The sequence below is a fragment of the Coturnix japonica genome, chromosome 1, assembly GCF_001577835.2.
Source record: "Coturnix japonica isolate 7356 chromosome 1, Coturnix japonica 2.1, whole genome shotgun sequence".
Lineage (NCBI taxonomy): Eukaryota > Metazoa > Chordata > Aves > Galliformes > Phasianidae > Coturnix > Coturnix japonica.
The window spans coordinates 101367098-101438640 of NC_029516.1; the positions used below are offsets into that span (position 1 = coordinate 101367098).

A 71543-nucleotide genomic window follows, 5' to 3' on the forward strand; every position below is an offset into this window, starting at 1 on the left:
GAAAGAGCCCAGCTCCTAGTCCTATCGAAGACAAGCTGGGGAGAAGACATTACCTATGCTGTTTGGCAGCTGACATCTCCCCCAACAAAATCTATGTAATACTGGTTGAGTCATCACCTGTGCTGTCTCTTGCCAAAACAAGAGGCTACAGAAGTGGTGTAAGGTCTTATGTGGGCTCAACAGGAATCACACAGGACAGGAGGAGGGCACTGTGGAAATAGAAAGATGACCCAGTTTGAGTATTTAAGGAACATGGGAGAGACTAGAGTGTATAAGAGGCTGGAGACCGTAATCTTGAGAAGGATTTGGGGTGCTGCAGTGAAAGTATCATAAAGAGATGAAGTATAGCTGATGAAGTTCTGGTGTGCAAGTTCCAAACTTTCAAGGCTTAGTTAGTTCTTCTGCATATGGAACAATTAATATGTGAGTAATGTACTTAGTTTGAAGTGTTGAGAGAATCTTTCAAAAGGCTTGCTGTTTTCTTTGTGACATAGTGACTTGTTTTACAGAGAGAATTGCTCCAGGTAGTTCAGAATAGTATTTACTTATTACTTACTTAGACTATGAGAGTCTGAATCTCCAATGCAGCAGACACCATGTAAATGTGCTACTGGTACAGTAAAGGCAGAAACACTGTGGAGGAGGCAGGGAGGTAGCTTTTTTTCTTGAGTACTTTATACAAAATAAGGATTTGGTGGTAAGGCAAACAAATCTAAATGATACCCACAGGGAAAATCTTGGTTTTGGCCAGGAGAAGCTGGCTTCTCTACCTGCTATATATAAAAACCAGAGTCAACCAAAACATTCCTCTGGGCTTGCTTCTGCCAACTCCTAAGGCATCCAGAGGAAATTCAAAGTGGACTGAAAACCAGGGTACTACAGAGGTTGTTCACTTACAAGAATAGCCTGAAATCCTCCTCCGAAGCTGAACGCCAAAATGCCTTGGCAGTTCAGTCACTGACTGGCATTCCTGCTCAGCCAATGTGTGTGACTGCTGCTCTGCTGCCTATTTTTAACAGGATGCAACTATTTATCATGTTTCTGGATGAGATTTTTATAGTTGAGGCTTCTGCCATCCATCAGCTCCAGACAATTTATGTGGAATACGGGCTTCTCTCAGGATCTTTTTGAGCTCTGCAGTCTAGCAAACTGGCATGAGATTTTGCCATTGGATCTGGGGGGAGCTCAAATGTTGCCGCGGATTCCAAAGTCTCCATCTGGAGCAGCCACTGGTGCAGGTCACGCAGCTGCGCTCCTGCTCCATCCTACCCGCTGCCTGTGCATGAGGCTGGGAGCAGGCTGAGCCTTCCCTTGTGCTGTGAGCTCTTTGATGTTACATCTATAACGTTTTATGTTAAATTTTAAAAAGATTTGGGTCAGGGTGAGAGAAACAGAAACATCCTGGTTGCTGTTTCTAATGTGAGATGGTGTCGGGGACGTGGTGAAATCTAGCCCCCCTGTTTCCTGTCCCTCACTGAGAGCTTCCTATTGACTTCAGCAGGGCTTGGGTTTTCAGCCCCTCTACTTTAAAAGCCTTGCTGACATGCTTATAATAAGTCTTGAGGTCTACGGGGTGTGCAGGGGATGGGGCATTCTGTTGTGTATTCTGTAATTTCTTTTCAACTGATATAATATTGCCACTGTTAGAAATGTAGGGAAGGAACAAAACCAAATAGTTTTATCTCTGCCATGACAGACTAAATTAAAGATTTTAGTGAGCTCATACTCTAGAATCCTGTCTTTTTTTGTGTGATCAGGCCAGACTCGGATACTTTTACATCTGTTCCTTTTCCCCCCCAAAATAATCTGCCCTGTTTGTGATGTAAAGTATACAGAGCACATGTGAAAATATGAAAATCTGGTTTGTATCTACTGACAAGAATCAAATTGTATATTTATTTTTAGTAGTACTTTCTTTCCCCCACAAAATGGCATGAAGATGGAAAGGACTGTAAATTTCTCAGCTGCTTTAGAAAGTCAAGTATAAAATGTTTTTATTTTATTTTGTTACACTTGCAGACTCTCCCCACAATACTCCAAACACAACAGAAACCGCGGCTGAGGAGTCCTCTGTTGCTGTAACACACTACAGGAAACTCAGCCCTGCCCCAGTCCCGCTCTCTCTGCATCATTTTCATGCATGGATATTAATTTATGTGTTCACTAGAATACAAACGCTCCCCTGTCTCTATAAGTTATAGAAGCAATCATCCAAGGAAGCATCAGAAACTCCTAAAGTCAATTCTGGTATCATAATTTCATACTCTAACCTGAGATGCCAAATCATGGCCCTTTATAGATGAGAAGCGGGTATGTGAAAGCACTCCCTTTTCAGAATTGCAGACTTTATTTCTCTATAAAACACATTTATACTGGGAAATAATAAGTGGCTAACATGGCAATGCAAAAGGGGGATCAGTGCCCCCTGAGCTCTGGGGAAAGAGAGCACGTGAAGTGCTCCTAGGTAGGGGTTACTCCCCTTGCTCTGCATCCCATACACGTAGCACAGTGAAACTCCCAGGATCAGCCATGGGCTCTGATACGGATGCATTAATAAATAAGCAACAGCAACAGCAGTAATAATGTTGAGTAACCCTCTTAGCCTAACCCATAATGTTATGAGCCAGCTCAGGAGGGAGGGTTCATCCTCAGTCACATAAATCAGCCTGCCTGGCTGAAGCTTTCTGACATATGCAAAGCATTCATTAACTGCTTTAGACTCCCGATTGTGCAGCAGTTGTCCCTTGGCTAAACTTGACCGTTTCTTGGGCCACTTCATCCTCTCTTCTCCGCTAATTTTACACCGTGCACTTTGGCACCTTGACTTATGATACCTTTCAGCATTTCCCTCCCCAAGGTAACACAAAAATCCTCTAGAAAGGAAGTCATGGAGCAGTAAATACTACCTGGGATAACATTTCAGTAAGAAGAGCTCTTTTATGGACCACCTAAAAACTATGTCTAATGTAACTGTGGGCAACCCCTTCCCGTATTTCATTTGTGTAGCTGGGAATGCAATGTTTTGGGTGTTTTGGGGGAATGGAAAATGTCTTCTGGGATTTCTGTGCTTCGTTACTTCCCTCTTCCCTCCATGCTGAGCTCTGAAGAGGACCAGCTCACTGTGTTCTGTCCTTAGATATTTCCTGAGCCCACCAGCCACTGGCTGCAGTTGGTGGCTTCAGAGTGTCACCAATGTCACGTCTTGCACCCAAAGGTGCCTCTGCACCCTGCCAGCCAAGGGTGCTTGCCACTGACTTGGATTCCCAAACACTGGCCATGATCCTTCTGAAACAACATCCTGGCTGGAAACTATGCCTCTCCTTCAGTCCCAGCACCTGCAGTGTTTGCTGTTACAGGACTCACTGCAGTGCTCACCAGAACCAAACTGCTTTGGATGATGAAATATCACCCCACTTACAGAACCTGGAATAATTACGCAGTGTGAGTGTGGAATAAGCAGCGGATGGGACAACCGAAGTGGAATATTTCATGTAAAGCAAATTCCAAAGCAACCAGTTAATAGGGGAACATCGTGGATGTTAAGTAGATTAGACACATCAATAGAATCTACATAAGTGATGCCAAATTTAGTAACAGCAATGAGGAAAACAGTTTTATTTTAAGTCAGACTCTGCCGATCTGCGGCACCAGGCCTATTTAGGGTTCTGCACCGTGTTTCTCTGCAGCATACAGAACACTGAGTGCATAGGAAGAGTTAAGAAAAGCAAATGGAGTTGAAATTTCTGCAAAAAAGAATGATGTACTGTACCTATGCATTTTATAGCACTAGGTAAGTAGTTTAATGTCTCAGCCAATATCAAACACTTCATTTGCAAATCTTAGTGTGCTGGGCTCCCTGGTGGTTTGTGTAATAAAATGGGATGGTTAAAGGGCATGTCCTTGCATTAACTATTCTTTCTAAATTTGAAGGGCCCGGCTGTTATGTAAATATTTACTATAATTAACTGCTGGAGTTCGCTTGTTGTCCTAGTTTGTGGGAGTTGTCCGAAGTCGCTGTTACGCACAGAGAGCCAGACGCTATCTGTACGTGGTCACTCTGGCCATGACCCAGTGCTGAGGAAGAGGAGGATTGCTTAGTGCTGCTCGTTGCATGTCACATCTGCAGCCATGCCCACTCTGCTCCAGCATCAGCCTGCAGTCGGCTCCTCGCCATCCAGAGGCAGCTTAATTGGGTTACCGCTCCAAAGCCCAGGCTCTGGGGCTGGAGGACTGAGGCACCTGCGGGTGCTGCATAAAGCTGGCTCACACCTCGCTACAGGCACTGCTGCATGCTGTTTTTTCTCCCTGCAGAACCATCCCTGCACCGCTTTCTGCAGTGCTTCTCCTGGCTGAAAGGCTGCACTGAAGCAGTGCGGCAGCCTGGAGCCCAGTGTGTAGTTCAGAGGCACCTGGGACCTTGCACAGCCCCAGGTCTGGCAGCAGTAGCCCCAAGCCAGAGCTAATGAGCTCTGCTGGATCTGACCGGTGCTTTGTGGGCCCTCTCAGCTGTCTTCATGTCACGCTGACTAACGCACGCTGAGGATCCTCATTACTTATGTTTCTTCATCGCCTGGGGTGCTCCAGCCCCTCTGACTACAGCGGCATGTGAAAGAAAGGAAGAAATCAATGCTGAGCATACAGGTGGAAGCAGGAGAGCAAGGCAGGCCAAGAAGCAGCAGCTGTAGCACAAGGCGCTGCACTTATCTCCGCGCTGCGTGCCAAGGCGCTCTGGCTGCACTTTTCATTCCCCCGTTCTCCCTTAAAATCTCGTTTGACGTGTTTGGCTGCTGCACGGCACTGGTATGCATGCCTGTGCGGGCTGCTGGAGCTGCCTCTGAATCTATACCCGGGAGGAGGAAGGAGTCTTTAAAAATTAATACTGCGAGGCAGCTTTAGTGGCAGCGCTGGCAGAGCAGGTGGAGTCGCTGCGGGGAGAGCCCACGATCGGCGGGGGGACGCCCTACCATAGCATCTGCTGGCCTTTGCAGTCTCAAGGATTGAAGTGTTGGCTCTCCAGAGCTTTCCTCTGTGCCTGAACCCAGGGCACTGCTTTGGCCCTGCTGATGCCTGGGCTGGGTTGGTGCTTGCTCGTGCTTTGGCCATCACTGTTTGCTCTCTGCTGGCTGCAGTGCCCTTCGGCTCTGCAGAAGGGGTCAGCACTGGAAGGCAGAGCTGGTGGGGGAGGCAGGAAGGACTTTCATTCCTTTTCCTTTTTTAACATTTTTATTATTATTATTATTTTAATTTTTATAATTTCAGGCTTTATTAAAGCTTCTATCATTTCATCTCAAATACATCCGGAACACCTTTAGCAGTCCTGGCATGAAGCTAAAGCGCAGGGACGTTGAATCATCTGTCTAAAGGATTCTAGCTGGTGTGACCCCTGCATGTCTGATGACTAGGCTGCGGAGGGAGCCGCGGTTTTATGACATTAAATATTAACAGCTGGATATTAATAATGAAGGCTGACAGCTCCTTTCCCAGCTCCTGAGGTTGTTTCTCCCCCAGCTGCAAGTCCAGCAGGATTTGTGTTTTTTTTCACCGCCTAAGCATCATGGTCAGGGCCCCCTGATCTCAAAGGGTCGGGGGAGGTAAGAAAAATAGCATGGAGGTGTCCCTGCCATGAATATGAGCTGTCGCCTTCCACCAGGGCCCTGCACAGCGCGGGCTCTGCTGCCTCTGGTTAGCCCTGTCACAGACTGCTGATTGGAAAGCAATTTACTGTTAAAGGCAGAGGGAATGTAGGAGGCTAATAATAAAAAGGGGGAAAAAAAGAAGAAGAAAAAGCAGCATCGGGAGACCTAACGGCAGATCTTCCTGCATTGCTCGAAGCCAGAGGAGAATAAGCTACTCCAGCACATTTGTGTTTTATTGCTGTTTGGCCTGTGCAAATAATGCAGTTACAAATTTTCATACAGCGCCCTCCAAAATTACATTTTTCTCTCTTCCTTGCTTTTTTTTTTTTTTTTTAAATTTTCTCTTTCTTGCCATTGGCCGTAGTTTTCCTGCAGGCTAGGACAACCGAAATGCAGCTTCAGTCTGCAGCTATACCAGCCTTGATCCTGAGATAATTTACAGGAGATGCTAATGCACAGGGCAGACTGCTCCCTCCCTCCAGCAGAGCTGCCACAGCTGAGTGTTGTGCCTGCAGCTCCAGCTGGGGCTGGAGGACAGAGGAACACCAGTCCTTTCTTCAACTCGTGACCCTTGAGCCCTGCCCTGCAACGTGCTTAAATGCTGCTGAGAAGTCATCTCAGAGGAATTTGAACAGGGCTTTATTTGAATAAAGAAATAGAGCGCAGAACACACAATAGTCACTAATAAATCACAAGTTGGTTTTATTTTGCTAGTGCAACTTGGCCTTATTTTTTTTCCATATTGGACTTTTCCTCCAAATTACATTTTCCCAGTTGTGCACTTTTGTTCTTTTTACCATGTGACAAATGGAGGTGCTGTTTATTATTTATTCTTTGGCTTTAATGTTGTGCAAGCTAGATCAATTCAGCTTTTGATAAATAAGTCTGCTTTTTGCAGAAATTACCCACTTGGATCAGTACTCTTTTCTTCTCCTTCCTCTGCAAAAGCTGACCTCTAACCCTGCCTACTCCACAGAGAAGCCCCATTTATACAGGCCACTTTCAAGCTCCATCTTGGTCAAATCTAGACCACGTCCTCTACTCTGACCCCTGTATCAAGTAACACCCCAGTACCCTTTTAGGGAAATAGTTTCTAATGTTCCCCATGCCCACAGTTAAACAGAGTGAGCGGACGCTTTGGATTGACATCAAGTAACTTGGAGTAAAACTAATTTTTATTCAGAGTAGAAGTAACTCACAGCAGATGGCTATGAATACATGTAGAGAAAGCAGGACAGTAAGTCTGGGCTGCATGAGGTAGATCTAGACTATGACAGGCATGCTGGGCATAGAGAAAGTCACTAGAAAAGGATAAGGATGCTTTCAGCTTCTTATCCTTTTCTTTTTAGCCCTCTTCTGTGTGCTAAGATGTTCCTTCAACTCAGTATTTTCTCACATCTGAACACAACTGCCTTTGGCTGTGTTACCGGAGACATTAGTTACGACTTTTGGCTAAGTGTCAATGAGGAAAAGGCAGTTTGGAAGTGTACCTGTTGTCCGTGTTTGAGGGGCTGTTCATGCAGCATGGCTGAGCCCAGTTAGTGTAAAATCAGAATCCGGCTGCTCCCTTTGCTCCTCTTCATGAGAAGATTTTTGAAACTTGAGGGTCAGCAAAGTCAGGAAGCGACACGAGGGACACAAAAAGCAGATGTGAAGAAGTACATGCAGAAAAAAGACCTGAATCTGGAACACAGGCTTTAAGGAAAAATATTAAGCACCAGGCAGGTTCGGTAAAAGGATGGAACGTGGCAACATGGGGATTAAAATTGATCCCGATTGGTTCCTGCCTGCACTTAAAGCTAAAGTGAACTGTTGGTGATGACCATGTTCAATAACAGTTGCATGTTTTAATAAGACTAATCCTATGGGTTTTTCCTGGGCATTTCCCTTCCAAGCATCCAAGCATGTTCAGAAGAAGCCCAGCCTACAATAAGCACTGGTGTCCTAGGCTCTCACTGTGGCTTCAGCAGTAGTGGCAACAGGGTTGGCTGGAAGGAGACAAAGATCCTCAGCACTATATGGGGTTTTCTGCTGGCATTTTCTGCCAGGATAGGAAGGGCTCTTGATGCCAACTATCATAGAATCATAGGATCACCATGGTTGGAAAGACATCTAAGATCATCCAGTCCAACCATCCACCTATCACCAGTATTTCCCACTAACCCACATCCCTCAGTACAACCTCTGAATGTCTGCTGAACACCTCCAGGGACAGTGACTGCACCATCTCCCTGGGCAGCCCATTCCATTGTCTTACTGATCTCTTAGAGAAGTACTTCCTAACAGCCATCCTGAACCTCCCCTGTCACAACTTGAAGCCATTCTCTCTAGTCTTATTGCTAGTTACATGGCCCAGGGATTGGGAGAGACTGATCTGTGACACTCTTCTGCAGATCTGTTGGTGCTAGACTGGGACTGAATGTGCCAGTAAGGGAAAGGCCCTCAGTCAGATCAGTGTTCAGACAGGGAAGCCCCAGGGCTTGCGTACCAAAAGACTTCAGGATCTTATTGCAATCTTATGTCTCCAAAAGCTCTAGTTTGAGATGAACAACATCAGGGAGCACAGTAGAGGGGTTCAACCTGTGGTTGGGAAACAGGACTGGTGGGCAAAAAAAGGATAGTTCCTTCCTTACAGCCTGTGCTCAGCTGTGTACATGGCTTCATGCCTGGGGGCTGCAGGAGTCCAACCCTGTGCTATGAAGTTGAGGACATGTAGGGCTCTTATATGGGGAGATGGCTGCACTCAATTTCTGCTAGCAGAGCTGTTTCACTGGCTGGAGGTTAGGGATGAGAGGCAAGGGGAAGCTAGACGTGTTTAATTGCCTGTAACTAATCAGGCATGTACACTCATCCTTCCCCTACTCACTCCTCTGAAGAAAGCACCCTCTCTGCTCCTGATTCTTGCGGGGTGGCAGTGAGCAGCTCAAGCAGGTGGGGACAACACAATGCACAGCCACTGTCAGCCTCACACTGTCCCTGCTACCAGCATGGGGCACAAGGATGAGCACTGTTGGGATGGCTGATGTGTCCATGCCCCTGCAGCATAAAGGTCTGATAAAAAATGAATAGCGGTTGTGACAAACCACTGGGACTGTTAGAAGAAGAGCTCAGATCTATTTGTCATAAATTCACCCAGTGTTGTACCACAGCCGCTGCTGCTCGGGAGCTCATAGCAGGAGAGGGAAAGAGCCTGGAAGGAAGCAGCAGGCAAATCTCAGTGCATCCTCGCCTGCCAGCAGCTGGCTGCCCTGCTGAGTCGCTGCTGGGGAGGGTGAGCCCTGGGCTTAAGGATGTGCTCACAATCCCCTGGTTTAGGGTGAGAGCCTGGCTTAGAGCGAGATGCAAAAACCCAATATCCAGCGCTGCCCTAGGGAGTGTGGTTGGTTGGCAGCATTAGCAGTTAGGTGGCTATATTAGCATTTTAATCAAATAACTAGATATCATAGAATTATATGTTTGAATCTCTGTAGGCTAAACATAGCTTCAGAGGCAAATAATTTCCATGTAATTTCAGGGTGGAGAATGTCCTCTGGGTAACAGCTGCCTGCTCTGCATGGGCATTAAAGATCCTGTGGCACTTCATTGAAAGCATGGGTTTGTCTCTGAGGCCTGGCTTAAACCATCCGTCATCACGCTGGCTGTCAGCCCGGCTGCAGTCCTGACACCCCAGAGGTCACACGATTCCAGGGAGATCTCACAGCTCCTGTTTGCTGCTGTGGGAGCCACGTGTACAGCCTGCCTGGGGCACAGCTAGGACAGCTTTGCTGGCATGGGTCTGGGTGTGATTTCTAATGCAGTACTGTGGGTGCCCGAGCCCTATGAAGAGGAAGGTCTCCAAGGAGAGGAGAATAGATTGTCTGCTGGCAGGCTGGCCCAAACACTGCCCTGCAGCGGTACCCAATGGCTGGCTGCATTGGGCAGTCCATTGATTCCTGTGGTGCAGATGTATCTATAGGCACAGATCCAGTACAGAAAGCACTCTGGAGTGTGTTCAGGCCGTGCTAGACCTGATCTTATGTATTTTTTCCTTAGTTTTTCATAGCGTCAGAGATTTTAGAAGTTCTAATGACAAACCATCTGGAATAGGTTTCTTTTCAAAAGAAAAAGAATGAAATAGATGTGAGTTGGCAGGAGCTTTCAGGGAGATTTTCCCCACCCCCCTTCTGTTTATATATTATGCAGAGAACTCTACAGGAAAATGGGATACATGGAGTTGAGCATTTCATGACAAGTTGTCACATTCTGTGCATAAATTTCTGCAAAGTGTTAGGCACCAGCAGTGGGAGGAGATATTGGGTCACTCACTGCTAATCCTGGCAAGTTTAGGGGACTTTGCGTGTCCTTTAAGAGTGTCCCTTTGATGGAATAAACATCACCTGTTCGGAGTGATTCCTTCACAGCGCATATAATCCAGGCGTTTATAAATGTACCTGTATAAAACAACAGTGACCCAACAGCACTCCCAGTCCTACCATCAGTCCTATCCCCATTTTCATCCCTGTATGTTTTTATATCTACCGCAGAAAATAATGAAAAACTGAAAGTAACCCTCAGTCCCTTTTCTTCTTAAAAGCACACTACACATGCTAACCTGATTTCCTGTTCTGCTATTTTCAGAGGTTAACTCTTATTTGGCGTATTTAAGTACCCGTGGAGCATTTGAAGGTCTTTGAGTGACAGACGTTAAAAATGTCTGAACATCTGAGCCCTATTAAGCACTCCCTGGGTGCATGTGAGGGACATATCAGAACCAGCATCAGAATCTGGATGGTCCCAGCTCCAGACTTTGTGATCTAATCCCATCTCCTTCAGATGCTGTTTGCAGATGACTGGAGAAGGGTGCTGCATTTCTGATGACTCAGCATTTGCTGTGGAGGTTCATGTTAGCACACAGCTGTCCTGTAATTATGAGCTCCTGTATTACTCCAGCATTGCCCCTGAGCAGTGCATGGCACCGTCAGCTTTGCTCCCTAGGAGGAGGGTAATACTGAATCTAGCACTACTACAGGGGGTTAGTGGGAAAAATTGATTTTTCTTCTCTTAGCAGTATTAGGACATAATTTCAGCAAAGAGAAATGTTGCCTCCAATTCCTCATTCTCCTTCCCCTCCCCTATTTCATGTGAACTCATGAAAGCAATATGCTTTCTGAAGGTGTGTTTGGAGTGATATTGCTTAAACCCACAGGGAGATCACATCTCTCACATACACTGTGGTTGTTGGTAGTCTGGACAGTGCTTGTACCATTGTACAGACACAGGCTGGATGCTGGTTTGAGTTGCTAACATCCCAGATCTGCAGTTTACTTGAACTTATTTTCAGAGATAGCATAAGAAAACTTAAGTACTGATAAAAATTGGAGCAATGCTCGACAGAGCCCAGGAAGTATTTCCCTTTGACCCTACAAGACCTCTGGCATGTGGAATCCCCCTGAATAAACCTCACTAACGCAAGTGCTCTCTCTAAACCTGCCCAGCCCATGGAAAAGCCCCTGGTGCAGGGAACTTCCAAGAACACTTGCAAAACTGGGTGTTCAGAAGTGCCATTCTCCATAGTGCCAACAAGGCAGAACAGCTCTAATCAGTCACCCCAGAACTGATGACAAATCCTCTTGGTCAGCTGGTTTGCTGCTGCCACAAAGATCAAAATACACATTTTGACTGATATAAAATCTCAGCCCCTTCCTGCCATGCTGTGTTTCCTGGCTGAGGAGGAAAGGGGAAAATTTGTTTTAATTCCCTTTGAATTAATTAGAAATTGAGTTGGGGGCAAGACATCCAGACAGAAAGAGGGGTCATTATGCTTCATAACCACATCCCACCAGGGATGTGTTGTGCAGAATTCAGAGCCAACTGGAATCTCTGGTATCAGGGTCAAGCCAGTCCATCCTCTGTAACCAAAATAATTAGGCTCAGCATGCTACCTGTGTAGGGGAGAAGGCTCTACGGCCACCAGACCCCAGCAATCTGAGAAGGCTGATAAGATGTTGCTTAGTGGCATACACGACAGTTCTCTCCAAATCCAGATTCCTGATGCTACATTTTCTCTTTGCATCTCTTTTATTGTAAGTGCAGGCAGTTCTGTTTTTGTCTTCCTTTCTTTTAAAAATAAAGATTTCTTTTTCACTCTAATGATTTAGATGAAATATTGAAGCTCACCTCTGCAGTTCCCCTTGGGGCACCTACTGGGAGGTACTGAAATTAGCGGGGGATGGCAGCCCCCTAACATTTTGCCTTGTGATTTTGGTGACGACCCCTCAGCTTGACTTTGTGGGAACTGATTCCTGCAGGCATCTGCAAGTAACTGGACTCTGCCAGCAACTCTCGTTCTGACAGAGAAGAGCCAGCAGCCAGCTTAATAGGTTGCTGCAGCCAGCGAAGTCCTCCGGTGAGGAGCAGCGAAGTGAAGAAAAACAAAGCCCATTCCAACCGCTGCCACAGCAGACAACAATTGAGAGCAAAGAATCATTTTATTGCATGTGGAGGGGGGAATGAGGGAAAGAAAAGGGAATGAGATGGTATTTTTTACAGCTAACGGTTTAATGGTTTCTTTCCTTTCTCCCCTTCCCATTAAAGGGGACAAAAATACACAGAAAGAGAATTCCACAGATTTCCATTCTTCTCATAAGAAAAGGCAATGCAGCCATAGCTTCTTCCTCACATTAAGTTTTCAGAAGGAAAGTCAGTTCCCCTTTCTCTGGCTCCTCATAGCGGCATTTTTCTGGCTCCAGCAACCTAATAGGTTGATTGCTGAGCCTCTTCTGTTTCAATTACTTTTGATTGATTCCCAGGTCTGTGTCAGCCACTCAGCGCAGCCACCATCCCAGGAACAAATCTGCAGTGGCTGAAGATGAAAATAGCTTCCACGACCAGCTAGGAGGGGAGTTCAAGCATCTTTTCTAAGCATGAGGTTGCTGTAGCCATCCCTCTGAATTTTCTCCCTGGCCAGGCCTGGTCGTGATGAGGTTCCTGTTCCTTACAGCTCACAGAGCTGTGCTTAGACTCAGCTGTGGCTGGGGAGGAGGGTGAAGGGAGCTTTAATATCGTCGAGCTGCTCAGCTTGTGGCTGCTGAAGGGCATGGCTATTACCCCCAGGAGATGAGCTGTGACCTGGCAGAAGTCTCTCTGGGATTAGGGAGTGGAGGGGGACAGGGAGAGGTGGGCACAGAACCTGTAAGATTAGTCCTGGAGACTTGGTTTCTGGTTCCTGCTTTTATTGAAGAAGCAATGGAAGAGGGAAAGGAGGAAAAAGGAGGTGGGAAAAGGAGTGGAGGTGATGGCGACTGGCTCCTTACAGAAACAGCCATCCTCTGCAGTTGCTTTGTGTGCATCTGAGTCCTGACTGCAACAGCAGCCTCCAGCCTTCAGGCTGGCAGAGGCAAAGGAGCAGCGAGGACACATCTGTATTGCTGCCCTGGCCGAGAGCTAATCTGGCTCCTTGCATAAGTCACAGCAGACTGAGAACTAAAGCAGTCTGGAGAATTGGGGATATTTGTGTCAACAGCAGGATTATATTTCTGTATTTTTAATTTCCTACTGCTGTTGTCCAATTCAACTCAGCATGGGATATACAGAATAACTCTAGTTGGATGGGACTTGGGAGGCTCAGAATAGGGTCAGCTGCAGGCCAGACCGGGCTGCTCAGGGCTGTGACTGGCTGGGACTCTGAGCTCCCCAGGCAGAGCTTACACAGCCTCTCTGGGCAGACTGCTGTGCTGCTGGACTGTCCTCAGAGGGAATTTCTTCCCCTTGGATCTAGTCTGAATGAGCCTTGTTTCAGTGTGTGCCCCTTGGCTCTCATCCTCCTGCCATGCACGCTCTCCTTGATGGCCTTCCTGCAGGTGCTGGCAGACCTCACATTCGCTCTTTGTCAGGGAAATCCTCAGACCTCTGCAGACTTTCAGAGATGCTAGAGAAGCCTTGCAAGGACATGGGCTAGTTCTTTAGGCACTTTTGGATGCAACTGTCACGTCTCAGGCCATGCTTGACTCAGTGCCCATACACTTGCCTGTAGTTATGCTTCCTGAATCCCATCCCTAGATCATGAGGCATGGGAGACCTTGGTGATGAAGGCTGAGCAAGAGTTAATATGAATGGACACTCTCAGAAAAATGGATACCCAATTATCCCTCGATACAATAAACCTCAGATGTGAGGTATACCTGGAGGACTAGCAGGCCCGAGCTCTTCTGGACAGGCTGCTCCAGCAAAGCCCTCAGAGCCTGGAGGAAGATCAGGCATGGGTAAAGCCACCCATTGTGCAAACCCCATGTGAAGGCAGGATGTATGGTGGGTGATTTGTGCTGGCAAAGGCTTTCAGCCCCCCAGCTGCTGTGAGGGACCCACTCATGCTCACCCAACCGGTTGCAATGCCAGAAATATCTGGGCTGCGGGGGCCCCATAGCCAGGCCATGGCTGCACTCTAGCTCTGGCAGCTCACACTGGCCTGGTAGTGGGCTTCTTGCTGGCAGAAGAAGAGCTCTGCTCCCTGAAATGGCAGCTGAGCACACAGATGTTACATCTTTCATGTCATGGCTTTTGATACTAAGCAAAGAAGTCGCGACTGGTTTGCCATCCTTTTTGTTGTTGTTGCTGTTGCTGTTATCGAAGCTGAAAATAAGGTTTCTATTAACAGTACAGTGATGGAAAAGAAGGGCTTGTCCTGCAGTTCTGGTTTGAAAATAAAAACAGCTTCAGAGAAGCAGCTTGTGTCCCTTGTGTGAGAGGACTATAATTTCATCTCAAATTTCTGCTATCGTAACACTTGACAGCAAGTGCTGCAGTCATCAGGATCCAGATTTGTAGGGGCATTAGCAGAGCCTGATTTCTTTGGGTTTAGTGAATGGCAGGTACGTCAAATCTTCACCTCTGGGCTGGGCTTTCTGTGACCATACACATCCAGAGACGGTTTATTCATATTAGATAGGTGGTTTCCCACACCGTTTTCCTGTAAGACTTTAGAAATAAGGCTCTGTGAAACTTAACAAGTGATGGTAACTGGCCATAATGTCTAAGTAATTAAATGGAAGATTAAAAAGCAGTAATCTTCCTTCCTCTTTGTTGCTTACTATTAATGGTTTCCAATTCTGCATACTAAATGATTATTAAGTCAGTGTTCTGTTGCAGAAAATCTGTAGCATTAAAATTTGGATTTACTGAGAGCAGAGAGTAGGTTAACTTGAATGGGAAAAGCAAAACGATTACGAGTTTTAGTTTACAGGGACTTTGTCCCAGTCTAAATCCAAACAGTGCTTTTCACATACTGGTGATCATTGCTGAGGAGAAGAAAGACTTTGTGGCATGGGCGGTCAGCGCTCTGCAGATTGCCCGTAAGAGTCCATGGAAAGCAGCGAGAAGAACTAGTTTCAGTGTTATCACAAATTCTGCCCCATGACTACTGGCTTTCTAAAGGGGCCACATCTGCCTTGGAAAGTATGCTGGGTCTCCACATTAAAAAAGGTTGAAAACCAGGGCACTGTGAATGGCAGGAAGAAAGCGTTTGGCATCCCCTCAGACATGAGAAATATCAAATGCAGAATGAGGAGCCATGTCAAGGGTAGTCACTGCCATATAACAAGGAGGGAAAAAGACAGTCTTTCCAGCTTCACATCTTATAAAATCCAACTGAAATTAATTCAGGACTTTGCCAGTCAAGAGCTATTCGGCAATCCCAAGGTCAGGCCAATGGAGTCTCCATCTCACATCATCATCTGCTCTCTTTATCCCTGTACCACAGACAGGAAATCAAGAGAGAGAGCTTGATCGTTGCAATATAGGCAAACATTTGGGCCCAGACTGCAAAGTAATTAAGTGTGCATTAAGGCCCACTCCCATTCAGCAAAGCCCTTATGTACATGCCTAAAGTGCCACTGGAGCTAGAGACACACAAAGAAACACTTACATTCCTTCCAGGATCAGCGCTAACTACAGTATAAATATTTAGGAATATATTTAAAGGCTCTCTGGGCTGAAGACGGCTCTGACTGCACAGGCAAGGGCTGGAAGAACTGGGATCTTGCAAGCTGCTGTTGCAAGTTGGGATGTAGGGAGGGTGCTGGAGGCAGATAGCCAGCATGCAAAAAGGGCTTTCTGTGGCAGCAGGAGAGCAGAAATGAATGAAAAGAGGGCAGCCAAGGTCTGCAGAATTACAGAGTGGATATTTAAGGTTGAATTTTCACACTGAGACTGTTGCATCTCTGTTGGGAAAGGGGAAAAACAAAAGCCAAAATAATTCATAGAATCAGGATGGTTTATTTTTTTCTATCATGGTGTATAATTTGCAGGGAGGTTTCAGGGTAATATTCCCTCTATGCTTAAAAGCACACGCACACACTCATCCAATATTCTTGGAACAAATGACAGACGATGACTTGAGCTTCTCAACAGGGAGGAGGGCAGGTTCCCTGCCCCAAAGATGAAGTGTAAAGAAAGAGGATGGTGCTGCGGGGGAGAAAGAACACACCATGCACTGAGGTGCAGTTGTTATTTCTGCCATGCTGAAGCTTCCATCCCAGCCAGTTGCCTGCCTTTGATGTGGATCATTCCTCCTTTATCTAACAGCTTTCTTCCTAAGGTGCTCCAAAGCCTTTCACACTCTTGGTTTTCATCGTACCTCTCAAGGTGCCCCTGCACTGTCTCCTTTGATGGCTTTTCTCCTCCCCTCTGTAAGCCTTCATTGCCTCAGTCCCTCTCCTCAGGTCTCACTTTGTCCCTAAGTAAGGGCTTCTATCTTGACGCATGCTTCAGCGACCATTTCTGTACTGACAACTCACAGATCTCTTTCCCCAGCACTACTCACACATTCAGCCCATTCTCTAGCAGTCCCACCACCTCTCTCTGTGAATTTAAGGCCTCTTCCCAGTTTGTCCTCTCTTCTCCTGCATGCCATGGTGGGATTTGTAACCAGCCTCCTCCGTGTCCCACAGGCTGTAATGAGCCCTCTCAATGCCATGCAATAAGGTGGACAGGCAAAGAAGGGAGCACAGCTGGCTGTACATTCCTGCTTGGAACACTTGGGGAAACCTCTTGGAGAGCCTGCCTTCTTTCTTGCCAGCTTCTCCTGGCTGGTTTGCCCAAAGGAGAACTCACAAACCCTGCTTTTCAGCTAAACTGCATGCCCTTCTGAAAGAAAGGCCTCTATTTAATCATTCCAGCATTGTCTGAAAACCCTAATTCCTTCAACATAGTTACAAACAGTTCCGATTATTTGTAGAAAAGCTTGAAAAGTGTTCAGCGTATTTTATTACCCACAAAAGGTGCCAGCCTGGCAGCCACAGAGCCTTGTCCTCTGTTTATCTCCAGAGCTGGACAGTACAAGCAGTACGCTCTCTCCAGAATGTCTCTCTGCTCCCATTCTGAAAGGCACATGGTGGCCTATCACCATGGGATGACTTTGGTACTCTCTGTTCCATTGCCATTCGTCCTGCGCCAGGGACAGGGAGCAGCTGGGGAAGCCTCAAAGGGCCTCTCCACAAAAACAACTGCCCTCTCAGAGGGCTTGGGTGGTTTGGTGCATGCAGATGTGTCTGATGCTGTCTTTTCTGGCAAGCCACATCTCAACCAAAGTTTGTTATTATCCATGGGGATCTGGAGCACAAGTCTCATAGAGAGCAGCTGAGGGAGCTGGGACTGTTCAGTCTGGAGAAGAGGAGACCCAGGAGAGATCTTACCACTCTCGGCAACCACCCGAAAGGAGGTTATGGTGAGGTGAGGGTCAGCCTCTTCTCTCAGGTAACAGCAATGGGACAAGAAAAAATGGCCTCAAGCTGCAGCAGGGGAGGTTCAGGTTGGATATCAGGAACAATGTCTCCTTAACAAGAGCAGTGATGCAGTGGCACAGGCTGCTCAGGGAGGTGGTAGAGTCCCCATCCCTGGAGGTGTTCAAGAGCCGTGTGGATGTGAAACTGAGGGGTGTGGGCAGTGGGCATGGTGGGATTGGCTGCTGGTTGGACTGGGTGATCTTAGAAGTCTTTTCCAACCTGTGCTGCTGAATGAGCTATGAATAACCAACTGTGGATATATAGAAGAAGCAGATCCCACACTTCCTCGTTGAAGCAAAAAATGCAGTAGATTTGCTCTGCAGCAAGTGCCACTGAAGTCATGGTGTAGAGATAGATACAGCTTGCAAGATCTTCTTCATGTTCCTCTCCCTCCTGCACCAGTTTGCAGCAAAACACACCAAACACACAGATGTGCAGTGACATTTTTAAATCATGAACTGATTTGTAAGGGTATGCAAAGAGAATATTAAGCACTCATAGCTACTGTTCAGGCCAGGCCTTGTATTTTCTTTACATGTACTAATGCTAAAAATACAACGAGGCAAATTTCTCAAGCATGGCCAGTTTGGATGGGATTGTTTTTTCTTCCTAAAATGAAATGTAGTTTGGTTGAAGGTCTTGCTTCTTTGTCAATAATTAAACAGCCCTGCACTTGTTGAGGCAGCCCTGAACGTAGACACCGGGATCAGCCAGCCTTGACCACAAGAGGATAAAACATGCTGCCCCCGTCTACAGAATGGATATTTTTTTTTTCAGAGAACAGAAGTCCTTTTACTATTAACCCTGTCAACTTCACTGGTGAAAGAAGGCCTTTCCAGATAATGGGACATTTGCCCAAAGAAGCTGTGGAGTCTCCTCCTTGGAGTGCTTCCAAAGCCACCCAGAGGTGGTCCGAGCACCCTGCATGGGGTGTCCCTGCTGGAGCAGGGGTTGGACCCGATGACCTCCAGATGTAAGGATCTCAACTCGCTCTGTGACCCTGTGATCTCACGATGCTAGGCAGACATGAGCACTGAAGGAGCTGCTTGGACCTCGTCTGCTTTGAGTACGGTTTCATGTGAGGGTGCTTCCCAGAAACAAACCAGGCACAGCTGGTTTCTGCTTGGCCTTTGAGCACTCAGGTAGAATTTAACTGCTGCTAGCAATGCTGGGTCAGGATTACAAAACAGAGACAGTACAAACAAAAGGGGGGAGGTTGGAGGGGAGGGGGAAGGAGGGGGGAAGGGGGAGGCTTCTGTCAAAAGTTCAGATTTTGTATTTCTTCTTAGAGTGTGTTTTTGAAGCAGGAACAGCAAAGATCAAATGGTGTTGCACATTTTGGGAGTTCATCACATCCTTAGGGATGTTGTTGTGAGTCCATTGAAGATGGGCACAGGAAGGTTGTTCTGTGTACAGAAACAAGAGAATATTTGGTCTCTGACAAAGGCCTCCACTTTAAAGGGAGGAAGGGAGTGAGGAATGGCGGAAGGACAGAGGAGGATGTGAAGGGAGGAAGGAATGGTGGAATGGTGGAATGAAGGGAGGGAGGGAAGAGAGGGAGGAGGGGGGAGGGAGGGAGGAGGGGGGAGGGAGGGAGAGGGAGGGAGGGAGGGAGGGAGGAAGGAAGGGAAGGAAGGAAGGAAGGAAGGAAGGAAGGAAAGGAAGGAAGGAAGGAAAGGAAGGAAGGCAGGAAGGAAGGATGGAAGGATGGAAGGAAGGAAGGAAGGAAGGAAGGAAGGAAGGAAGGAAGGAAGGAAGGAAGGAAGGAAGGAAGGAAGGAAGGAAGGAAGGAGAAACATAAAGAAGGAAAGTTGATTAATGTGAGGTCTTCATTTCTGGTCTGGAGCAGTCAGGGCAGAGTCTCAGTTGAAGGAATCTCTTGCTGTCATCCACAAAGGACATTACATACTTACTTCAGAATGCTGATGGGCTGCCAGTCACTGACAGGTACCAACTTGGTGGCTGATGCTTATGCAGATGTGAGGGAATAATCCTGCGGGATGAGGGGCAGAGTGAAGGGAGATTTCTGCCTTGATCTTCAGGCTAAGCATTCCTTCTCCCTGTGCCACTGTTCTCATTTGTCTATCCGTTTGCTCCTGTTTGGCAACAAAAGGAGCTCTTGCTGTGGACAGGACCATTTGCCAGGCAGGGGAAGGAGAAACAGGAGGAGAGCTAGGATACAAGGGTGCCTGCTATATCCCTTGCCTGTCGGTAGCAAAAGAGAGGGAGGATTCCTACAGCAGTGGGAGGCTGCAGCTCAGGGCAGGCAAGGTGGCGGGTGAAGGACAGCCTGGTGTTAGGGCTGTGTCCTCGAGGCCCTCTTCTGTGGATCTACAGGCATCCTCAAAAGAAGAGAAAAACACCCTCTTCCCCACAGCATGTTTAGCTTTTTTGTCATGCTGGTTCCCAGTTATCTGAGCACAGTCCCATGTGTACTGTGCCCTAAGCAAGACCAGCAGGGCGGAGGAGGTTGATTCCATCTCCCCAGAGCAAATGGGAATGCTGCACTGTCCAAATGCAGCTCCTCCTCAGAACGGCAGAGAATGAGAGCTGCTGCTAATAGAAACAGGTGAAAGCCAGACCTTTACCCTCTCCTTTCCTGCTTTCTGTTTCTCCTTTTTATTTATGTTAATGTGTTCTGCGTTGGAGCCATAATTAAATACATATTCATATAGAACATGTACAAAGCTTCTGCCTGAACTGTGAAGCTCTCTGGAGCTTAACTGCTTGAGACTTGTCACAGGAAAACATTTCTCCCCGTGAAAAGAGGCTTCCTACAGCTGGGCTATATTACTGCCTTTTAATATTGCTGGGTCTCCCTACCCTGGGAAGGGTTTTCTGACAAACTCCTCCTGGAGATACAGCTTTTGCCAGTGTAAGTTACACCAGTTTCCGGAAGAAACTGGGGCTTTCATTGCCAGAGGTAACTCTCTGATGGTTGTAATTTGTTCCCACACTCTTTGCTATGCTGGCAAAACTTGAAAGTGCGGTTCACTGTTTTTCTCTCGGTGCCTTTTCTCCTAAGTTAGCTTTCCTATCCTTGTGCTTACCCCAGCTGTTTCCCTGGGCACATCTGATCATCTATTGTCTTCACAACAGCTCCGAGTAATGAGAGGGGAGGGAAGACAAAACTACTCGAAGGGTCTAATCGCATCCTGGTTCCTTGTAACGGAGTGCTGTCAAAATCTGCAGCCTGCTTCCCTGCAGAAGGAAATGTAGTGATGGAGGAAGGCAGGAAAGCAGAAACAGCGGTTGGGAGTTGATTCTAAGTATTTTCCTTGTACTGCCTGCAGAACAGAGGGGCTCTGGGGATGATGGACCAACTGTGTACTTGGTCCTTGGCTACTGAATGTCATATCCTTATCCTTCCTCCCAGCAATTGCCCTCTCTGAGAGGATTGACACCCTCCTTTTTCACCCACGTATGCTTCTTCTCACTTCCTGTAGTCTGGTTCATCCCCAGGCAAGTGAAGCAAGCCCTGGCAGTAGGCTAAAATCTGTGTATGACGAGGTGATGCACTAGCCCTGCCACCCCACCAGAAATATCCCAAGGGAGATTTCTTGTACTGAGCAACAGATCAGACCAGGAACAGCAGCTTCTCTTGATGATCCCTGCATCACCTGCTGCTTGGTCCCTGCAAACCCACAATACCTGGTCAGTGCTGGAGCATCCCTACGGACAGGCACCTGTCCTGTCACACAGCTGCCTCCAGGCTCTGGGCCTGAAGCTGAAGGAATCAGAAGGTGTTAGAAGAAGCAGCTAAATTTCAGGGCTGGCTGATGAAAAGGAAGCAGTGTGCTTTTGGGTAACTCTAGGTGCGATGTGCTTATTTTCAGAAGCTGCACTGTTCCCTGAGCAAGGCGGCAATAGATCAAACCTGAGCTACACAGTCATTTCAAGCAGGCGTGTATGGGTACCACTACTGAAAGAAGTGGTTCCACATGCAAAAGAACAACCAGAGTGAGTCAGAACAAAGCCAAGTATTCTATCACTCATTGCTTTGCTAGATGCTAGCAACGGCAGCTATGTTTTAGCACCCAATGCAGTGCTGCAGGCTGTCCTGCAGCTCAGCTGCAAGTAATCTAGGCTGTCCTGTATCAAAGACAACGGGGTAGGTTTTCTTTACGCCCAGAAAGTTGGCAAGGAACCAGAGTCAGCACAGGATGTGTGCCCAGCAAGACTGTGGGTTACTATCATGTGCCCTACATCTTCTATAGTGTAGCACAGAAGCAGAGCCCACAGTTGTTTCATTCCTGAGACAAGTTCACATGACTTTTCCTGAGTCTGGAGAACAAGATCACTGAGAATATTTTGGAGTCCTAAGTGCAGAGCCGGAGCGTAAGCATTCTGCCCTTTTTTGAGAGTTCCCCTTTGAAAAACCCCAACAAAACCCCAAAGCCACAGCAGCAGTACCCAGTTGCTGTGGTAAGTAGAAGAAAGCTCTCCTGCTGTCTGCCCTCTCCTGCCTCCCATCTCTTGCTCACTGAATGCAGGTGCATGTGAGGCCACACAGTGACCTGAATGAGGGAATTAGTCTGGATTAAAATTAACCAAGAGAAAAAAAAAAGGTAAAAAAAAAAAAAAGGTGCATGTGTGGGATCAGTTCTCATGAGGCCAAAGAGGGAGATGACCTCAGGGTGAGAGATGGTGGCAGGAGGTGGACAGGCTGGGATGGCTGTGTGTGTCAGGAGGTGGCTCAGTGTACAGTCACCAAACTGTGGTGCCCCTGCTGGGGCTTGGCTGAAAGTCTTCCTCTCCCAAGCCTCTTGCAGGCCTGTATATTAAATAGGCTTCTGCAGCTCAGCAAGTGACAGAAGTGTCTCTGCGTGAGGCAGTTGCTGCTGGGTGCTTGACGCTCTGAAGCACGAGCTTAATGCTCAGAAGCTTTCTGCTTCTGCCCCAGCTGAGGTTCCTGTGGTCTAGAAATGGTCCACCTGGGCAGTGCCTTTCCCTCTGGGTGCTGCTGACAATGCAGAGCCCATGGTTTGGTTCCCTGTCTGACTGGAAGAGTGGGTTACATTCAGCCTTTTTAGGATATCTCTATCTGAGGTGGTGGCATCAAGGACAAAACAGGGTCAGGAGGGGCTGTGAGTACCCTGATGTATCTGTAGGTGTCCCTGTTCATTGTGAGGGAATTAAACCTGACGGCCTTTGGGGGTCCCTTCCAACTCAAACCATTCAATGATTCTAGGAAATAACACAGGATAGAGCAAAAATACTGCCTGGTATTTACTCCACCTTCTTTTGTTAGGCATTTCAGACATCCAGAGGACACAAGCAAGCTGTGGTGTATTTCAGTGCCACATGGGTGCCTTGTAATCGGCCCACACTCTCCTGGTGGTCTCTTACCATACCAAGCACATTGCTGTCCCTTAAATAATGCTAAAAATAAGTAGTGATTATTATTAATTCCTAGGTTTGTTGCTTCACTGGCTCAGGTAGATAACAGTGGTCATTGGTGAGTCTGAAGTCCTGCTGAGAGCATTCCGTGTGGAATTCAGTATGAAATGAATTTCCTTTGAAGGAAAAGAAGGATAATCAATGACTCACATCAATGGCTGGGGATGGGAGCATCCCACCTACAAAACGATCGTGCCCTTCAAGAAGCTTCAAACACTGTTAAAATCAGAAGTGAAGGGAATGAACCCTTCCTCTGCCCCCTCTACTCCAGAGTCAGAGAAGGAATCGAACGCTACAGCTCCTGATGTCAGAATTACCCCTGGAGGGAAAAAAACATCTTGGGACCCAGGAGGGACCTAAGGACAACCAAGGAAATGCAGAGTGCATCGGTGGTAAATCTTTACATGAATAAGTGAACAAGTATATAGTCTTGTTAGAGTGCCTGGAAGATCCTCTCAAAGAAGTTTCCAAACCCCAAAAAGTCCACGTTGCTCCCACCTTACACGTTTTGCTCTGCTCTCCGTTGCTCGCAGACAGCAGCAGAAGCCCCCTTTCCTTTGATTTACAATTAAATTAAGAATTACTTTGGTAAAAAGCAGCGCTTTTCCCTGCTTGCTTTGTTTTGTGCCTCCAGGCTGTGCAGACCCCTATGGTTTGCTGTGCAAGAGGCAGCGTCACACGGCTCGAGAGGAGCTGCAGGAACTGAAACCCGTTCTATGATTTATGGCACTAATAAGGCTCAACTGCCATTTCTTGTGGTTTCCTCCCAAGTTGTCTTTGATAATTTCTACTTGCACCATGTTTATTGTTGCTGCTGCTAGGGTTCAGTTGGCAGGTAACTGTTGCACCGTTTCGCAGGGTTGGCTCTTTTTGGCTCTCTCAGTTGTGTGCTTGTTATTAATAAACGTTTCTGTCTGGGGAGCAGCAGGAGGGGCACCTGCCCCTGCTTCACCTCATCCTGCTTGGTGCTGCTGGAGCAATGAACTTCCAGGCCTGGCACTGGGAGCCCTCACACTGGACAGAGCAAGTCCCCATGGTGGGGCTGGTGCCTTTTGGTGGCGGAACACAGTTGGTGCCAAGAGTTTGCAATGGCAGACAGTCAAGATCCTAGTGTGGCTGGGGAGAAAGAAGTGTGTTAGGGTATTGGAAGCAGAGAGACTTCACAGGGAACAGCCAGAGTAAATGTACTCTGTGTCCCGTGCAGCCTGCCGTCTGGGTGAGACATTCCATCTGTTCCGTCCAGTTTCTGTTTTTCTCCTGAGCTCACTTTTGGTCGGCTCTCAACCTCCTTTCATAAACTTGGCTGGAGGAGAGTCTGTGAAAACAATGAAACATTAGCACCCAAGGAGAGTCCTCGCTGCCATTCACGGCTCTGCTTTGATGATCTGCCTGGTAGCACGTGTGTGGAGGATTATGGGCGACACCACAAAGGTGCTGCTGAAGAGAGGCTGTGCCATTTTCCTTCCTCCTGCACAGGATCAGCAGCCCCTGGCTGGCTGCAGCTGTACAGATCACAGCACAGCTGGGTCTTGGTTTCACCTGCTCCATCCCAGGCTGCACACTGTGAGAGGTCACTGGCAGAGGTGGGATTACAGCAGCCTGACAGACCACACTGCTTGAAGTTCCCGTGTTGGGGAAGAAAAATGGCTGCCCACTCTTCTCTGCCTGGCAATGCCACTAGAGGGTCACTGGTAGGCTTACAAGTAGAAACAGTGGGCACAGAGATGTCTCCCTGTTTCACACCTGCCCAGACCTTCACAGTAGGTGAAGCAACAGGTGGCGACTAACAGTTGGCCTGTCATCTGCATCTGGGCCACAACTCCTTTCTTTTCTAGCCTCTCCCATCACCAGGACTGCTTCTGTTGCCAACTATGCAGCAAATAGAGGGCTGCTGTGTTTTGCCTGGAAGGGCATTGGAGAGCCCTCAGCGTCAGCTTTATCTGGGTGAGGTGTTTCCATCAAAGCTTGGCCTCCCTAATGGCAGAGCACCTGAGAATTGGCACTGCCTCACGCCAAAGAGAAGATAAAACCTCAGAGGAAAAGAAAATTAAAGGCGTTAAAATATGAAAGCAGCAGCAGAAGTTTCACAATGCAGCCTTCCTTATCAGAATGAACTGCATAAATCTGCTTTCTGGAGCCTAATAATATTTCATGTGTTTGAAACACTGGTGGGAACCCAGCTTCTTTCTCTTTACATGGCCTGATTTCTCAAGACAGGATGGTAACTTCTCTTGGAGCTTTCCTAGGAGGAGGCATGCATGGATCTTGGCCAGCACTGAGCCCCAGATCTTCTGCCACTGAGCCTCACTGCTCCCCAGAGCTACCTCCAGGGGCAGGTCTGGCTGTGGCCATTGCTTTGCATTGAGCAGTGGCTGGAAAGAGGGCTTAGCCAATTCAATGACTACAGGACCAAGAGCTTCCAATACCAAGGCAGTTAGATCCATCTGCTGCTTTTTGGAAAGCAGTAAATTATTGCTTCATCCCCTGCTGCACACATACACACACAAACACCCACAGACTTCACAGTCTGAAGATCTGCTGTCTTTCTTGCTAGAAGGGCAATTCTACTCTCATTTTCTATGCTCATTTGCCAGTAAAACCAGCTCTTCTCTTACATGAGGTTTTGAAATAATTCTTACAGGCAGATAAGAGGATCTGTACTTAAAATGCCTCAAGTCTTTATGGAACTGTACAGGGCATTTGTTTTGCTATCCCACTGAAGACAAAGTGGGGCAATGGAGGCCATGCAGGAGGTCAGCAACAGCATCAATGCTCATGGCCCTCTGACTTGTCTTCCAGACTGCTGAGAAAGCTCCAAGCTGCACCGGTGTTGTGAGAACCAGGAAAAAAAAGGATAAAACACAAAAGTGAAAGTCACTTTAAACCAAAGAAATTATTTTGTGGTAAGACTTTTTACAATTCTGATTCCTTCTAAAATTAAGAAATGTTCTTTTTTTTTCATTTTTTCCTCCCTCTTTTTCTTTGTTTCTTTTTTTAAGTTCTTTCTCTCTCATCCTTATAGACCTTTCCCACTTTGTTGCTGAAGAAGCAGGAATAAGAAAGGGGAGGGTAAAGAAGACATTAGGAAATCCGAGTGGAAATGAAAATAAAAAATGGGTAGGATTCAGCTGCCTAACCGTAGGCAAGAAGAGATATATGAGATACTTCAGGATTCCCTTCAGCGGCAGCTTTACAAAGGCGCAGTATCTGTTAGGTCCTCCGTCATGTCCGCAGCTGCATGCAGACGCTATGGATGCTCCAGCACATCTAACAGGCTGCAGGCACCCTGGCTGGAGCAGCAAAGCCATCTCGGAATAAACCAGAAATTTTCTAACAGATGCAGGGAGTCTTAAGGATTCAGAAAAGCACCGACATATTCTGAAGGACTGAAAAATAACATTCTCCCTTGTGCAAGTTTGTGAAAATCTCCTTAGAATCAGTGTCAAGGCAATAACACATGGTGTGCCAGCCTGATTGTACTTGCTGCCATCTTCCATATATATGCCATCAGCTGGCAGGCATGCACAGAATAGGGGTTTCCATAAGCTGCTCTTTTTAATGTAAAATTCCCTCTTAGTGTGTTCAACTCATTTGTGCCTTCAGCTTGTAGGGTGTTAAATACAGGATCCTGGTCTTTCTGTGGCTAGCCCTCTCTCTCCTATTATACACGTGCATGATACATAAGCATCTGAAGTTTGTAACTCATTCTAGAGTTGTGTGAAAAGCATACTTGGTGATGCTCATGGCAAGAAATTCACTATTTGCCTGAAAATCTCATAAATAAGCATTTACCATCAACCCAATCTAATCATAATCAATACCGATACTGTGAGATCTTGTAAAACATGACCTGCATGGCAAGTTCTGCCACTTGCTAATTACGCCCTTGGAGGCAGCAGTCAATAGCTCCCAAGGGTTAGATGGTTCCTACTTAGTCAGGTGTTTTCGGAGAGTACCACTGACATTCACTAAGGACTTCCACAGCCACAAAAGAACTTCATACGTACAAAAGGCGTGCAAAATAAAAGCAAAGTGTTTGGAGGGTTGCTTTAAAGCGATAGTGAAACTGGCCATAGAGCCCTGCAGTTCCCCACATACATGGAGACTTGTTTTTGATATTGTTTCAAGTGGATTGACATAAGCAAAGGAGTCCTGTGGGGGGAAAAAAACACACCACACAACAAACCAAAAATATGTATTTTTGTGCCAGTTTGACCATCTGTGTTGATTAGTTCAGAAGAGCAAAAGAATAAGTTGAATGGCTTGTCTTTGCCACGCAGCCATCCCAATATTCAGGTTTCAGCGCTGCCCACTGACAGTAAGTGATCTAATTGTTTTTCTTTGCTGTATGAAGGAAAGGGCCCTGTGAATACAGACCAGGGCTACTGATGCCCTGTACTGTGATCCTCAGTCACCTGCTGGAGGCCCAAGCAGTGACCACATGCTACAACCTGCTGGAGGGGCAGGTCCTGACTAACTTCACATGAGATAAAAGGTGAGCTCATACCAAACTCTGAGCACAAGCAAACGGATGTGGCACACGAGCCAGGTGGGTGCTCCTATACTAATTACTTTGTTTGCATATCAGCTTGTGTTCTTTGTGTCACTCTACAAGAACTTAGGAAATGTGTGCCACTGTGGTTGGAGATCGTTGTCTCTCAGCAAAGATGTGAGAAGCGTATGGGCATGTATGGCAAACGCAAAATGAAATGGGTTAGTTCCTTTCACGCGTGAAACTCATCTTGCTTTGCAGTACAAGAGACTGAGAGTTTACATGTGGCCAGTGTCTCTGTCCCAACTAAAAGATACTTCTCTGCTGAGAAGTGGTAAGGTTTCCAGCCATTCTAATGTGGTTATAAGGATAAGTCTGGTCATGCCCTCATATGTGTCTCTTTGCTTTATCCGGCTAAGGCAGTGCCCCTTTCAGAATGAAGGCAAGCAATGTGACATTTCAGGTACTACAGCAATCTTAATTGCAAGTCATTCTAGTAGCTGAGGTGACTAATGTAATAAATACGCATACATGCATTGATACAGACAGCACTCATTGCAAAAATGACTGCCAGTCATTTCTCTAACCAGAATGTACTATGATGTGTACTCTGCTGTTGAAGTTTTAGTGGCGCCTCCGAATGCCATACAGCTAGGCCTCACACTTAAAAATAGCAGCAAGGTATGAATAAGTGCTGTTTGGTTCAGCAGGAAAGAAGAAAACATCACCTCAGTAGGAACAGATGAGTCTGGTTAGGTTTTATTTCTCTCACTGAAAAACTGAAAAGAAATAGCCATATTTCATAATGAAAATTGCATCTAATTGAAAGCGAAACATTCAAGCACCCAAAAGAGAAGTGAGAAGAAGGGATCCCATTTGCAGGGGGACAGCAGAGCTGAGAGAAGAGCGGAGCCCTGTAGTCTGGTGGCCAGCAGGGCACAGCCCTGTGCTGTTCTGGGGAAGGAGTGGGCTCAGTGAGTGAAAGATGCTAACATGACCTAGACACTCTGCAACATTAAACACTTAAAAAGGTTTGGGGTTTTGAATACGAAGACCTCAGACTAATTGGTTACCGTGGCAAACAATCACCGGTAGAAGTCTTTTAACCTTTAATTAAAGATAGACAAAAAAAAAAAAAAAAAAAAAAAAGGAGGAAAAACAGTTTAAGCACTTGAAAAATAAGACTTTTAAAGTGTCCATTATTCCCCTTCCCTTAGCTGTCAATAGTTTTTGTAGCAGTGCTTCCCTTCCCTTTATTTAAGTTCATAGCAGCACTCCCTGTTTTGGGGAAGAGACACTCATTGAGATAGACTGGATCTGCTGTTGGTATTCATTTTGGGATTCCGTTCTGCTGACTTGAAAACACATGTATGCAGGAGGGGAGAGAAAAGAAGAGCAAAGACCAAAAAATATGACTTCCTCTTCAGGTGTTGACTTTTACTTGCAGCCTCACTGCTAGAAAAAGACAAGTACAACACATGGACTTATCAGCCCCTCTAAGATCAAGGGGATTTATACCAGCGACTGTCTCATTTAGACATAGCTTTTAGTTGTCTCCTTGATTGCAGTTCAGAGCAGTGTTCTACAACCTGTACTCTCCTATCTAGGATAGTTTGATTAAAAGGAAGGTAAAAGAAAGAAAAGGCAGAGAGGCATGTAAAAAGACTACAGAGCTTCTGAGAGCAGGGTGACTTCAAGACCCCAAGTCTTCCCTTCCAAGTGGATTTCCAGGACTGCACTGAAATTGGTAGACAGAAAGATGACTTCCAGGTATCTCCTCGCCAGAAACTCACCAGAAGCTCTGATCAGATCAAGTAAGTAAATACCAACAGTGTCACAGCGGAGACTGAGGTCTTCAAGTTGACAACAACTGTCATCATTTCTCCTTTCTGTCCACTTTTGCTAGGATCAGTATCAAAATGGATGTACCCCAGAGGATGGTATACACGCCACTGGTCACCAGTTGGCTTTAGCTTCTGGCACATGAGTTTTGGTCCATTGATTTTGGCATTTATCTTGTACATCAGGCCTGACATCAGCGTAGTCCTTGGTTAATATTAGGAAGACTTTCAGATTGAACTGATTTGGTCTTCCTATCTTTAACTTGTGCTGACTTCTCCAAGTAATTTTCTCCAGCAGACTGAGCTGCACTTTCTCACTTCTGTGAACTTTAGCACATGGGTTTGCCTGATGTGCTCGTGTAGAGTGTATAATGCTCTCTTCTGCTTCCTTGTCTACCTTTTTTCTTTTCCAGGAGAATACCACAGTCACGAGAGCAGGGGTACCCTGGGAGAGGCTCTGCCAATGGCACTTTCATATTCCTTAATAGTGCAATACTCATTAGCACAGACTGGGGAAGCTGGGTGAATCATGTCCATGAGTGTCTCTACTAGGGTCTGGAAAGACCATCTGCACAGATCAAGACACATCAGTGGTGAGGAGTAAGAACAACCCACCTTAGTATGCAGCACAGCACAACCTTATGGCATTCTCTTGGGAGATAAGCGATGCTAGCTCTAGTTCCCCCAGGCAGAGGAGGAAATTAAACCCAGGACTCCCCCATCCTTTATGAGTGAATAAAAAGTGGCTGTCTTCCTCTCAGCTTTGTGAATATAATCATGATTTTTTTTTTCCAGGGAAGCAATTTGGTAAGTGCACACCAAATTCAACAATCATTTTGGGACAATGGAAAAAAAGGCATTTTTCAGTGAGAAGGATACCGGCTAAAAAAACATTCTCTTGACTGTAGTGACAGTACAGCCAGACAGACCTCATCACTCTGCCACTTTATATCCAGCAGCTGTGGGACAGGAGACTCTTGTACTTGCAGACAACGGAAGAACTTACCTGGCAATAAGAAATCTTGCTAGGAAAAAAGGGTTGTGTGGGAGTAATGAAATCCTCTGGGAATGGCGGATGAAACCTGAACACTGGTGGGGCTGCCTTGAGTTCTGACACAATTGCCACACTGCATAAGAAAAACCTGCAGAGAACAGACTCGCTCTGAGGGCTGAGATGTGACCAGTGTCCCAGTTATTATTAGGTACTAAAGGTCTGAAAAGGTTCAAACTCCATCTTTGTAGGAATTCAAAGAAGGGGATGTTTGAGGCCTTGCTGACAGCTTCCAGACTGAAAAAGAAAGCAGAGGAAAAAGGGGCATTTCTCTGGCCTTCCTTGGTGATTGCTCAGAACTACGTCTACTGATGGCTGTGTCCAACAATGAGAAGAAGAGCCAAGAGAAGTCAAAATCTGCGGGATGTGATGGTCTGCTAGTTCAGAAAAGCCACCTGGAGAAACAAAAACAAATGTCAGACAGCTGTGAGTGGGAGAAATGCTATTGTTTTCCTGGTAGTCCGTCCTCCTAGTCTTCTGAGAGAAGCGGGTGAGCGTGTGTTTGTGTGTGTGAGTATGCTGGGAATAAGTAATCAAGGAAACATTCAAGGAACGGGCAGCGTTCAGAGCCTCGTGGTTGAGCAAGTGCGTGGCAAACAGTGTCAGCTGCTGGTTACTGCTCCACCCTGCATTTCCCCTCTTCTGCAGGAATGCACTTGCAGACGTGCTCCTCCTTTTGCTGCTCAGCGTTCAGAGCTGCGGATGACAAACTGGTGACCTCAGCAAGAGGCAAAACCGGAGCTGCAGGTGCGTGTTCGCTGCCTGCTCTGCAGAGGCAGGATGAAGCAGTGGAGATGCTGCTCAAATTTAGAGCATCAGATCATGCAGCTGGCCAGTTTCCTGTGTATTTAGACAGGAACAGAGGAGCCACATGCCCTCTTCAGGCAAACTGAAAGGGCATAGGGTACAGCTAGGCATGAATCCATCCTCAGTAACGTTACTTTATTAGCAGTGGTCTTATATTGCTGTGAATTATTTGATTCTCACCTCTATCTAGAGAGGAGCTGTGACTTTTTTTCCAGGATAACAATGTGGTATTGGAATAAGGGCTGTCTGGAGACACGTGGAGCCTTGAATGGTTGATGGATTCCCTCAGTGGAGTCACTGAAGTGTGTGTGATCAACAGGAAGCAAGGGTGCAGGTACCAGCCTGTGTAGATGGGATGGCATGGGAGAGCATAGGGGAAATAAGCCTGCTTAACATCTAGTGTGACCATGTGAGCGCAGGCTCCTCTTATCTGCTACCCAGAGCTGATCCTCAATGCCATGCTGCTTCCCAGCTCCTTTATTTAAGGAGGGGAGGGGTGGCATTGGGTAAGATGCACGATGACTGCAGATGGCCAGGCCAGGTGCAGGAGCATGTATCTGCCTATGGGAAAGCCTATGGGGAAGCAAGGTGGCCCTTAGCAAAGGGCAGAGGATCCACACCTCCCTCCAGCCAACATGAGCTCATGTACACACCTATACACAAATGCATGCTTACATGCAGTCTGGTGTAGTGAACAGCGACAGAATAGAAAGGCTTGATCGGCCCCAGTGGCCATGAAGCAGAATTGCTACTGTACTGGCTAACATGGGCAGTGGCAGCACTTTTCCTTATAGTGTCTGTTCTTAGTGCTGTGCACTGGGTGCAGTCAGTGTTTGGGTAGAGAAGAAACAGAGGATCATCAGAATTGCCTGTTTGATCAACTTGACATCAGATTTGTGCAGGTGGAGCAGTGCTGATATCTGGTGAGCTCAGAGCTCCTTACCTTCTATGCATACAGTGCTGTCACTGCCTGGTTTTCCTGCTGCCAGGCTGGGACGCGGGACAAAAAATAACATCTTGTGCCATCAGGCTGAATGTCAACACCTTAAAGCCCTTTGAGTCCAGATGAAGGGCAGCAAGATTGTTGACGTCCTCAGACAGCAAACTACCACACCATGAGAGGAAATGCACAGAGACTACACACGCAGCCCCGGAGCCTGCAGCATAATCCCTTTGATCAGCAAGACTGGGGTTACTGTAGGGTCAGGGTTGACACAAAACCAACCAATCAAGCAAGACCACCTACGTATTCAAATTAACCTTTTTCTTTGCTGCAATGCAATTTTCTTTACGGACTATTCTCTCTCTCTTTTTTTTTTTTTTTTTTTTTTTTTTTTTTTAATGGAGTTCTTTGCCCCACTGTTTGGCTCTCTGCATCATTGCTGTGATAGATACAGTCATTGTTATTCAGGTACTTAGACCCGTAATGCTGCAGGTGGGCAGTGAGGGAAGTTGGCACAGGTTTTGTTTTAGAATAATCTTTTGAACTCAAAGAACTTTCTGATAATCATTGTGTACTTTCATTAAAAAGAAAAAAAAAAGAAAGTATCAAAAGAAACCAACCCCCCCCATGTCCTTAAATCTTACATGTCATTTAGAAAATGCACAAATATTCTTTCATTTCTTTTTTTTTGCAGAGGGGTAGCAGAATCAATTTGCCATGGTTATGCCTCCTGCCAATTGTTTAGAATTTCCAGGATTTAATCTTTCATCCATGTGTGTACCCACTATTTACCTTTGAATGAGATAATGCATAATGCATTGGGCTGTATGGAAACTAACCATGAAAAACCACTTTTTTTGAAGAAGAAGAAGAGAAAATTGCACTCTCCGTCCGTGGCCTGGAAAAAATAGTGCTGATGTTACAGCAGCAGTGAAGGCAGAGGAATGGACAGTTTAACTTCATGTGAGTTCAGAAGATGTCAAATATGAGGGCACGTGCATACAGTGCAGTGCTGCTGGATCCTCCCTCTACTTGAGGATTAGTGCTGGCAAAGTAGCATCAGTGCTCTAACACGAGCACACGTGGGGATGTTCACCACCTACCCCTGGATGGGGCTTGATCTTTGTTAGTGCTTAGCAATCTCAGGGATGCTTAGAAATTGTACAGTAGTACAGTCAGTGTGTGGAAGGAAAGTGCAGAAGGCTGTAAATACTTAGCACCTGCTATCAGTAATAGAGCCAAGGGCCCTGTGGGTAATGGGAGATCATAAAATGGAGGATCTTTTTGAGTGATAAGCAGCACCTGATCACTCGATGGGTGTTCTCCCGATGTGATTATCCATGGTTTGAATGCTGCTTTGTGCTGTACCTAGAGCTGAGAATTAAGTAACTGAAATGTATGCTGGATTCTTTTTTTCTTTGTGGAGAAGAGGTAGCAGTAGCTTTGATGTAAATCAGGCACGATGCTATCTCATGCTCTAGGTGCTGGGTCTGTTTGCAACCGTTAGTAGAGAGAAAGCAATGCTTTGACATGCCTCTGCTCTCTCTCTGCTTCACACACACAGACGTACATCTACGGAGCCTCAAAGAGTCAGAATCAGCAGAGGTCTTTTAAGAGGTTTTCCTGTCTGAGAGGTGGGTGTGAGCAGTAGATGGCCTTTTATGGGGAATTTTGTCTCAGCTTTCTTCTCATGCTTAGACTTGGCTTTTTTTTTTCTTTCTTTTCTTTCCCCTGCTGTCCGGTGTTCGGCTCCTCCTGAAGCACACCCACAGTGGAGCTGCTCACTTCTGGCCTATCTGATGGTATTTGGCTAACTGTGACAGAGGCATAAATGAACAGCAGAGAGGTCAAGGGCATGGAATTCAGTGCACAGATTGGATCGAACTCCAACATGCTACGTTGCACCAGGAGATGGAAAAATTGCCCGTGGCTTGCTAAGCTAGCTCTCCTCCTCTTAGTCTGTGGTTAATCCACTGTCCTTCCTTTACAGAGTTGCCAAAGAAGCGGAGATAGCACAAGGAAGCTTAAAACTTTGCTTTTAAAAGCATCAGTCCTTAATTGTCCTATTTGGAAAAGAAAGCTGTAATGTGAGGAACACCTAAGGAGGGCTCCCTTACAGTTGTCCCTGTGGGATAAAAGACCATGTTGTGCTACATTTTTCTGGAAAGGCTCTTCCTTTATTCTTAATTCTTGAAAACTGTAAATCTCTGTCTTCTCCTCTAGGTACAAATGAGGGGGAATTGTTACAGTCACTGTGGGAACAGAACTGGAAAACCAGCCTAAGAGTGAAGAGACTCAGGACAACAGAATGATGACATTGTATCACGGAGCAGATGGTCCCGATGAAGGTGTATCTTCCACTGAGTAATCATTCATCAGTACATGAATGTGCTGTTTGAAGCCACCTCATCATTTAAAATCAATAATTTGTCTTTCAGAACAGCTTTTTATGTAGGGAAAGGCCAGATGTGAATATTATCCAAGGCAGGAAAGTCATCCTGAACTTCACCTCCTATTAGGTAGCTGGTTCTCTTCTAATCCATCTGACTGGGGAAGGGATGGGAACACTAAGCTGGATCTGAGCTGCACACAGAGGAGCTCCTGTATCTGCATGCAGACCTTCTGATTCCACAGGGGATCTACACAGGCCTCACAAGCTTGGTTTGACTTGGGCTTGAGAAAGCTGAGTGTATTAGCCTCAAATAAAGGAGAGTAATTTCTACAGGGAGAGCAATCAGTGAGAGACTGCTAAAGGGAAATATGGATCTCTGATTCTGGCAGGAGATGAGAGTAACCTCCTAAAAAAGTCTCCCTGCAGAAGGCAGTTTTTAAAATGACCTTGAAGAAAGATACAGCAATTTAATCTGTCTCTGATGAGGGTTTTTGCAGAGCCTCTTGCAATTTCATGCATGTTGGCTGGACAATCCTGCCCTGACAAATGCCCTAGAATGCCAGAGATGCAGAGAGCTTCTGACTCTTCCATTGGACTTGAGAAGGATTTAAAAAAAGATATGGCTCTTGAAAGACAGGATAAATTGTGGCCCACAGAGAGGAAGACTGGCAAGGCATCCCTATTATGTTGTAAACTGGCAGCTGTAGGCCCTGATAGAACAGGGATTGGTGAATGAGCGGAAGAATAATTCTGATGAGTGAAAGAAAATGTTGTGGAGAAATCTTCATAATGCTGGGCAGAGGATTAGCGGGTGGAGTGCTTTCATGCCCAACACAGGTCTAGAGAAGGTCTTCAGAGGACCAAGTTCAGCCAATTCTGGCCATTTATCATTTTCCCTTAATCACCCAGTCAAGGTGACCAAGTAGCTTTGTCCAGCCCTTCTTCTGCCAGGCGCGCTACTGAACATCACATTTGAGAACACTCTGTTTAATGCCAAGTGTTTTGTTTTATTTTGTTTCCTTCTATGCATGAAAATAAATGAATCAGCCCTCTGAGAGGGGGCTTGGGAGTATCTGCTTCTCCACGCTGCACACAACTTTCTGCAACATAGGAAAAATGGGATACAGTGGTGTTCAGAGCTCACAGATACCCACAAACCAAAGACCGGCTTAGACGCAGTCTTAGCTAGAAGAGTACTTACTACTTTCCTCTTTTCCCTTTTCTATATGCACTGGCTATGTTTCAGGTAGCCAATATCTGCCCTACAATGGTGCCTCAGTGCAGCTTTACTATGTACTTTGTACTTACTCATTCTTCCCTTGCAGTGAGGCAGTGGGAACACATATCCCAGGGGTTGGAGCCTGGGGCAAGTAGGAATTAAGACAGTTCCTGTAGTCTTGAAAAGAGAATGTTAGGGTAGAACCCTTCCGTCCTACTGTCACCTTGCACTAGACAACAACTGTGATGTCTGGTCTCAGTCAAGAATGATTAATGAATGATGTGTGTTTGTCCCTAGCAGATGCTTGTAGTAACTGTGTTGGCCAGTGTTTGGAGTGAAATAAAATACAGCATGTAACAGACAGAGGCACTTGCATTGAAGATGAGTCACACTGCATCACTTCTTTCATTTTTTTTTTCAGGGAAGGAGGATTTGACCCTCACTGAGTGAAGGAGTTGCTGATTTAGTCAAGTCAAGAACAGGATGCGACGCTTTGGTCTAGTGCATTGACATTTGCATCTCTGAGTGAGATCGCTTGTTTTCATTGGAGGAATGGCAAGGCTGCCTTTTAAAACATTTAAAGGTAATTAAGCTTTTGGAGAAGAAGCAAATGTATTTTGATGGAAAGCTTTGAGTCTCTCTGGACCTACCAGAATGGCTACAGAAAGATTGGAGCCTTTCTGTGTGTGCATCTTTTTAAACCGTGTGGTCTGTTTCGGGAGTTGCATATAAATATTTACATTTGTGTTTTTCTTTCACCTGACATAAGCGTGATTTCAAGGTAAATGGCTAAGAGCATAAACGTTGCTGGTCTAAAAGTAAGAGAATGTGTTCTTCTAGAGGAGGTTAACTCAGGCTGAGTATCAGAAGGGTCTGGAGTGAACGATGTCTTTTCCACTGACTAGCACTGGCTACGGGATGACTTTGGCATACAGCAAGTAAGAAAAAGGCGCTCTTAAATACTGAATTCTCATAAGAATGATGCACAAGACTGCAAAAAGCAAGCTTTTTGCCCTTTCTCCCCCTCCTCCGAAGCCCCTTAGGACTGCGATGCAGATTGCTGGTGGCTAGTACTTTGCACATGGACACTAAACTGAATCAGGCAAAGGAATGAGAATAGTGTCAGAGTTGTGTGGAAGAATCCCTGATCATGTCCTGTCTCCAGACATAAGCTCAACCTGTTTCTATTCCTGGATTTAGAAGCGCTGTAGAAAAGTGTTACTCAGGCAGAGTCTAAGTGCAGTAAAAGCTAATAGTCAGTAGGACATGATGGAGGATTTGATTCTTTAGTAATTTCAAGACAAATATGTATTCTTCCTCCAAGGAAAATAAAACAAATGTTCTCATTCCATAAGGGATGTGACAACCCTAAGCAATTGTGCAACCCTATGCAATACATGATTCAAACTGAGGTCCATATGCTTCCACGTATCTGCTTCTGAACTTCCATATGATACAGAAGCGTACAGACGACAGATGTTACACATTTAAGATCGGTCAGGATCTGTGCACCTACCTGGAGTTCTTTCTTGTTGTATCCCTGTTGTGGCAAACTACTCCTGGAAATTGATGCCACAGCAGACTAAAGCAGTGAATACTGGGGCATCCATGGGCATTTGCACACATGGGTGGCCAGTTAAGTCACCTCTTTGCTAATGTAGATAGGCCAAAGCTCATTTGGATGACAAGTACTTTACAAAATTTGCTTTTATTTCAGTGCCAGAGGTTATCAGGTTGCACTAATCTCAGTGAAAGCAGGAAACCTAAGGAAAACCTACAGGTACAGGGCTGTTCTAAATGCTGAGGTATACTATCCTGCCTGTGATTCCATCTGATTGATAAAGTATTTAAAATGATATCAGGTGTTAAGCCCAACACAGTGGGCTTATGTCACAGAATCTTAAAATGATTAAGGTTGGAAAAAAACACTAAGACCATCTAGTCCAACCACTGACCCACCAACATCATGTTTTTATCTGGAAGCCTCTGTCAGCCAAACTATCTTGCCTCGCCTCTTGCAAGGGCTGGCCTCCTCTTCTGCACAGGCCCTGACACAGCTGAGGAAGCTGTTTTCAGGGCTGCAGCACTGTAGTATTGTCCTTCTGCCCCAGATCTGTAGCACAGATCTCTGGCTTGAGCAAGCAAGAAGAGAAATACCTTATAATTTCCCTGATGATCTGAAGCTAAACACAACTTCTTTGACAAAGATGCTAATGTAAATGGGGCCTCAGCTTCTCTTTGAAATGGTTTGCAAGACTGCCTTGTACAAACCGGCTTCAAAGAACAGTTGAGCCCTGCCTCTGGTAGCCAAGTGAAACTGCTGTTGCCTCTCAGGTTAAAAAAAAAAAAGTGTTTGTAGGCAAAAGTTTTTTTTTGTTGTTGTTTTTTAAATTGAAAACAGTTTCTCAGGCCAACACAGACAAGTCCCCCCAGGGTTGAAATCAGCTCTACGTTTCTCAAAACAGAGCGAAAATAAGATGGGTGTTCCAGCTGACTAAAAGTTTTCAGATTTTAATTAACTGGCAATGAGCCATAGAGACACGAGGTGATGCACCGTGCTGGGCCAGCTTGGTGTAGGGAAGCCAGGCTGTGCTTGCGTAGTGCCCTGTATCTGATAGTAACTCTTGCCTTTGGGGACCCGACAGGCTGCTGGGCCACCCCCCTGCTGTGGGCAGCTCGTGGGCCACATTCAGGACAGCTGAAGCTGGGCTGAGGTCTTTCACTCCTCAGCCTGTGGTTTCAGGCTTTGCAGCAGCATATGGCGAGGCGCTTTGCCCGCTTGTGGCAGGAGGTAGCTGGTAGACATGCTGAATCTTCACGCCTGCTGTAAAATGTTGTGCGAGAGGACTTATGCCTCAGTGCTACCTGCCTTGATAACATCTTTTAGTTCAGTGACCTTCCCTCTGCCCTAGCGCTGCCTTGCCCCTTTTTAAGGACAAAAGAAGAAAAGGAAGGCAGCTTGCATTCTAATGCTGGGTCACTGGATGCGGGATGATTCAAATTCAGCACCTTCCTCGGAGCTACGAAGTACCCAAGGGACAGTATCTTACTCTGCTCCTTTCTATCACTCTATGCACTTGTAGGGGCTTATGGTATTACTGCAAAACACTCTGGACATGCACAGCATGAAGAAACAAGTCGGAAGGTACATTTAAATGCACCAGACTCAGATCAGATAAACTCACAGGATTCACGTGGCCTCTGACACCAGGTGATTGCAAATGGTAATAAACACAATCCAAATTTAGGTTGGCAAACACTTCCTTAGGAAGGGGGGAAAAATAACTGCATTTTAACAGGCTAAGTGGTTAGAGAACTTTGTTAATTCAGACATAAACCTGTTAGCATAAAATATTGCCAGAGGTCTGAAATGGCCTCAGACAGTTTACATTTTTCATCACTGCTAGAGACAACTAACCCTTTCTCTCCCTAAGGATAATATTGCTTCTCCATGAGGCGACCCAAAAGCCAATCTCTTTGTACACAAGAGAAATGCCTCTAATCTAGACTTTATTAGACCGATCATTATATAATGGCTTTAGAAACTCTGGACAAAACTGAGTAGTGGGTTTAGCCGACAGTAATGTCAGGCTGCTGTCAATAATCCCTAGCAGATGCAAAAGTGTGACCCTTTTTCCCATAATTGTTGAATATTTATTTTTATCTTATAATGTTAATAAGGTTTATTGTGCTGCAGAGAGAGCTGATATCACATGACCTTCATCTTCCTGACTCACAACAAAACCAGAAACATTACACTGCCTGTCACGTCCTGTTGTTTAATGATAATGTGTAGGTTAGTTGCTTTTCTTCTCCACACAATATTATTTATTCCTTTTGGACTGCCTTCCCTTATTCGGAGTTGCCGTCGTGCTAAGCAAAAAAAAAAAAAAGGCATAACTGAAATAGGAGATTCTGAAGCGTCTTTTCAGCATGAGCAATGGAAACAACAAAAATATAGAACCATTTTCTAGGCAGCACTCGATCAGTTTATAAATGGCATTAAAAGATGTGATTGCCGAGAAGAGCAGGGACTGGGTTTGAAGAAGCAGGAGACACTGAGCAATTCAGCCTTGCTAAATAAGACTCAGATAAAAGCCTGAGTAACCCCAGTCTCAGTAAACAAAAACAGACTATGTGAAGGACGTGGGAGGTAAAAAACAGTCTTCATTTTCCTTGGAACAAAATTAGCTCTCCTCATGTCGATTGGAGATGGCGAGAGCCCAAAATAAAGGTTTGCATCTGGTCCTTTATTTGTGTTGTGCTGAGCTGGGATCCCCAACGCAGAGAGCTCCTTTTGGATTAGCCACACTGGTGTTGCCTGGCACAGAAGAGCCACGTGGATAGAGACAGAAGGATGCAATAGCATGGAGAACTGGACTGTAGCTTAGGCCGCATCTTTCCACAGTACTGCAAGGAAAGGTGAGGCTGGTTTGTGGGTGGGTTAACGGGATCTTCATTTCACACACCTGAGAAAGAATGGCTGCAGTTCCTGAAGCACTGCTTATCATTGCTGCATTGGGGAACTGCTTCCCATTCCTCAGCAAGCGGAAAAGCAAAGCGTGCTTCAGGCCCAGAATCTCCTGTTAGTCACTGGGGCAGAGCAACCGACGTATCACACCACTTGATTCTTGTCCAGCTTAAGCAGGGGTGTGGAAACTTTCATCAGTGCACCTCAGAAAAGCAAGCCCAGTGTAGGGCTGGGAGGTCGAGCCCTTTGGGTTGGGAGGCATCCTGCTGGAAAGAATGGGGCTGATGGCAGAGGAGGTTCTCCACTTTCTGTGGGCAGGTGCTCCGGCTTTGCACCAAGAGTTCAGGAGGCCCAGGAGATATAGTGTGCTGTCTGTGCCAGAGTTCTCCAGATGCATCGTTCTGAGTGCAAACTTTATATGTTCCTGAAACAGCGAGGATAAGTCATTCTTGGTTTCCTTACACACTTTAAATGGAGTGAGAGCCCTCAGCAATTCCAACACATTCCCTTTACAGGTTCATTAATGAGACCTATGGGAATTGGATTGGGTTCTTCTTCACTCTGTTATTTGGACTGAGAGAAAAAAAAATGCAGAAAAGCAAAGCTATTTTCAAGCCAGGACTTTTTTCCTGTTTCAAAACTGAAATGTTTCTCAGGCTTTTGCTGCTAATTTCCAGTATTTGGGGTATTTATTACAGTTGTGAGGAGACTCTAGGTTTTTTGTGTGTGTGTGTGCATGTGTGTGGTTAATTTTACTTACATCTCTGTGAACAACTGTTTACACTGCTTTTATATACACTATCCTACAGCTGAAAATAATGTTTTGTACTTTAAAAATGATGTTTTAGTCCATGTGGTAATGAAACAATGTTGTACTTTTATTTTAGTGGTTTGTAAAAGTTAGTGCAAGGAATGCTAGAGTGCACTTGTGAATTTGGCAGTGCATCCCAATTGCATTGACATGAAAACTAAGCCTCTCTCCCCAGAGGTTTTGCAACAGTGTAGAATCTTAGAATCATAGAATGGTCTGGTTTGAAAAGGACCACAATGATCATCTGGTTTCAACCCCCCTTCTATGTGCAGGGTCACCAACCACCAGCCCAGGCTGCCCAGAGCCACATCCAGCCTGGCCTTGAATGCCTCCAGGGATGGGGCATCCACAGCCTCCTTGGGCAACCTGTTCCAGTGCGTCACCACCCTCTGTGTGAAAATCTTCCTCCTTACATGTAACCTAAACCTCCCCTGTCTTAGTTTAAAACCATTCCCCCTTGTCCTATCACTATCCACCCTCGTAAACAGCCGTTCCCCCTCCTGTTTAAACACTCCCTTCAAGTACTGAAAGATCACAGTGAGGTCTCCTTGGAGTCTTCTCTTCTCTAAGCTAAACAAGCCCAGTTCCCTCAACCTTTCCTCATAGGAGAAATGTATTTTCACTTGAGAACATTTTTGTTAGGACAATAAGATCTCCGCTGTCCCCAAGCTGGGTTGCAGTTATATCAATGATGAAAATGCTATATCTGGGTCTGGTGGTCCCCCAGATCCTGATATCCAGCTTTTCTCTACTGCCTCTGAGCTAGCACAAGCCAGGTCTTGGTTTTCAGCCTGTTACATTGATACTGAGGTAGCTAATGCATGACAGATGTCACGATGAAATCATAGATCCAGTGAGGTCACTGGCAAAGCTCCCGTTCATGTAGAGTCATAAAGCTTTGTGCAGCACAATTTCAGCTCCATGTGCAACACCCAAAACACAGGTCACCCCCTGTTGCAATGTGACTCCTTTTCACAACAAGGTGATAAAAAAGCAGCAGTGTTCACAGTGTCTGTAACCAGCACTTCACCGGCATCCCTGGGCATTTTCACATAGATGGCAAATCTAACAGGGCAGTTGCCTCCAAAACCCTTCTGCCAGCAGTCATCAGACAGTGATGCTCTGTTGCTATCCAGGAACAGTACTACCTTTTGGCTTACTACTGTCTGATTGCCAGATATGTGGGGACTGAAGACCTAGAAACCTTGACATTGGTGTGTGGGGTTTCATCAGCAGTGCAGGCTTAGGGTTTAGCACGCAGCTCTGGGAACCATGGGGAATTAAGTCTGCAGTTCTGCTCCTGAGCTAGGAGACAGGCCTCTGGGCCACTTGTGTTTCTGTGCTTCAGAGCTGCATGTGCTCCCACGCTGTATGTGTGGTTATGCAAACAAAAGTGGCTTGTGCTGTAGAGCTGCAGTCCCTGTTCTGTGTCATGTGCATGCATAGGGAAAGCTGCTTCATGTCTCCCTTAGAGAAAAAGTATGAACAACACCAGCCTGGATTTTTGCTGGCCCTCCATGAAGAAGCATTAGTGGCATACTTGCTGCTATCTGGGAATCCATGGGAGGTGGTGATTCCCATGGGAAGTGGTGAGAAACAGCATCATGTGCCCTGACTCTGTGATGCAGTGTTGCTTTAGATACCCAGGTTATTTACAGCTAGGCAGGGTATCTCTGTCATACACTGTGGTGAAGTGAAGCCAGAAACTACTGGTTATCTAGCCATTATTCATCCATAAGGATAACTTATTTTATCATCAAAATGAACCATTCAGCATTATGGACTGCGGTGGAAAAGATTAGGCCTTCAACATAACTCAGAAGCAAAATCTTAGCGCTGCCCCCTCTGTCTTCGCTGCAGTTCCTGTTCCCTGCCTCCATCCATTCATGCAGGAGGAACTTCAGCAGAGGAAAGTGATGCCTGAACCCCCCAGTCCCAGAAAACTCTCTAACACTGGGAATACTGGCTAAAGAGTAAAATGGATAGATCACTGAGGCAGCATGGGCTGTGCTTTTTAATGAGATGGATGCAAACCAGAAATGTGTTGTTCTGTACAGTCAAATGCTAACACTCACATCCAGAAACAGAGTATAGGCCATAATCCTACCTGGAACCCTAAGCTTCCTATCTAGAAAGGAAAGACCCTAAAAAAGATCAGTGTGTCTAACAGTTCAGGAAGGTTGTGGCTGGGATGAGGAGGAATCCACAAAGTCCACGGAACAAAATGACTGAGTACTGGAGAATGTGGCGTGTAGTGACAGACTGGTGGAGATGCTCCATCTGTTTAGCTTAACGAAGACAAAGTTGAGAGAGAGGATGACTTGATCACAGTCTCTGAGTACTGACATAGCGAGCAGAAATGTGATAATAGAAGGCTTTTCAGTCAAGCTGATGCAACTGTAATATGATCCAACTGGAAGCTGGAAGCCAGACAAAATTTTGACTACAAATAAGGTGCAGATGTTTAACAGTGAGGGTAATTAACCAGTGGAACTAATTATCAAGAACTGTGGGGATAAACACCAACTTTAAATCAGAATTGCTTTTTTCTTTTTCTTTTTCTTTTTCTTTTTCTTTTTCTTTTTCTTTTTCTTTTTCTTTTTCTTTTTCTTTTTCTTTTTCTTTTTCTTTTTCTTTTNCTTTTTCTTTTTCTTTTTCTTTTTCTTTTTCTTTTTCTTTTTCTTTTTCTTTTTCTTTTTCTTTTTCTTTTTCTTTTTCTTTCTTTCTTTTTTTTTTCCCCCTGAAATATCATAGAATTATAGAATCATTTGAGTTAGAAGGGACCTTTAAATGTCATCTAGTTCAACTCCCTGGCAATGAACAGGGACACCTACAGCTGCATCAGGTTGCTCAGAGCCTGGCTCTAGCTCCTTCAGGAATGACATTGGAGATGTCCTTCACTGCTTGTGTTTCACAAGAGCTTGGGCCTGGCTCGAGTCAGCCCTTTGGTCACGACACTGCACAGGGAGCCAACAAAGTGCCAGTGCCAGCCCAATGGGCTCACCCTCTGTCCCACCTCTGCATTGCTAAAAAAGAAGATGGACGGATAGGAATGGGGAGAGAAAGTTATGGGCCTTGGGATTGTAGATCCCACCTTTGTGGAAGCCTGTGCATTATCTCTGTGATTCAATTATTTCTTAAAACACATGAAAAGAATGAAAGAATTAAGATGGCAAATGCAATTGTCTGTCCTGCTAAAAGCATTGTGAGCAAAATCAGCTTTGAAGAAAGGCAGTGACAGAACAACCTGGCTGCAATGTGCTGGGTTTGGATGGAGCAGGGAGCACCCTACAAATCCCCATGGGAAGAAATGGCCTCTACGGGGAGTGAAGTCATCCAGGGGAGCAGCCTGGTAACGGTCCACAGCTTCTCTCAGCCTTCTGGGGATTCCCAGAACCTTCCTAAGCTTTCTAGGGCCTTCTGAAGCCACAAGGAGATGCGGGTCATCAGGCCATCAGGCCCTGCCTGCTCTGAGAGCACCATGCTTGGACACAGAGCAGCCAAGCCAAACCCACAACCGTGGCCAGGCCGCTCATCCCCTTGCCCTCCACCATTTCCCTGCTGCTTCCCCAGGGGAGGCCTGTGCTGCGCGGGGGCAGGGGGTGCCCAGCTGCCTGCTCGCACCTGCTGTCGCTCGCAACTGCAATTAGTTGCACCCGGTCGAAGCCAAATTGAGGCCCCTTTCAAGCCGTAACTCTGCGCATTCTGTTTCCAAAGGGAAGTTCATCTTTTATGTGCATGCAAAATGGATAACACCCAAGGAACTTTTTTTTTCTTCTTTTTTTTTTTTTTTTTTTCCCTTCTGCCAGTCAGGCGAGGATTTGTTTAAAAAAGCACTGCTGCGGCGGTGAGGTTTTAGCAATCCTTCTGGTTGGGCTTGGGAAAGGTTGGCTTGTCAAAGAGCAGGCTCAGCGTGTGTGGCCTGCTCCTGGTGCAGGGTGCTCCCGGAGTGGATGTTGCATGTCACATTGGCAGCATTGCACTGCTGTCACAGCTCTCTTAGGCTCTTTGCTCCCCACACTGTTCCCTTACCCTCCAGCGTCTCCCTCGGGCTCTTTTCCTCCTCCCTCACTCCTCCTTGTTGTTTTTCATGCGTCCGCATCCGCATTCACCGACCTGCAAATCTCCTTTCCTTGGGATGGCGGTGCGTGGTGGTCCCCAGCCGTGCTGAATCAGTTCTTCCAAAGGCAGGGCTCCCCTCCCTGTGATTGACAGAAGGTGCTGATTCAGTAGTGCGTGGGGGATCCGGCAGCAACCACATTAAGAGGATTTACAAAAAAGATAAGGCGCAGCGCTGAGCTTCCCTCGGTAATCGTACAGCACACAATTCGGGACTGCACTGGGAATTTCGGCGTGGCTGACAGGTACACAGTGCTGATCCAATTGTCCTTACATCCGTTATTAGCCAAAATAAGGGGCAACTGGAATTACAAATGATTTCTGGGTAAACGCTTAGCTCTGATTCTGAATGATCTCTCGGCAATAATCCACACGTAATCCTCAATACAGAGAGTCTGCTCTAAAGGCAGCTCCGTGGTGAGGAGGCCTCAATAATGCATGGATGCCCTGATTCACGAAATAAAGGAGGAGGGGGGAAAATAAGAAAGCCATGTTTGTTTTGTAGCCTTTTTTCTGGGTTAAATAAAATTTAGGGAAGTACGTGATCACATACGTACCATTTATTAAGAGAAGATTACCTGCTTGGTAATTATTTCTTTGGGAGAATAATTTTACACCTCAATGACCGTGTATGACTGTCTCAGGCAGGTCTGATGTATCTCAAAAATAAACAAATGAGCAAAAATCCCCTGTAATTAATTGGTTTGTGATGTTTATTCCTCAAAACACTATTTTTATTTATTATTTTCTTTCAAGGTAGAGTGTCATAAGCCATGTAGCTGTGAAGACTTGATTGGAGGGAATGAATCCACTGAAGGTTAGTGCCTTCTCTCTTTTCCTCTGTACGTGCTACTGTGAAACATCACCTGGCACAGTGACACTCACTGTGCCCCATCATCAGACAGCCCCGCAGTCCTTGGTGCATTGGTCACCCTCACTGCTACCCTGTGAGGTGAGGTAGGAAGGTACAGGTAAATCTAGGTAACCCGTGACAGCATGCTACTCTCAGAGCACAACTCCGCAGAGAGGAGCAGGTCTTTCTTCCCCCTTTCTGGATCTTTGTCCCTTGGAGGGCTGCTGAGTACAAGGGGTAGGAGGGCTGCAGGCAGGGCTCAGGTCACTTGCATATGTATGAAACGAGTACCACGGGGCTCCAGTTTGTGCTGGAATGAGACCAGAATCAGAATTAGAGAGACAGGATCTCCAAAGCCATCTACTCGTCTTGGTTGTCTTGTGGGGGCATAAGACTCAGGGCCAGGCTTTCAGAAGGCCTAATTCATCTAAGTACCCACTTGATCATTCCTACTTTGCTATTTGTCTCGTTTTAAGTGTGCTCTTCCTACAACAACTTGATTGCTGGAGAGTGGGCACAGAAGAGTTTGAGTCTACAACAATTACTTGTGTGAGTAATCCCTGAGTAATCCCGAGAGGATTTACCTGTCTGACTAAGGACTCTCAGAATATCACCAAACCCTTTGATATATACTCTGAAAACATATTTGGCCTACTGCTTCCTCAAGGACTTTCAAGGGCACAAGAGAAGGTTTACCTTAATTAACATCCCTTCAACATTGTAGACCATGGGCTCATCTCTTGGCTATGCAACAGAGGAATGCTGGAAACAATATCTGTTCATCATGAATCATATTCTCCCAGCTACCTGCTACAGAGGTGAAAGCAGGCACTGTCAAATACCACTGAAAAAAATTTAATCTTTCCCTGCTAGCAAATTCTGAAAAAGCAAATAACATTTTCGTAGTTTGTTTACTCATTTGTTCCTTAGAAGAGGCAAAGGAATCTGTGAATCAGAAGAACTTCCATCTCAAAAATTGCTTTGGCAACCAGTGGCTTGTAATTTAAGATTAAGTGATTGAATTTCATGCAGCCTTGCTTAAAATTCACTACCCCACACGCTGTCACCATACCCTTAAAAAAAATATCTAACAAGAAACCCCCAGCATCTGTAATATTACTACAAGTCAGTCAAAAAATGTCCAATCATCTGGGAGGTGACAAAATGTGCTTAATGAAGATGTAGTCTGCACGACTGCTGGATTTTCCCCCTCGTAGCGTTCACAGCCTATCAGAGAGTTCCCATTCCCATGCAGTGCTGGTGCTGGGCTCACTTCAATCAGGCTGCACAAATCAGTGGAGCAGAAATGCCTCTTTCCCTCCATCACCTGAAGCCAATGCTGATTCATCTGTTCAGACCCATTTCTTCTGCCACTCCTCTGAGTTTGATGATTGCTGATTCATTTTTCCTCCCCTTCTTTTCCCCCACCTCGTACTAAGCATCCCGTGTTGAATGCAACACACTTCGTTTCCAGATCTGACTGAAAGGGAATATGGAAATTAATTGGCTCAGACTGCTAGCAGCCTTTTGCACGTGCCTGTACTCCATGAGAGGTGCAGTGCAATTGCCTTTCCACTGTAGCTCCTTATCAACCACCTGTCTCCTTGCGTATGCTTCCTTGGCTGCTCTCAGCCTGGGTGCTGGAGATGGATGTCCCTTTCCTCTCCCTTTTCTGCAAAAGGGAGGGCAGCTGGCAGGGCTGCCCTTGTGAGGGCTGAAGCTGTCCTCGTTTGACTTAAAATAGGACAGATTTAGTGAATTCTACAGCTTGTGGTAAACAGCGTGTGACTGGTGCTTTGGCGAGGGCTGCAGAGATGCTGTACGGCACAGTGGAACTTCCGCTGAAATGGTTATTTGTTGTCTCTGCTGGAAGCAGGTCCTGGCTGAAAGAAAACAGCTGAGGAATGTCCCTTGGCAGAAAGGAGGGTACCGGGACCCTTGCAAGTTGGAATATAATCTGGCTCTTGCAGCTACACTCCATCTCAAACATTTTCACGCCTAGGTTTCTATCTTCCTTTGGTTTCATACTGAATTTTCTCATGGAGCTTCTTCCTGACTGCAGAGAATTTGTGTGTCCCTGGTGAAATCTCCCTGTCTTTGACGCCGGAATGCTGTTGCTAGCATTGCAGAAGTCCCATTGTCCCACGCAGAGCACCCTATACAAGTTTTTTTTTTTTGAGGAGCTGCCTCCCATTCCTGTGGAGCTTTTCCATCTATGTGAAAATAAAAAAGCTGGGGAAAAGGGAGGCCTTATCTCCATGTTGTGCATGGGTGAGGTCCAGAAATGATCAAGGCAGGAGAGTGAAGTCAGAGAGGCCAGGAGCACATATATAGGAGGGGACCGGAGTGGAGGCCCATGGCTTTGACGCACAACTGCCACAAGGCTCTGGGAGTGCCCCAGCACTTGTTAGGGGGCAATGGGCTCCTTTGAAGAGTGGGTGGTGCAAGACCCAGCCTGACTCAGTCACCCTTGGCATCATCCCTTGCATCCTAATTTCTGCAGGCTGATGGTGTGTGCCCTGCTAGAGCCCTAGTTTGTACTCATTCATGTTTGTAGGAACCCAGAGGATGACTCAGATTCTTACGGCAGCCTAGATCTGATGCTGCCTGTGATGCCTCTGGCATGATGCCCATCTTTCCCTTCTGTGTTTGAACAATCTCTTGCTCAAGGAGCCCTGGCCTGATAGAAGGACTACCTCGTATTATTAATGCAATAGCAAGACAAGAAAGGGCAGGCACATTTGTATGTAGAATCATTTATGCAGAAGACATGATCTCAGGCACAGTGGATGACAAAACCAAATGGGAAACTTTTCTTCTAGTTTTATCACAGTTTCTCCCCGAACCTCTGCTGAATGCATTCTGGAAATTTACAGGATGAAGGATTTTGTCATGATATCTAATTCTAATCTGAAGTGATTTACTGTTAAGTTGAAAATCAAGCCTGTACATATCCCCCTCCAAGTGGTTTCTCTGACAGTTTCTATTAACCATAAAAATGTCACTTGCTAGGAAGTATCAGCCTTCTTGTAGGCTTTGCAATCATTGCTACCAGATGCACACTTACTGAATGGAATAAATATTCTTGTACAATTAGCCTGGGATGCAGGACTTGTCTGGCTATCTCTCTTGCCTCCAAAGTGAAGTTTCCAAAAGCAAACCCATATATCAAGAGATGAGATCTATCTGGATTTTCTGAGGTTCTTCAGATCTTGCAGCGTTGTAACACTTTATGGATAAAGCACGGTGGTGTGTAAACTTAGGCTAGTTTTCTTCATTTTAATCTGTATAAGCAACTGAAATACCCATTTTTCATTGTTTTGATGCAGTGGAAAAAATTATTTGATGTCTATTCTGTGATTTATAATGTCTTTTGAAATACACTAATGGCTGTTTGGCATTTCCTGCTGTTGCACAATCATGGCGAAGCTGTTACTGTCTGGATGCACCGTGCACACTTTGTCCCCACCTACCCTTTAAGGAAATGACACACACCGCCTTCCTTAAGACTGGGGGTGGTGATGACTTCTTCCATCTGTGGGATGTGTTAGCAGTATTGAGACACAGATTTGAATTAACCTTGTCTTCAGGTGTGAGCTGAAACGGGAGTCTGGGTTTGTGTCATGCACTGTCAGAGTTCTTAGCCATTACATTCAATGTTTTGGTGAGGAACTCAAGAAATCAGTAGTAAAGTGAGCTTAGAGCCTGAGTGCTTCTGATACAGCATGGTGAAAAGTAAATAACCTAGCCCTATTTCTAGAGTAGTTTTTGAAAGTAGCAGCTCTGAGGGGGCATACGGACTGTGACTTCAAAAAGGGTTGTAACTATGTGCCAGTTCCAATGGTTACTCTGGTGTGAATGAGAGCAAATGAATTCCTGAATCTGCTCATATGTGAGCAGAGCCATGCCATCAGTGCAGGAAAGCTGTATGTGAGCTCAAGTGGGAGTTGATGTGCTGCTCTGGGCAGTGCACATGGGAGGAGATAAGGTAGACAACAGAAGGGTTTAGCTCCTTCTCTCCTCTTTGTCTGCTTTGCAAAGGCTATTGCGAAAGCAGAAAGGTTTTAAAAATGTCTGGAATAATGATTTGCAATCTGTCAAACCTGCTCTGTAAGGAGAAGCTGAAGAAACTCATTCTGTGAAGATTAAGAAAAAAGAATATCTTAAAGTATGACTTGACTTCAGCACAGGCAAGGGGAATGTATTTCTGAGACTAGTGGCCCCTTTGTCTTTTATCTATCACATATGTATGTATTCCAGAGCTAAAAGCTGCTGTGCACCCCTCACCCGTGGAATTCAGAAATAGAAGTTGATATACAGAATATTATACCATTCCAAACACTGTTGTCGGAAGGAAAAGTGCATGTGGTCCGCTTGTGACAGTGGAATCCATGATGAATACCTAAATTTTTCCTCTTCTGGAAACCCTGTTAATTGTTTTTTCACACGATAGAATTGACTTGAAGTGATTCCACTGTCCCTCAAAGTCTTGTGGAAACAGAAAGCACGCTATACTAGCATGAGAAAAGATGATGCTCACAGATCTCTAAGAGCTGAAAAAGCCACAGATATTCTGTGTGGGATGAGCTGCTTTTTCACTGCAGCATTAACACATGCACTTCGGAGACTCTCATCTTGGCCAACATCCGAGCATGCTCTTGCATTACATCCAGTGGTTCAGGAGCAAAAGCACCGGCTTTTATTCAGCACCATGTTGCTCCAAAATCAATGTCAGCTGGGCATTTTCATTGCTAACAAGCTGAATGTCTTCATGGATATTACTTGGACTAAAATGGGATAGATGGCACTGGAGGGCTCTGGTGGACATGAATTCTCCAAGCTGTGAGCCCTTCTCTCCTGTCAGAGTCAGACGAGAGAAAGGACAAAAGTAATTTTTGCACTTTTGTATCCCTGCCATCTTTGATGTGTCTCTTAAATGGCTCAGTGTCGCCAGAAAAACAATGACTTAGCAAGGACATTGTGTGGATAGATCTAAAGAGTGGGATTTGCAGGCCACACTGAAATAATGCATTGCATTTTCAAATTTCAGTTCAGTGAGAGCTTGGGAATTAATTGGGCCAGTTGGTAGGTAGCCTTTTCCTTATTTCAAAGTGATAGCAGATACACACATGCATGCTATGTTCAAAGGCCCTTGCTGAAAAACCTGAAGTTGAGCTGGTATGCCTGACAGGTGCCAGATGGGTATAAATGGGAAGTAAAGACTCTCATCTTCTTCTCAGAAGAGCAGTGCTGCAGTGGCACAGGCTGCCCAGGGAGGTGGTGCCGTCCGCATCCCTGGAGGTGTTCCATAGCTGTGTGGATGTGGCACTGAGGGACATGGGCAGTGGGCATGGTGTGATGGGCTGCATGGAACTAGGTGATCTTAGTGGCCCTTTCCAGCCTTAATGGTTCTATGATTCTAGGATCTGCAGAACAGGAACAACGAAGGCCCTGGCAGCATGAACTTCCCTGTGTAGTACAGTACACAGTGATCAAGTTTTGACATTTGCCTCTGTGAGAAGAGAAGTGAACACTCACTAACAACGGGATGGTCCCAGCTCACCTCTGACTGAGGTTTGTCATTATCATGTATTAGATTCCTCCATAGCAAATAAAGGATTGGAGCTGTAATAAAGTATTGAAATTGCAGTGGAGGCTATACATGACTTTAAACCGTGCCATAAAATATATTTTAGGTGGCTATAACAATAAAAATGTTTGAAAGCCAGGACAGCTCAAGATTTCATCATTTTCTGAAAAAACCCCAGCAACCCAAGCCCTCTTACTCTCCACTTTTCAAACAAAAGCATGCACAGCTTCTGTCTGTACCAACAGAATTAATGCTGGCTTTTTCCCTCTGTTTTCAGTTTGCAGGGGAACATGCAGAGAAAACCAGGAGTTTGAAGAGGCTGCTCGCTGGCAAACCAGACCACAGCATTTGCTACAGCGGTCGTAGATCAGGCTGCTCACAGAAAGGGGCCCTTGTCTGAAGATTCCCACTCAAGTCCCATTGACTTTATGGATAGTCCTCGGGATCTTGTCTGAGCACATCCAAATGTTTGTACAGCACCTGATGCAAACAGGCCGTCGTCCTGCTTCATTTGTCAAATGATAAATAACATAATAATGCTGTAATTGAAGTCATTCATACAGACAGTAATCATCTGGTGATTCAGTGCAGCGCAGACTTGCTAGGTGGAAGGCTGTGCTAAGCTTATGCAGAGACTTCTATCTTGCTCATCAGTTTCTGCACGCTAAATATATTCTGAATTTACGAATGCTGAAGTTTTAAGGTGAGATTTTCTATGCTTGGGCTCAACCCAAAAATGATTCATTTCCGTAATGCCAGAAGAAAACTGTTCAGGCACTTATGAGTTATGTAAGACTGAAAGACAAGGTATTGATAATGTTGCTATTAACAGCAGAATCAAGACTCCCTGACAGCGCCTATAATAATATTTTTTTATTTATTGAGCAAGGAAGCAGCAATGCAGAGGGAGGTAGAAGGCAGGAAACTTCACAGAGTTTATGCCTGCCAGCGAGCAGCACTTGGTCCTGAAATCAGGCTCTGGCAATGTGCAGTGCACGGCAAAAATACTTGAATTAATGCCTAAGACCTTGCTGATACATACCTCATAGTTAATCTGGTTACGCGGGGTTTATTTCACAGTCGGAAGTTCTTGCGCTGGAAGGGAGTCCTGCTGGGGTTTTCTGAGCACACGATGGAATTAATGAATGCACAAATGCAGCTTGCCAGCCTAGATTTAAATTGCTTACTAGATCAAAATCTGCTCGTTTTCTCTGTCTTTTTTTTTTTTTTTCCCCTTCCCCAGCCTCTCTGTCCTTTATTTATTAATTTGTTTAGGGAAACATATCAAGAGCACAGAAAGTGCCCGTGGACGTCACCAAGGCAGTGAATGCAGATAAATGGTTGTTTTTTCATGCTGGCCTGAATCCTAGCACGATGCCTTGAGCTGTGCTTCTGGGCATGGGGTATCCTTGCAGGGGCTGGTGGGTGGCTGGTGCTGGCTGGGGATGCGAGGAGCTGCAGCCACCAGCAATCCTTTTCTGCAGCCCCTGGGAAAAGGATGGCATTACGAGCCCTGCTCTGAAAGGACAGGCAGTAAACCTGGGCTGCTTTGCAGGAAGGGTCACGTTCTTTCTATCTTTTGGATCCCTGCTTCCTCTTGTCAGATTTTAATGGGTGCTTGCAAATAGCGTAATATTTTGATTTATTTGGCCACCGGGCAGATCTCCAGCCTGCTGTCTTGACTGTGGCGTTTGTATTTTAATAGGAGTTTTAAGAAGGCTTGGCTAGGGGTATTTAAGGTAGTCCCTGAGCTTTTATGTAGACTTCCTCAGCCGTGATTAGAAGCGCAGCGCTGCAGAGATGCAGAGGCAGATTTTTAGGATGTGGAGACACAGAGATTCTGCAAGTGTGCCTTCACTGATGCCCTCCTAACGCCTCTTTCAGATGAGCGAGCTCATCTCCCACTGCCCGTTGCATCCCTTTCACATCCCAGCCTCTGGACTCCTTAACACTGCGTCCAACCGTGCTGCGCAAGGCCAGGATGAAGGCAGCCCTTGCTCCTCCCTGAGCCTCTCAGGCTGAGCATGGTGGAAGGAAGGATGCCTGCTCACCCCTCCCAGCTCCCCAGCACCTGCTTTGCAGGGCTGGACGCCTCCCTCCCGGCCCTGGCGCTGGGATGTGCTGCAAGGAGGTAATGTATGGATGCATGGAGCTCAAGGCAGCGAGACGTCTCCCCGGACTCCTGTCTGCATGCTCATGAGCAAAGGGGATAGGAGACAAATGTGGCTCCTTCAAGGTGAAGGGCAGCGGTGGCATGAAGGAAAAGTAGCCTGTGCTCTGTGCTGAAGCCAGGAGACCCTCCTGAAAATTTACTGCTTTTCATTTTTAATGACGTCTTAGATGGGAATTTCAGAGCTCGTGAAAACAGGAGGCTGATAAATGCTGCAGGGTTAATCAAGAGAAAGCCTGCCAACGTATCCAGGTGTCCTGAGCTGCACTATCACTGCTCTTCCTCACCTTTTTCCCTCTGTGCTGCAGAGACAGCCTGAGCAGGGATGGATGGTTATGCTGCATGGTGCACTGCAGGCACTGCATTATTCACCAGGTTTCCTTGGCTCATCGAAAGACTTGACTGTGAATTTGTCTCCAGGTCTTCAGCTTTGCAAGCCCAGTGTCCCCACACAGCTTTGCCTGCTGCTGGCTTAAACCTGCCTGTTTGGACCCTGATCCCAACAAGAAGGATAAAGCAGGGCGAGCGCCAAGGGGCATTTCTGCTGTACAACATCTCAAAGGAAGCAGAAGATCTTCCAGAGATGCAAATCTGCTTTGACTTGCAAGATTCAACTCTCCATTGAATGAGGAGCTGAAGAAGTCACCCTGTTTGGACTTTGAAGGGTCATGGTGGCCACCTAACTGACCCTTTTGGTGGGGCAGTTTAATCCCTGAAATGGTACAATGGCCCCAGGCCATTGCCCCAGTCACAGCACGGAAGCAGCTAAAGCAAGGATGTGTGATGACTAGGATGGGTGGATGGATGGATGGATGGATGGATGGATGGATGGATGGATGGATGAATGGATGGATGGATGGATGATTTTAAAAGGCACCTTGGAGCCCAGCACGTCACCAACTCCGCAGCTCTTTGGTTCCAGGTTTCATCATGAAACCCTTCAGAGACATTGAGCTGCATGTAGCAGCCTCCCTTCCTTGTCCTGGGGGCAGCTGGAGGACACACTTGGAGAAGGGAAGCTCCCAACCCCACGGCTACCCGTGCACCTTGGAAGAGGGCAGGCTGTGCCCAAGTGATAAACGATTGCAAAGTAGTCCATTAATTCAGGAGCAAAGATACAAAGAACAGCCCATCAGAGCTTCAAACTTCACCATTTTGCTGTACCAAGCCGCCCTTGAAATGCTAATTAAAACGAGCTTGGGGAGAGGAGACTGCTAACAGGATCACAGCCTCTCTTGGATCCAGCAATAGACATGTAGTAGGCATCCATGTTTCCCCCGTAAGCTTATTTTCCAAGCTGAGTTGACTGTAAATGTTGCGGTAATGTGAAACCCACACAGGGAGCGGGATGCAAACACAAAGCAGAAAGAGACGCGAGGCCTAGTCAAGGAGCTGGAACAGAAAAATACATGGCAGCCTTCGGCATATAAATAAATAACTGCCCGAAATGAGGGCTAATTAACTTGCAATAAACCGACTTAACCACTTAGGGGCAGCGTTAACACGGAGTTAACATGCAAAACAAACCTGTGTGTTCTCACCTGGTTAATTTAATATGCACCCTGAATATTCATCATGTATCAAATACCGATACATCCACGCACTGAGTGATGTGGTCTGTCAAACCCGGGAACGTGAGATAATAGGGGTAACTCAGTCGCTGCTGCGCAGTGTTAACTTTGATCATTTGGTGCTTCTAAACACATCCATAGATGTAGGACTTTGCTTCTTTTCCTCTGTCAGGGTCACAGAGTATGTTCTATACAAAGATTAAAACCTAAAAAAAAAAAAAAAAAAAAAAAAAAAAAGACATAAAAAAGGGCTTCACTTAAAATAAACAGAAAGAAGATGAAACAGAGAAAAGCCGTCTTTGAGAAATAGCTGCTCTTGCATGCAGGAGCTGAAAAAACCCATTTTATCTCCATGGCCACATTCAGCGTCACTTTACTTTCACACAATATGTTTCTTCTCTGCCACGCATTCAAAAAAATCCCGGTTCCTTGGATTCCTCTGAAACGTTTCCTTGCATCATAAAGGAGCTCAGACCCAGTGCAGGTGTGTTTACACTCCCAGATCAGAACACGTAAATAAAGGCAAGGGGTTTTGGTAGTGTGGCTTGACTCACATCAGGTAGCTCTGGCAGGAGGAGGCCGTGGGAAAAACACAGTAATCCGGGTATTTCTTTGGTTTCTTTTGCAGCCATCAAGGACTACTGCTGCCCTGCTCAGTTTTGGGGCACTGGGGCTGGTTCTTGCAGTGATCAGGTGCCCAGTACAGCAGCTTCTCTCTTAACCAGCTCCAAGAGCCATGGGCTTGCTCAGCACAAGGAATGTGGTCTGGACCAGGTTCAGGTGTGCCATCACCTTTCTGGTGAACTAGCCTGAGTGCTTAGCAGGGAGTGTGTGCTTTGTGGCTGAGGGAAGATGGATGATACCTGATCTGGCACAAAGTGAGCTCGGTGCAAAGAGACAACATTAAACATGGCATGAAGCTAAAGTGGGGTGGGTAAACAATATCTGATCTGGCAGAAGAAGCTGCTGGTACAAAGCTGGCCTGTCAGAGCCATTAAAACCAACTCCAACTGGCAAAGTAAGAGCTGTGTGGCCAAGGCATTTTCTCTTTGGTCACCAAGCAACCTAGAGCCAGGCTTTCTTCATTGCCAAACCCAGTGCTCGGGAAAGGGGAGGGAAACGTGACCATCCTAACTGATACGCCTCTTGGCACTGGTACAGAGAAGGTGTTGAAGGGGATGGGGATGCTCAGCAACGCAGATAGGGACCTAGTCTAGCACTGCCTATAGAATCAGAATTGTTTGAGTTGGAAGGGACCTTTAAAGGTTACCTGGTCCAACTCCCCTGCAGCGAACACCTACAGCAGGATCAGGTTGCTCAGAGCTCCGTCCAGCCTGACTTTGAACTTCTCCAGGGATAATGCATCCAGCCACCTCTCTGAGCAGTCTGTTCCAGTGCCTCACCACCCTTATGATTAACAACTTCCTTATATCTGATCTAAATCTCTCCTTTTTTACTTTGAAACCATTTCCCCATGTCTTATCACCACAGACCCTTTCAGGTCTCCCTAGAGCCTTCTCTTCTCCAGTCTGAACAGCCCCAGCTCTCTCAGCCTGACCTCACAGGGGAGGCGTTCCATCTCTCAGATCATTTTTGTGGCCCTCCTCTGGATGTACTCCATCAGGTCCGTGTTTCTCCTGTTCTGAGGACCCCACATTTGGGCTCAGAACTCCAGGTGAGGCCTCATCAGAGCAAAGCAGAGGGACAGGATCACATCCCTCACCATGCTGACCATGTTTCTTTGGATGCAGCCCAGGATACTCTTGGTTTTCTGGGCTGCGAGGGCACATTGCTGTCTCAGGTCCGGCTTGCTATGCAGCAGTGTGGTGTGGAGAAGGAGTGGGATGCGCTGCACTGTGGCCAACATCGCTCACACTGAGAGCGGGAGTCAAGCTCCAGAGCTGTTGCCCTGACAAAAGAATTAAGCTGACTGAAATGCACTCCTGTGAGAAAAGAAGGCAAGCATGCTGCCAGAAGAGAAAAACCAAGGAGTCTGCTGTACGGGATCAGCCACAGACCACCCTTCTCCACTGCTGTGATATTTTGTCTTTCACCTGCCTCAAATGGATGAAGGAAGTCATTCTCCAGGCAGTTGCTTCCCACAACATTTTCTTCAGGACAGAACAGCCCAGTGCCATGGCTCCTAGGAACCAGGAGGAGAGTTGTGGGGCCAAATTGTCATGCGTTATGCTGAATATTTACTCCTTATGCATGCTATTTTATTTTAAATCTAGCGTGTAATATGCTTTGCATCTAGCATGTTGCTCTGGTGTGTTTTTCCCTTGCCCTGCCTGCCTCTTGCTGGCAGCTGCCATCGCGAAACAAAAGGCAGCTGCCAGTTTGAGTGAACATCTCTCTCTTTCCCTGCTTGCTCTAGGAGATGACGCAATGCCACTTCCCAGATGGGGTGACAGGCGTGGATGGAAGGAGTTCGCTGCCCTCAGGATGCTGGGGCAGGCGGTGCCTCTGGAACTCATTGCTGGATCCTGAAGCCACGTTTAAGCTCTTGAGCCTGGCTTAGCAGTCGCCAAGAGGCAATGGGCTGTCACCCTGCCAGCGCACCACCTCCAGCTAGCTCTGCTGCAGCAACCGGCCATTTCACGGGATTTAGTGTTGCTGCTTTTGGCAGAGGTTTATCAAATAGCACTTTGGCCTTCTGCCCTAAGGTGTGTAACAAAACACAGGGATTTCCTGCTTCAAACAGGTGCTATCCCAAATTCAGATGGAAAAAAGCCTGAAAGAAGCGAGATGATTGAGCTGAAGCGGCAGCTAGAAAGTATGGAAGAGATGGTTCTGCTTTCTTGGGCAGTCTTTACCCTGAGCTGCAGTCAGAACATGCTTTGGGGAAAAAAATGCAGAACTCTTGACTGCTCTAAATAGCCATAAGCGGGATAATGGCTGTGAGCAGGCAGCGCTTCCTGCTGGGACAGGGGCAGAATGAAGCACAGTTCATTGGAACTGCGGTCACTGGCACGGGTTCAGAAGTTCCTTATCTCTCCCGGCTGTAATGGGGCTGGGGGAGAGGTGAGACACATAGGGCAGAGAGGTTGTGAGAAACTGAGCAAGACCCCAAAGGATAGCGTGAAAAGAAAGAGCCAAGTAAATGCAATCCTCGGTTCCAATCAGGAAAGTTAGGAAATGAGATCTGAAACACCCTCCTGGGAGTCTGGTGTGTGCTGAAGAAGCACACTGAAAGAAATTCTCATGCAAGCCATGTCACTGTGCTTGTCAAAGAAACTGAGCCCTCACTCCTTCCTTTTGTGGCAATTTTCTTTCAGACAGCTCCTGTCTTTTTTTTTTCCCTTTTTTTTTTTTTTTCTTTTTTCTTTTTCCCCATAATAGAAATGGATATCCTCACATTATTCACTGTTAGTTCTTATACCGAAATTATGGGATTTGGGGCTAGTTCTGAGGGACAGTTTGAAAAGGTCCTGTTTGTCTAATTTGCCTAGTAATAAAGTCCAAAGCAGACGTTGTTTTCCTACAGCACAAGCTTAGCGAGGAAAGAAGCTGCAGAGGACAGGTCTGGAGTCCCTGAGGAGCTGTCAAGGCAGGGGAGAATTCATAAATGCAGGTGAGGAGGCTGTGCTTCTCATAAACAAAGAGCAAGTCATGCTTCTCAGGTGTAGATGATTGCCTTTAGATTAAGGAGGACTGGAAACAAAGAATAAAAGTTCATTGCCATGAGTGAGAGAGGGCATCCTGTGCTGTTTCCTAGTGCTACTGGCTTCTCAAATAGGCTGCCAGGCTTGCACCAAAGAGGTGTGCTGCTGGAAAACAGGGGCAGGGAAAGGGGAGTGTGAGCACTTTTTGACTCAACTGTCATAATCCCCCTTGCTGGAGCACCTGGATGGTGTCCACAGGTTTTCTCTGGTTCCTACAACCATGCTGAAAGTATAGTTTATGGAAATGTTTGCAGTTTGATTTATCTGAGCCACCTGCTAAGAAGCAGACTGTGGAGCAGCAGCAGCAGCACAAGTTAACGGCTGGGTTCCTTCAGGCTGCCTTGTGGCTCCCTTGATCTTGTGCTCTGCTTTCCCAAAGCTGTGCTATGAGACCACCAGCCAGCCCCACTGCAAGTATTTCTGCTGCTGTGATGAGATGTGGGGGCCCAGACTTGCTCTGACCTATGCACAGGCTGTATGATGGGCAAAGCACTGTTTTGCTCTGAAAACCTATATATTTGTTTTAACTCCTGCAGCACTGTTGTGATAATGCAACTCCGACTGGATTTTTGCCATCCTGTCCTTCTGAAGTACATTGGTGTGCACTCCTGGGGCACATGGGATATTTCTGGTGCAAACAAAAAGCATTTCTGTGCCCCTGGAACAGGCTGCTTCGTTCTGTGATATGGTGACCTTGTGGGTCTCAGGGGTGATCGTAGGCATTAGGGAGCAGGAAGATCTCAGGGTTCTGGCATTGATTCTGCAAGTCTTCACTTTCCACTAGCCTGGGCCTTGCTCCATCTTGCAGAGACATGCTGTTGAAAAGCAGGGGACCAAAGCCACCTGCTTCCCTCTGACGTTCCTTGCTCAGTGAGAAACTGGCTTATGTATGACTGATTCCCTCTGTGAAGTCAGGAGTGACAATGAGCATGAATCAGAGTTCCACCTCCCAAAGCAAATCAGCAGTCTTTCCCTCACAATAGCAAGAACAAAGAATAATATTCTTCTACAGCCTTTTCACCTACCCTACCTTCGGGTGAAACTATGGCGTGTACAGAAACAACCCCTGCTGCCCTCCCTCCTGAAGGATGCTTGCCAGTGGCAGCATGCTGAACAAGGTTGTGTATGTGAAGCTGCAGAGCCCCAGCTTGCCCTCTGTCCCCAGCCAGGTGTCCATGGAGTGATGCAAGGATGTTGGGACCTGCTCTGTGCTCAGCCAACAGATCATGCTCCCTAGACATTCTCACACCACAGCCCTTTGCAGCCACTCCAATTGCCAGAGCCTAGGGCCGGGGCATAGCCTTGAGCTCTGAGGCCAGATCCTCCCCACCAGATCCTCCAAACAGCAAAGTCTTGCTTCTTAACTCTGAGTTTCTGGGGTCCAGAGCACACAGCCAGGGCAGGTTCACTTCTAAAAGGGCCTAGCTAGAAGCACCTTTCTGGAGGACTTGAAGTTTACAGTGAAAATATGCCAGTCCCAGACACGGTTTTCCCAGAAACTGAGTGACAGTGAGTGCCAGCTGCCTGTATATCTCAATAAGACATGGAAATCCCCTCCTTTTTGTCAGTAAAGGACTGGTGTGTGGGGAGGGGAATGCTGCTCTGGTGCACTGCTGAAGCCTCCCTTTTAAGATGTCTTATAATGTCTCTTTTATCATGCTTCCCCTTGACCTGCCAGATCTGTCTGCCTCTTGAAAATGCACCAGTGAGGCTGAATTTCAAGAGTCACCTTGTGCCCGTTACCTGCTTATCATCTCTCAAAGAGAAAAGCAGAAAACAGGGGATGCTGAGGGCTGAGAAACAAGCAGCCCATGCATGTGCAGTGTATGATGATGGCTAAAGAGTGTTGAGGCTTGCTTTCCCTGAGCTGGGACCATGCTCGGCACAGCCTGGGCCATGTGCCTGACCTCTCAGTGATTCTGGCCTCACTAAAGGGTAGGGATCTCACCCGTGGGTTTTTCTTTCAGAAGATGAGAGGGAACAAAACCACAAAGCCTCCTATAAAAAAAGCCAAACTTCCCAAGGCAAAACCAATAGGAAGCCTCCCAGCTGTCCCCACTCCCACAGGACAGTCCAGGCTCTGCAGACAACAAACAGCTTTTGTGCTGCTTGCAGGGTGCCAGTGGCCGTGGGACATCCCTGCCTATCCCACCCATGCAAGGTGTCTGGCTGAGGGCTGACTCAGCGGCAGGCAGCGGTATGTGTAACCTCCAGCAATCCATTATTGCAAAGGGGCTTTCAGGAACTCCTCTGTGCCAGGCACAGCGAGGGTTATTGATTGAGGAGACAGTGTAAATGCACAGAGAGGCTCCATCCATTAGGGCCGCTGCTCTCCACCAATTAGAAAAAAATCATTACTCAGCAGCCATCAATGGGCTCTGCGCAGTGCCGGAGTGCATGCATTCAATCTATCTTCTCCCACCTCCCTGAAAACTTAATGACAACTATTAGAGCTCCGCTGAATGCCCGGTGTGTACAGAAACAAAAGATTCATTTGGTAATCTTAGTAATTATGACACCATAGGAGAATGCATGCAAATTCAAACAAGGACGCGTGAGGGGAGACGCTGGATTCCTGTGCTGTGAGAGTCCTTGGTGTGCTCAGCCAACCCTTGATCCCTGCCTGCTTCCCTGCTCCCTCCCTCCTGTCCTCCTGCAGTCCTCAGTTGGGCTTCTTAGTGTGTTTCTTGGGTTGGATTTTTCCTTGTTTCCTCTCCTCACCCAGAAGGAAAAAATGATTTTGTGAGAGTAGATTGGAGTGGGGTGACTCAGAAAATACTTGAGGCACACACCAAGCAATGCTGTTTGACAACATGGCCCTGAGTGATGGCTATCAGGAGCACATGAACTGCTGATAGCAAAAGCCCATAGAGCCACTCTTGAGCTTTGCTGGCATCATACATGCAAGGCATCATTTATTTTCTCTGCCACAGCCCCCTCCTTATTCCCACTCCAGCCTTTTCATTTACAGGTGGCACAGAAGAGTCCAAGTGAGACCCTCATCTGCCTTTTGCCAATGCATGTCACTCCAAGTTATGGGGAAAGCAAAGTTCCGGGAGGGAGTTTTTGGAAGGGCTCGAGGATGGATGTGACATGTCACTGAAGTTGAAAGGAGCAGTTACTTATAAGCGATGGTGCTTTTCGCAGATCTCCTCTTCTCCAATCCAGAAAGAGATAAGTTATCATGGTATGAGGGGCACTGCCAGTATCCATCAGCAGTGAGGGCCTGGGGACTGCTGTCAGTCATGCTGGGGTGCAGCAACACACCTCCCAGCAGAGCAGCACCTGCTGCAGTGCAAGCAGCCACGTGCATGGCTGATTTCATGAGGATAAGAGACAGTCATCAGAGTGACATTGCTGCTCCCATTTTAACATTCTCCCTCTGCAGAAGCTGGTCCTTCTAGTATCAGCTCACAAAGGACCAGCTGTACTGAAGGGGAGCCCTGGTAACGCAGAGAGTAAATGGGCTTATACTGGCCCAGCTCAGTGCTGTGGGGTGACCTTGCAGAGGGTGAAGAGGCCAAGTCCCCATCCCTAAGCTAACCTCAATATTTCTGGGTTCAAGGCTTTAGCCATCAGCAATACGAAAGGCCTCAAAAGAAACTGAATGCAAACAACACCAGAATTCTTAGGCCTTCACTTGGCCTCTGGCTTGGACGTGTTGTAGGAAGAACATGGAAGTTCTTCTAACACCCAACAGATGGAAAATATGACAAAAGGGAAATCACACACACAACTGTAGGATGACAAGAAAGAAAAAAAGTAATTTCTAAAGACTGATCAGTATTTATTTTGGTTTTACTTGGTCAAGGCCTTTTCATGTTCAGAAAGACTTAGCAAGCATCAACTAAAGGCTTCAGACTTCAGCCAGTTGTTAAGAAAAGTGTAACCTCTCACCTTTTTCAGAATCAAAACCAGAAAACAAAAGACATTGAAGTTTTCCCCCTCTGCTTGGGTCAGATGAGAAGGGCACTGATGAAGAGGTAACCCTCATCTCCCATGTTTCACAATGTGAGGCAGACACAGGGAGCCCTTTTCTTGCTGAAGGTCAAATAGGCCTTCAAAAACCTCAGATAAGCAACACATTAGCCTCTATCTTAACTTTTTCCAGCAACAGTGATGAAAAACCTTGTGTCTCCAAGCCTCATGCAAAGTGATATTGTATATGTTCTGTAGACTCTTGTATTTTAAGTCTCATACAGGCAAATAGATTACACAACAGGATTATATCCTGTAACGCCAGCAACCAGAGATGACGCTCACACTCTGGCTTTATGACCCTCTCATCTGTTACTATGAAGATTTTAGTGTTAGGATATATTGAAGAACGAATCTCCCGAACAAGGCAAAGGGATCTTTTATGGTTTCGTACATAGAATGGTTGACGGCGTCTATGAACTGGGAGATAAAGAAGTACAAAAAGGAAGTTCACAGGTTGGAGAAACCCTCTCCTAAAGCCACTGCTGGCTCCAAAAGCCTGTGAAGTGCATAAAGAAATGCAGCCAGAAATGAGATTCCCTTTGCTGGTGCCACTAGATGTACAAAGAAATTGAAACAGTGAATTACTATAAAATTAATCTCCCTATTTGGATTCAGCCAACACAGATAGTGAACTCAAACCAATATGTCCCAAACCACATGCAGCACTCCCAAAGAGCTGCCCTGATTGCACCATGCAGAGAGAAGGAGTTGATGAGAGCTACATTTTCCATACCTTTGGGAAGCAGGTAATTTCCTGCCTACCTGGACACATGAGCTTCTCAGTCAGGCAAATGTTAACAGGCAACGACAACAGCAATACATGGAAGGCACTGAGAAGAAGAGGGTTGACTTCATCTTGAGAACATCCAGTGCCTTCTCATTTTTGCTCTTCCCAACACAGTCTCTGCTGTTTAGCAGGGGATTGTTCCTGAGGCAGGAAGAGGAAAGATCACAGCAACCTGCTGAGAAGACAGTCACCTCTGTGGCCCCAAAAGGGGATGACTTCAGTCATCCTTGATCTTGAAGCATCCAATACGAGTCAGTGCCAGAAAGTGCAGTGTGCAAGAGCCCACCTGATCTGCTCATGGGGAAGGTGCTGGCAGCTGCCACACATTCTGTGGATCTGGCCATCTGCCTCAGATGCGGAGTAGCTATGCCAAAGCTTGGCTGGCAAACCACCTGATGGCTGGCTAACTCTTTAAACAGTGAGGAAGACCTGCAGGTTCAACACAGATGGCCCCAGGAGACAGTGGCTATTGGCTGAATCATTGTGATTGTGCAATGAGTTTTGCCTTTACCCTTGGAATATGGTGGAAACCAAGCTCGCAGGTGAACCAGCTGAGGAGCTTTGTGAATTGAGCAGAACACTGTCAGAGGACCAAGCATGACCTTGGCCTTTCTTCTTTTTGTGACCCAAAGCCAAGATAGCTGCTAAAGTGAGCTATAGAACTCATTCTCTGACTGTTGTAAGTCATGGAAATGCTTTCTCTACTTAACTGAAATGGGTGATGCTGGTATGTACAAATGTAATTTTTTTCTAAGACTGGACTATCATCCTCCAAGCTTCCTTGTGAAGATCTTGACAGTACATGGTGGGGGGTGGGAGTGGAAAGCAGGTACTGACTTGATAGCACTGGCCACTTACTACAAACTGCAGGCTATGGAGGGCAGAGGAGGATATATTGGATCTGTTGAGCAGTGGAGCATTTACTGTGTTTCCCTGACATTGGTGCACAAAGATTGGTGTAGAAGATGATTGCCTAGAAATACATTTGCTAAGCTATTTGCTTAAACTACAGTCACTTGGGCACCATCAGACAGAAGGAAAGCCATCAGCTCTTTTGCCAAGAGACTATTGATAACGCCCTTGAAGAGAAATCTTAAAGCTCTAGAACCATTTGCCGAGTGTCCTTCTCCACATTAAGTAGGATTATTTTATTGAAGGGGTAAGGACAGTGAGATTTAGGGTCATTGTAAAAAAAAAGCCTCCAACCCAATAGAGACACAAAGTCAAAGCTTGAGAAGAGTCATGTGTGCTACAACAAACACACAAAATACGGTTATTTTACAATTTTACCAGTATTGAGACCAATTCTTCTTTTTTTTTTTGATGCTCTGTACAACACAATGGTGCTATCATACAGTACCATAGCGAAAATAAGCTGAGATGCTCCTGAATGTCTGCCTCAGGACAGCAAGCAATTGCATTTCCAAGGCTTTAATTCATCCTAAATGACAGGCACACATTCTAAATGTCTCCTAATAAGATGACATTTATCCAAGTTCTCTCCCTGCAATTCCATAGCACTTCGCAGTAGCTGGAACAAAAAATATGCAGAAGGGCTGCATGCAGATAAAAGATTGAAACCATACGATATCCTTTGCTGTTTTGTAGGATGTGCTTATTTTCAGTGTATTTATTTTACACTTGGAAAGAAGTACTCTTGATTGTCCAGATTGTAAACACTGCAAGTCTGAACCTCTCAGGGCTTCATTTCAGGCTTCTTTTCTTGCCATTTATTTATATATTAAAAATGTTTATGGCATTTTAAATGTTTCTTGCTTATAGATGATTGAGCTGCTCCTTTGGGGTCCCTACATTTGTTTTATCAGAGAAAGCATTTTTCTGGCAGAAAGGACAGGGGCCTTGTTTTGGATGGATCCTTGCTTGGGTTTTTTCCCCTCACCCCCTGCAGTATTTACAAGCTATTTTTTAGCTGCAGTGTCTTTCTCTTCTTCCTAGAAAAGTGTGTCCTCTTTTCTATAATTTCCTTTCACCACCTACAGAGCATTTTCCAATCTGTCAACCGTCTACAACTCCCTGTCTGTCTTCTCTTATCCCCCTCCGTTGTGCTTTTGTCAGTCGCTCCTTTTCTTCCTGGCTCTATTTTTCTATTTCCTCTTCTTTTTCCCTCCTCCATCATCACAACACCCCTCTTTTATACCAGATGTCCCTCTCTGTCCACATTTACCCTCCATGCTGTAGCTATGTCCTGCTACTAATTGACTCACTACTGTGCGGCTGTTCAGGTCTTGTGCTCATTTGGCCTTTGTCTGACACAGCATAAATGCCTACTTTTGCTTTGGGTTGAAGGCCAGGCCACCCAATGCGCCCACACTTCTCTATGTGTGAGCTGCAGGCTGGAGGTAGGATTCAGCCCTGTCCCTACTCAGTGTGACAAAGGGCCTTCCCACCTTGGGACCATCTCTACTCCATCCCTTTCAAAAAGTCAAAGGGGTGAGAGACAGACTTCCTCTCAGTCTTATCACCTCCTCCTTGTTAATGCTCCTCTTCTCTCTCCTTGCCCAAGCCTGCTCTGCAGACACCAGCTATAATTTCTTTCGGATCATCTGATGAACTAGAACAAACCCAGTTCTTCTCACCCATGTTTACATTGGAGGCAAGCATCTGTGGGTTAGGTTATGCAGGGTGAGAGAGGCTTTACCAAGCCCTCTATAGTTTCAGCTTCAGGCAGTCTCTCAGGAAGGGTTTCACTGTCTTAGTGCATGTAAATGGACAAACAAAGCCATAGGAATCAGGCAGGGATGAAGGGAGAATCTCTGGCCTTCACCTGGACTCCTGAACCTTCCCAGCTCAAGCCTTTGTCCCAGAGGCTCAGCAGAACCCTGACACTTCACAGTGCTGTGGCCCTTCTCTTGGTATCAGTATCATGAAAGATTCAAATGGCATTGTCCACCTCCAAAGCTTTTGTAGAATGAATCAGTTTTCCAATGTGTCTGCCTTGACACACATTCCCTGACCACTTGGAGGTCACAAATTTAATTAAACCTCTGTGAATAGTAGCAGACCTCACAGAAATAAAGGCCTTAATCCAATCAAGCCACATTTGTACTCCCTGTATTGCATCAAGCATGGTCAAAGCAGAAGGGACAGAGCGTGGTGAGCTAGCAGGGCCCCAAGAAGTCCCCCCATACACAGCCAGTTACGGGTGATAATGTGATTGTGAAACTCGCAGACAATGTGAGCTATTTCTCAAACTGGAAGTCCAAGACTTAGTATTGTCATGCACAGCTAGTCCAAGAAACATGGGAAAGATCACAGCCAGTTCTTGGAGTAAAATGGCTAAGGTTTGCAGGAGAGCTATCATTTCTCAGGTGGAGACAAACTTTAGCAGCGGCTGGTACAAATCTCTCACCAAAGACACAGGTTTGCTTTGTAGTCATCAGTTTTGAGGGAACCTTGTCATCTCTTCCTTTTTCTGTGTTAAAAGAGGAAAAAAGAAAAAAGAAAAAAGAAAAAAAGAAAAAAAGAAAAGAAAGGGAAGGCAGAAGCAGCCTGGTGCCCTAGGAGGTGCTTTTAATCAACCTGTGCAATAGACAGGTAAGTACAGAATTCCTACCAACTCAGTACAGTAAATATTTCACTGGTCAGATTCAAGACAATGCAATCTGTAAGTAAAATTGTAAAGCGCTCTGAGATATTTTCTGAGTGAGAGGCATGCTGCTAATTTCCAGAATAGCAGTAAATTAGGCCTGCACTTAAGTATTTGTAAAAAGCAAAGCTCTCTAACAAGAGCAAGACAGGCCTACAGAGGTGGGAGATGGCTGCTGATGGCAGGCTCTGGATAGGAGAAAAGGTGCCAAAGTGTGTAGCAAGGTGATGTTAAAGGAGCTTAATGTGTGAGACCTCAAGGGAAGGTGGGCACAGACTGCTGCGTGCCACATAGAAGACTCCATCAATCCTGTTTAGAAACAGGACGAGAAAATGGAGAGGGAATTGTTATTACTCCTGTGTTACTGAGGCTGTGATAGCAAATAGCAAGCATGCTGATGTGGATGCTGCACGGGGAGTAAAAGCACTGGTGCCAAAATGCTCGTAATGAAAAAACAGTGGGGACACTGGAGGGCAAGCACAACTTCTGCTTTGTGTATTTGTGGGTAAAGCTGAAGTTCTGCTGCACCTTTCCTTGTGCTGGTGGGGGAGGGGGAGCACACGACGATTACTTTCATTGGAATCACTCGGCTTGAAGAACAGGGCTTTAAAAAGGAGAGAGTGGGCGAGGGAGCCAGCCGTGATGTTTCACAAACCATTTTGCTGTGTGATGAGCAGCCAGGGATGGGCTGCAGCGTGTGAGAGGCAGCTCCATCCAGATCCTAACCTAGGAATCTGCCGGGAAGAAGAATCCTGCCTCAGCCAGACCGAGTGCGTAGTGATTGCATGCTGCTCCTGGTGCTGCTCCCAGCTTTCTGCTTTGCTGGAGTTCAATAGGCTTTGCCTCTGTGCTCATTCAGCTGATTAGAAGTCTTATTTATTTATTTATTTATTTATTTATTTGAAGCCACCAGCATGTGAGCCACAAGGATCTGTACGTTATTGCTCAGCCGTGCTGCGAGATGCTGTCTAGAAGTAATTAATTGGGCAATGCTTTGGAAACGTGGAGGAAAAACATTTTCAGGGGAAAAAATAATGCAGAAAGGGAGGGGGGAGGGGGGGGACTTGCATTTTCCCTTTGAAGTGAGGATCTTTCACTGAGAGGAAGGGAGGCACGACTGGAGGAACAAGCTTGCTTGTTATTTTTACAATGTTGTTCTCCACAGCTATATGGATAAACATGTTACTTCAGCCTGTATTTTTCTGCTTCATTTTAATAACCATAGGAGCGGGACGTTGTTAATGAGAGTTGGAAGGGGACCACTTTTCTTGGGTGTGGGATGTCCGTTCCTCACCTGATCCCTGCTGTCAGCCAGCAGTGGCCCTGCGAGCTCCTTGGATGGGAGCACGAAGGGCTTTTGCTGCCACTTGAGGAATGGCTTCTCCCTTCCAGCCAGGCCTCCAATAATCCGGGGATGTTAGCAGGAGCATGAGTTCATGCAAGGGAAAAGGGTGGGGGCCCAGCAGCTGTTGGGCAGACTTATTCATATCCACGTTGTTGGAACTCGGTGTCTCTGGTAATTCCCCTGCGAGATCTCACACCCAACAGAGCATCAGCTGCGCATCACTCCCCAGCCACAGATGGCATCAAGCGGTGCAGAACACAAACCATCTTCTTAGTTGCCTTTAACAGCACAAATTTCCCAGGGCCCTCCCTCAAGCCTGTGGGGTGGATATAGTCACCTTGCCCCGAGGTGGCAGCTCTCAGCAGACCCATTTGGATTCACCCCTTCTCACAGAGGAGGTATAAGAGGAGCTATCTGACAGCTGGAGCAAGAGAGGGACATGCGGGCAACTACACAGAGATCACTTGTGTGTTTGTATGCCTGTGTCTCCAGGCAGATCATGTGCTGTGCATTCAAAGAAAGAGGTGTGCTGTGTATTTGCATGCTTTTGACAGGTTTGGAACCGAGAGGCATGCAAGCAAGCGGTTGACTTTCTGTTTTGCATCATGGAATGTGGGTATCAGTTCTTGAAAGAAGGTGGCTCATACCCAAAGGTGAGGGTTGCTCAAACTCCTGGGAGAAGGAATTATAGCAATATAAATAATAATTAATACAATTATCTAATAAAAATAGCTACTGCAACTCCCAATGCATACCAATCTGATATGATCCAGCATCAGGATTTCTGGCAAACACCAGCAGCCTTTTCATCTGTGGCCCTGAGGCGGAACAGGTAATGTGCACCTGCAGGCACCCCAGTCCTACCAGCAGCTCCTGGTGATGCTGGAATTCATGGCTGTTACATGCTGGGAAATGTGACGGGGCCGTGGGATTTCTGAGGTTGTGAGCGATCTGCAGCACCAATAGGAAAAGAATGATTCAGCATCGAAGGAGCTCACAAGAGGGCTGGTAGGGAAGCGGAGCTGCTTTGTGAGTGTGCGGCTTTAGCAGAACACTGTGTTTCTGGTCGAGAGGGCTCGGCTGGGGCGGTGAGTTCAGGGCTATTCTTCAGGCTGCATTTAATTGTGCTGCAGTGTAGTGCTTTCATGCTATTTCAGGTCAGAGCGCGCACTCGACAAAACCATCAGAGAAGCACGCATTCCCAGCAACCTCCCTTGCTGCCAACGATCAGGCAAGCTCCTAAAATATCTAGGGCGGGGGATCCAGCTCACCACCCATCCCTGTGGCCCCTGGCACTCAGCCTCCCCTCCTGATCTGTCGGCTGGCGGTGATGCTTATCAGGACGGGCAGCTCAGTGAACTGGCAGAGAGGCGAGGCAGAGGTCATCTGGGGATTCCCAGCCGTGAGCGACAGGCAAGCAGCCTGTCCCCGGCCTGAGGGGGCAACGGGGTGAGGAGAGGGCAGGGTGAGAGAAAGAGCACAAAAGAGCACCAGGCGTGTCAATAGTAATGCTGCGGCACGATCTGGGCCCCTCAGACGCTGCGGCTGACACCTCCGGAGGGGCTGATGCGTGGAGCTGCAGGATTATGCTTGCTGTGGTTTGTTGTCCCTGCCGGCAGGCACAAACAAATAGCTTATTGCATCAGGGCCAGCGTTATCAAAATGACTTTAAAAAGGCAGCCAGCTTTAGTCTCCCTCTGCTTATTAGAAACTGCAGTTAATCACTTGCTGTGAAAAGGCTCGCCACCAAGTTGCTTGCTCCTCAGGCCTTCTTTTCTGCCCTTCTCACAAATAATTCCCTTATTCAGCCGGTCCGTCCCCCTCAATCAAGCAGTCCTTATGCCTGCCACCCACTCTGCCTGGATTAACCTCAGGTGGTCACTCCATTGCAGGTTGCTCGAAAGGCACTGCCTCCCAGCAACCTCTTTTTGCTTTTTATTCCTAAGCCTGGGTTTTAAAACCCCTCTGTGTATCCTGAACCAGTAAGGCTCTTTCCCTATAGGCTCTGCTAGTGGTTTAATAGCCTCTTGTTACTCTTAAACCCGGTGCTGACAGTGTTTGACCCTGCTGATGCTGGGGAGGCAGTTGACTACTGCTGTGTACCCACTCCTGCGTGAAGCGTGGGAGCCCTGCGTTGTCCTGGTGACGAAGGTCACTCAGAAGAGAGAAGCCCTTGTACTGCAGAGCCTCAGTGTGGCTGTCACTTGTGCCTGGAAGCAACTGGAAGAGCTACCTCAGCGTGCTGCTGGGGTTGAGCCATGCTGCAGGCAGCCTCAGTGTGCTTCTCCAGCAGGATACATCCCCAGCGAGGCGTGTGGCTTTTGGCTGCCCTTGGAAGGCATAGTTTGGCATGCTTGGCTTCACGCTGAGCAATGAGGGCCTGCCTGGACCACACAAGGCTAATTTGGGCTTGGGCTGGCATGTGAGAAAATCCCCTAGCAGAGGGAGTGGGCAGTGTGCTGCAACTGCAGGGTGTCTCAGCTGGATGTTTCAGGGCACAGGACATGCAGGCAGCAGCCACATGAGGTCCAGTGCAGACTTTCTCTGGGCATCAGAGGGATTAGCCCGCATGACAGCTTTTTTTTCAGCTGTTGCATTCTTTTCTTAATGCGCGTTGCAGTGCAGCTGCTCACAGAGCTTCAGAGGGCACGCAAGGCTCAGCTCTGAGTCCTGAGGCTCAAAAGAGAATTACAAAGCACCTTTCTCCATCGCTGTGTGGACAGTTTCCATAGCTCCCTCACCAAGCTCACACCAAGAGACATCGAGACCCCATGTGATGCTGTGGCCCCTCCAATCCAAGGGAACGCCAGCGCAGCCAACTGCAGTTTGCTCCCTTAAGACAGTGGGGCCTGCTTCAGCTGGCAGGAGGAGGGCTGAGGTGGGTGAGGAGGACGGGCTGTTCCAAGGCCTTTCTCTGTGCTGAGGCAGCTGGAGCTGGTCCGGTGCCAGAGGAGAATCGAAAGCGGCTTCACCGCAGCTCTAATTTATGCCCAGCTGCCAGTGGCCCTGGGGCTTTTCTGTCAGCCGGGGCTCAAC

At 46.5% G+C, this 71543-nt stretch overlaps 1 long non-coding RNA gene across 13 annotated transcripts; it reads left to right on the forward strand.

Annotated features, from left to right (window-relative positions):
* The first annotated feature begins 17725 nt into the window (after positions 1–17725).
* Positions 17726–55317, forward strand: LOC107324566. Of its 13 annotated transcripts, none has more exons than XR_001559505.2 (10): positions 17726–18534; positions 25592–25695; positions 27147–30923; positions 32621–32889; positions 33491–33560; positions 34150–34445; positions 35959–36120; positions 45695–45755; positions 51215–51365; positions 51659–55317. It is a non-coding gene; the product is annotated as an uncharacterized LOC107324566 (long non-coding RNA). The 13 variants fall into 13 exon arrangements; XR_001559510.2 differs by having other exon boundaries at positions 34150–34274; XR_001559503.2 differs by having other exon boundaries at positions 17727–18534; positions 34150–34274; positions 34365–36120.
* Positions 55318–71543: the final 16226 nt, after the last annotated feature.